The sequence below is a fragment of the Bombina bombina genome, chromosome 3 (genome assembly GCF_027579735.1).
Source record: "Bombina bombina isolate aBomBom1 chromosome 3, aBomBom1.pri, whole genome shotgun sequence".
NCBI lineage: Eukaryota > Metazoa > Chordata > Amphibia > Anura > Bombinatoridae > Bombina > Bombina bombina.
In genome coordinates, this window is record NC_069501.1 from 1,236,380,272 (window position 1) to 1,236,452,360 (window position 72,089).

The 72,089-nt window shown below is 38.8% G+C and overlaps 1 protein-coding gene across 2 annotated transcripts; it reads left to right on the forward strand.

Annotated features, from left to right (window-relative positions):
- The first annotated feature begins 24,500 nt into the window (after window positions 1–24,500).
- MRPL48 (mitochondrial ribosomal protein L48) lies at window positions 24,501–57,732 on the forward strand. 2 transcript variants are annotated; one of them, XM_053705087.1, is made up of 8 exons: window positions 24,501–24,723; window positions 26,304–26,356; window positions 27,764–27,801; window positions 34,241–34,329; window positions 40,284–40,450; window positions 43,150–43,252; window positions 57,036–57,125; window positions 57,420–57,732. In XM_053705087.1, exons 1-8 carry the CDS (start codon window positions 24,685–24,687, stop codon window positions 57,492–57,494), a joined length of 654 nt encoding a protein of 217 aa, XP_053561062.1. In that variant the 5' UTR covers window positions 24,501–24,684; the 3' UTR covers window positions 57,495–57,732. The 2 variants fall into 2 exon arrangements, with proteins under 2 accessions (XP_053561062.1, XP_053561064.1); XM_053705089.1 differs by lacking the exon at window positions 24,501–24,723 and adding an exon at window positions 24,732–24,778.
- The last annotated feature ends 14,357 nt before the right edge of the window (window positions 57,733–72,089 follow it).

Here is a 72,089-nt window from a genome sequence, read left to right on the forward strand (position 1 = left end):
TTGAATCCAACTAGTGAGCCTTTTGTGATTGGAAGCCATATGCAGCCCAGATTGTAATGTCATCAGTGGGTGGAGCTTGGCAGACATTTCAAACTGGCCAAAAACAATATTAATTTCAAAATAAGTGTTTTACTGTTCCTGTTGCATGATATAGAAAGAGGTGCTACAGGCTATTTGCAGCTTAATCAAAGGTAAGACTTTAAAGGGATACTGAACCCAATTTTTTTCTTTCATGTTTCAGATAGAGCATGACATTTTAAGCAACTTTCTAATTTTCTACTATTATCAAATTCTCTTCCTTCTCTTGGTATCTTTATTTGAAATGCAAGAATGTAAGTTCAGATGCCGGCCCATTTTTGGTGAACAACATGGGTTGTTCTTGCTGATTGGTGGATAAATTCATCCACCAATAAAAAAGTGCTATCCAGAGTACTAAACCAAAAAAAAAAAGCTTAGATGTCTTCTTTTTCAAATAAAGATAGCAAGAGAACGAAGAAAAATTGATAATAGGAGTAAATTAGAAAGTTGCTTAAAATTGCATGCTCTAAAAAAATAGGTTCAGAGTCCCTTTAAGCAACTTTCTAATTTACTCCTATTATCAATTTTTCTTCGTTCTCTTGCTATCTTTATAGCACTTGTTTATTGGTGGATGAATTTATCCACCAATCAGCAAGAACAACCCAGGTTGTTCACCAAAAATGGGCCGGCATCTAAACTTACATTCTTGCTTTTCAAATAAAGATACCAAGAGAATAAAGAACATTTGCTAATAGGAGTAAATTAGAAAGTTGCTTAAAATTGTGTCAGAGTATATAAATATTATGATGAATATTACATATGTGTATATATATATATATATATATATATATATATATATATATATATATATATATGTATATTTTATACACTGTATATGTTAGATGAGACCTCAGGATTAATTGAACATGAGTTTGTTGAACACAGCTTCTAATACACGTCTATCAGGATTGACGATCAGTAGAGCCTTTTTGAAGCATGACCCCTGTAGTGTAAAACACACAAACATTTCTTTTCTAAAGGAAATAGCTCAGTGACCCTATTCATTTGACTATATATGCAGATTTTTATAACTTCGGAACATTTGGTGAGGTGAGAAAAGAATGTGTTCAAGGACCCCTTTGGAATTTGACACGTGTGATACAACAGTTCTATCTCACTGAATCTCTATTTGAAGAAGTACTGCAAAACCCCCTCATGGGGGAAGGTGACACAAATAAAATTAAATACATTTTGCAAGGGTAACAATGCCAGTTTTCCATGTATGTTTGGAATGATTTATGATATATATATATTATTTGGATAGCACTACTAAGATTTTCATAAATATACTGACATAATAATTGGAGGCACTTTTTCTGAGATTTATTAATATTCCATCATAATTGATATAATATATTTGTAAGTAAATAGAAATTATTATAAAAGAGAAAAAAAATAAATTCATATTTCGATATTAATATTTTAAAGATATAATTTTTTTTTTGAGAAGTTGAAATATTAATTTTCATGTTTCGAGATTGACATTAATATCTTGAAATATTATTAAAGATTAATTTTGAAAAATTAATAAAAATATTAATTTTTCATATTTCAAAATTAATCAAAAATATTAATTTTTCATATTTTCAAAGTTAATCAAAAATATTGATTTTTCATATTTCGGAATATTAATTTTTCATATTTCAAAATTAATAATATTTTTTTTTTGAAATATAAAATTTTTCTCTCTTTTTATTGGCAAAAAAATTGTATTAGCATTTTAGTTAAATAAATACTAAACCAATACAATAATGTCTGTAGCCAGAAGTGACTCATTTAATTCTATACATAGCAATGAAATTGGTCCCATAACCATACCTATTACTAAAGGTCAGGTTCTTAAGAAAGATATCTTAAGTTACCTTAAAGGGAAGTTTAATATTGCGGGTGAATTAAATGATTTTATGGATATGCTTGAAACTAGGGCTAAAAATATTACCGTTAATAATAATATGTGGAATGAAGAGAATGAATTCTTCCAGGAATTATTAATGATTAATCAATGCAAAGCTCCCATAAAGCGAGACGAACTAATACTAAAATCCTGGCCCCTTTTAATATGCATAATTGACGAAATGTCGTTTTGTGTCACAGACAAACGATTGCAAATACAGGAGCTAGAAAATAGTATTCGTTCCTCGCGCAGACGCGAAGAGGGTTTAAAAACAGCCAAAAATAAAATGGATGAATTTGCCCAAAACCTAGCCACCTTAGATAAGCACAATATGGACTTAATCGCGCAGATACAAGATTTAAATAAACAGCTTGCGCAAAGCCAGAGAGAATTAAGCGATTTAAAAAGGTCATATCGCCATAATGAAAACCCCTATATTAGCAATGAGAATAATACAGATAATGCTAACTCCTTTAGCGAACGCGTCAGGGACGAGGTACGAAAATATATAGAACAACATAGACAAATGACCCCTAACGGGTCAGAAGTAGATTTCCCAAATAGACAATCCCCTCAGGATGTAAATCCAGAGGACAGCTGTAGCGCAGCTGATGCGGGGGAGGGAAACTCTAACAGAGAATCCCAAAATAAGTCTGATAAAGTCTATGATTCCCATAAAATAATCACCTTCGTACAACGCGCAGTACCTATATTCTCCAATAAGGGAACAACATCTGTAATTGATCATTTACAGGCTTTTGAAAATGCGTTAGCTATAATGAATGTTACAAGTGAGAAATTGAAAATTGAATTTCTGCCTTGGGTATTTGACAGTAGGCATCACAAATTCTTTGTTTCACTAAAGGATATGAATATTCATTCCTGGAATGGGGTAAAACAACAATGCAGAAAAGAATTCGGGCAATATCGCACTAAAACTGCCGCGAAAATAGCGGTATATGGTTTAAAGTGTCGTGCGAATCAGAGTCCAGTCGAATTCCTTTCTGTATTGAAAAATGCGTACAGTATGGCTGAAGATAATCCCAGATTTGATGGCTCAGAATTTGTAAATTTATTTTTTGAAGCACTACCTACACCCATCAAAATTAACTTAGCTAGAGATTTTGATGAGGACTGCTCATTGGAATGGCTGATCAAAGAGAGTACAAAATTATACTCTATTCAGCAATCCAGTGAACAGGGGGTTAAAAAGGAGTCAAAACCCAAAATTGTGGCAGAAACTAGGGTATCACCTAGCCCCCTCAATTTGGAGTCTAACAAGAGGACTTATGCAGAGGTGGCCAGTCAAAACAGGCCATCTCCACAGAGGTTTAATTCTGCCCCTCCCCCTACACAGGTTGAGGTGCAGGGAGACTATAACCAAAGTGGGGGACATAATCAGGTGAATAATTACTCACAAAGAGAATACTCACCAAATAATTGGTATCCGCGCAAGGGTAGATACAATAAACGGCGAAGATATTCTCAGGGTAACCAGACACCCCAGGTATATAATGCTCCCCAAAATATTAATACTGAACAAGCTGAACCCCAGGGGCAACCACGCCAGAATAGAAATAGTGGCCCTGATTCTGAGGGAACGCAATGGTCCAGGAATCAGTACAATGGGGCACCAAGAGATAGGCCCAGGGGTAGAGGTAACTTGTACAATCAGGTAGATATGCTGTTTACCCAATTAAATCGGTTGAGCGAACAAATCGCTAATATGAGTCAAAAATCTACGGCTCAGCAACCGAACAATACTTTTTTAGGGGTACAGCCAGTGGTCAGCAGTGGACCACAGGCACAGTCATAAATACTGCAGTATCACCTGAAGGGGAGGGTAGAGATATACAAACTGTAATAATAAATATCAATGATACTAATCATGTTATCTCCCCACAGACCGGAAACGGACGATTTGGCCGTGATGACAAGCAACCTCATCCGGGAAAAGTTAACAAATCTCTTCCCTTGCAGCTCTCTCCTAACCTTATCTCCACAGATGCAGTACAAAAGAATCCAACCAACCCTGTCATAGAGGAAACAGGTAGGTATGAAGGTTCCTCTGCATCGAATGACACAGCGAATTCAGGTAAAACGTGGCGAAGCCCACAGATGTACAAGAATGCAAATTTTATGTGTGAAATGATAGAAACTGCAGGAAGATATTATGTACTAGTTGAGCTGCAAGATTCAGTCTCCAACCCTATCAGGGGATTAATTGACACTGGGTCACAGGCAACTATCTTATCCCACAGGTACTACACACAGCTAAATGAGCTAACACCCCACAAACCTAAAATAAAAGAATTTGACGGTTCTCTAATAGGTGTTGGGGGTGACTCCCTAAAAGTCTACGGTACTGCCTGGTTAAAATTTAAATTGGGGAACAGGGTCATAAGACACCCTGTCATTATAGTGGATCTGCCAACTGATCGTTTAATTATTGGTAGTGATCTCCTGAAACGATTAAGCACCATAATTGATTGCATAAATAATGTAATTTGGTCGCAAGTTAAACGGCCTATCAATTATAAAAAATCTGGTACATCTCGCGCCCGACATAGCTGTCACGTGGTGGAAGAGAAACCAGATGCTGTGGAGATTCATTTCAGGAATAACCCTATACCTGAAATCACTATTCTACAAATAGATGATCAGACTCCTTTTAGTGGCTCTGATGGTAATACTTTTGAAATTTCGCCTGGAAAGATAGCGAATATTTCCCTAGATGGCGATGTATTAACCATATCACTCCACAAGGGGGATCATAAAATCCCTAAGGGGGGAGGCCACGCTCAATACCTCACAGGGATTGAGAGAGTTAAAGAGGATCTATTTATCCCTATACAAGTGCATGACCTTGGTAAAACAAAGTATGCTAAAATAAACTTAAAACAGGAAGCTAGCTATATAAGCGAAGGTTTATTAACGCAAATAGCTGAACCTAAAGTGATTAAATATCTTTCTCCCCAAGACCACAGTGTCAACGGCCTGGATGACAGGTCTGAAAGCTATAACATCACAGCTAAGTGCTTATTATCTATCTCTATCGGTAATAAGTCAGTGAAGCACCTGTTTTTAGTTTTAAATACTCCCCATAATCAAATATACATTGGCAATGATATCTTACATAGATATGCCATACAAATAGATCTGATTAATTCTTGCCTCTGGAGCAGGTTAAAGGGGGACCCTGAAGTATTTCAGGATGAAAATGCAGCCCTGAAATCAAACCAGCAATTGCCATATGCTGTGAATATGCAGGTATCTAGCGATGTTATAATTCCTGCTGGGGCTGATAAATTTCTTTTACCCTTACAGGTAAAGAGAGGTCAGAAATTAAAAACTTCTGAAACACTGATTTGCCTCTCCCATAGAATACAAAATCTGGGTGTCACAGTAACCTACACTCCTATGGTGAATATTGGAACTGTTCCAATAAATATTATTGTGCATAACATGACCCCACAGGATATAACATTATCCAAGGGAACTACCATAGGATATGCACTGGAATCAAGTTATTACACTTTTGGATTCCAGAATAATGTAATTGGGCTAATACCTGAAGGATACCTAACTGAAGAACAATTAATAGAACAATCCTTTGCATCTATGCCAGAGGGTCTATTTAATATTCAGTCTATTTATCCCTTCAGCTCAGAGGAAGGCATCTGTAAAATTGAAGAAGCCTCTCTAGTGTTTGATCAGCCAATCAAACAGCAAGATTACCCCAATACCCAGAGTCATGGGAGCAATGTAAACTATAATCAAGGGGATCTCACCTCTAGATTGGAAGAAGCCTATGAAATAGGACAGCCTGAAATCTTTCCAGGATTTCAGCAAATAGTCAAAGAGCAAATATCCTTAGCTAATGGCTGTTCCAGCGATGATGAACGCCAACAGCTGCGAGAACTCCTAATGGAATACAAGGATATTTTCGCTAAGGATTCTTATGACTGTGGTACTACAGACTTGCACATTGCAAGAATACAAACAGATCCTAATGCGCCACCTGTATTTGTCAAACAATACAGACTTCCCTTAGCCTCATATGATTCTCTTGCAGAGATCATAAGGAATTTGGAAGAAAGAGGTATTATCAGACAGGTGCACAGCTCTTATAATAATCCTATTCTAGGTGTCCTTAAGCCCAATGGACAATGGCGTTTGTGTGCTGACTTAAGACAGCTAAACAAACGAGTATACATGTCTGGCTGGCCTATACCATACATTGACCAGTGCCTAGCACAAATGCAGGGATCCAAAATATTCACTGCCATTGATTGTGCACAGGGATATTGGACCATAAAGGTACATGAAGAGGACCAATATAAGCTAGCATTCTCCTTCCAAAAGGTTCAGTATGCATTCCAGAGACTTCCATTTGGATACATAAATTCTGGACATGAATTTGCTGTATTCATGCATAAGGCTATGCCTGACGCACTGGAAAGGGGGACCTTATCTTATGTTGATGATGTTTTAATCAAAAGCACAGACTTTGAAAAACACATCGCAGAGCTTAAACACGTCCTCAGCCAACTTAAAAGGGCAGGTGTCAAATTATCCCTGCAAAAAGCCCAATGGTGCCGCACTCGTGTAAACTTCTTGGGACATGAGGTTACCTCTGAAGGATTAAATCCCCAGAAGAAAAAGGTGGAAGCTATAGTGAATTCTAAAAACCCAACTAACTTAAAGGAATTGAGATCATTCCTGGGTATGACGAATTATTCTCGCAAATTCATTGATAATTATGCGGAATTAGCTAAACCACTACTACTTCTTCTAAAGAAGGATGTGAAATGGCACTGGAGTGAGTCTCAAGAGACAGCCATCAGAGAGCTGAAGAGAAAACTCACTCAAGCACCTTGCTTAGCGTACCCTGAAGGTGGTAAACCTTTCTACTTAGAAACAGGGTACACAGATGTAAGCATGAGTGCTGTGTTATACCAAAAGCATGATAATTTGAACAAAGCCATTGCTTATGCGAGCAAAAATCTATCCCCAGTAGAAATAAAGTTTAACGATTGCGAAAAAGCCCTCTTATCTACTGTATGGGCTCTACAAAATTTCCGCAGCTATATACAGGGCGAGAAAATTATTGTAGAAACGGCCCACCAGCCTTTGCTATATTTGCAAAGTGAGAGAATAAGAGATGGGAATTTGTCTAATAGCCGCATAACAGCGTGGACTCTTTCCTTGCAAGGCTGGCCATTAGAAATTCGCTACAAGCAGAATAAAAAGAATCCAGTCGCACAAGGACTTGCTGAGCTCCACGACTGTACTGATAGAGATCCTGGGGAAGAATTATCAGAAGATGATTTTCTGGAGGAACAATTGCTTTCCCCATATAAAATGTACAATGAGGACCATTGTCAAACATTACCTTGGATATATGTTGATGGTTGTTCTTACCATGCCACTATTGATAATGAGCGCAGATTAGTCGCTGGCATTGGTATAACTGGGGCAAATGGATTCTCAAATATATCTGTAGGTTTCAACATTGGACCAAGATCCAGTCAAGTTGCAGAACTAACTGCTGTTTTCAAAACCATTGAAATGGCTATTGAACATGGTATTCATGAATTTGTGATCATAACTGACTCAAATTATGTGCGTGACAGTTTTGTTGAATACCTGCCAACTTGGAAAAGAAATGGCATGCAGAAAAGCAATAACAAACCAGTCAAGCATGGCAAATTGTTCTGCGAGATTGATAATCTGGTAGTATCCAATGATTTAACCATACACTGGAAAAAGACCAAGGGTCATTCCAGAGTTTTAGGTCCTGATAAGGAAGGCAATGACCTTGCGGATTCATTAGCCAAACAAGGAGCCATAACTGGAGAACTCCTTAATATTGACCACTTAATGGGTGCAATTCAGGTAGAAGCCATTACCAGAAACCAGGCAAAACAACAGAGTGAGCCTAACTTGGTACAATGGAGTCAGGATTCTCCTAGTGAGGACCTGATCACTAGTCAAAAAGAAGACCCCATTGTAGGCATCTTCTATAAACACATAGAAGATCCTGAAAGCAACCCCATCTCAAAAGATGATTGTATTGGCAAAGAAGATCTGAGAATCTTAATAAAATCTAAATCACAATTCAAATTACAGGATGGTTTGTTAATTAGAACCTCCAAAACTGGCATCCAGCAGTGGGTAGTACCCACCAAGTTCCGAGGTCTAATGCTTCAACATGCCCATGATGCTCCCACATCTGGTCATCGCGGTGCCAAACTCACGTATGAAATATTGCGTGATTATGCTTTTTGGCCACACATGTTGAAAGATGTTCAAACCTACTGTCAAGGGTGTTTAATCTGCCCACAGTTCCAACCCACTGCACCAACGCATAGAACGCCATTGCAAAAAAGGGGGATGGTAATGCCATGGTCAGATATACAAATTGATTTTATTGGTCCGGTAACAAGGTCATCAAGAGGTAACAAATACATGTTAACCGTGACATGCCTGTTCACTAAATGGGTAGAGTGCATTAGTGCACCTAACAATAGTGCGGAAACATGTGCAGCATTGCTCATCAACCATGTATTTTCCAGATTTGGTCTGCCCCAAAGAATCGAGTCAGATCGGGGGACCCACTTCACTAGCGAAGTGATGACAAAAATGTGGAAAATACTAGGGGTTAAAAGAAAGCTCCATATTGCTTATAGAGCTGCCTCAAGTGGTGGTGTAGAGCGTTACAACCAGTCCATTGTTAAAATCCTCAAAATGTTTGTGAGTGAAACAGGTAAAGACTGGGATGTAAAACTACCTCTTGTCTTAATGGCATTAAGAGCAACTCCAAGTAGTGCTACCAAGATGTCACCTTTTGAACTGATGACTGGTAGAAGAATGGTTCTACCTCAGCATCTGCTATACCGTACATCAGACCAAAACTTGATAAACGCTGCTAATACACATCAATATGTGGAGAACTTAAGAAAACATCTGCAATATGCCTTTGCATTTGCTCAAAGGAATTTAGAAAGAGCCGCAACTGCCACTAAAACCTATTATGATCTCAAAACATCCAAAAAGGAATATGAAATAAATGATAAAGTTTATCTTTATAACTTTGGAAGAGATCAGGTTAGGGAGAAGAAATTTCTTCCCTCATGGAAAGGTCCTTTTGTCATTACTGACAAAATATCTCCAGTGGCCTATAAAATACGGATCCCCAAAAATGAAGGTTTCATAGATAAATGGGTACATATCAATCAATTGCGGGCATGTCATCCCAGATCCCAACTACAAGTCATAGAGGGAGAATGAAGTGTCATATCCCCAAATGCACTAAAGACATACTGTAATTTAAAGATGCCTAACTGATAAACATGAAAGCTCAAAATAACAAACTTTCTTCATAAGAGACTGTCTATGAGGTATACGGTTGATCCTCATCAAATACCACTGACTTTAAGCCAATTCAAATACATGTGTCCTACATCTATTTGAAGTTGGAAGGGGGATTTATGTCAGAGTATATAAATATTATGATGAATATTACATATGTTTATATATATATATATATATATATATATATATATATATATATATATATATATATATATATGTATATTTTATACACTGTATATGTTAGATGAGACCTCAGGATTAATTGAACATGAGTTTGTTGAACACAGCTTCTAATACACGTCTATCAGGATTGACGATCAGTAGAGCCTTTTTGAAGCATGACCCCTGTAGTGTAAAACACACAAACATTTCTTTTCTAAAGGAAATAGCTCAGTGACCCTATTCATTTGACTATATATGCAGATTTTTATAACTTCGGAACATTTGGTGAGGTGAGAAAAGAATGTGTTCAAGGACCCCTTTGGAATTTGACACGTGTGATACAACAGTTCTATCTCACTGAATCTCTATTTGAAGAAGTACTGCAAAACCCCCTCATGGGGGAAGGTGACACAAATAAAATTAAATACATTTTGCAAGGGTAACAATGCCAGTTTTCCATGTATGTTTGGAATGATTCATGATATATATATATTATTTGGATAGCACTACTAAGATTTTCATAAATATACTGACAATTGCATGCTCTATCTGAATCACGAAATAAAAAATTTGGGTTCAGTGTCTCTTTAATTCCTGCTTGATGGTGTCACGGACCACCAACATCTTCTTGCGGACCTCCAGTGGTTCACGGACCACCGGTTGACGACCGCTGATCTAAAACAGCTTAGCACAGGGGTGTGAAATGGCTCAGCATTAAAGGGGTTGAGATTTTCCAATGTATTTACATGATCAAATTTACTTTATTCTCTTGATATCCTTTGATAAAAAAGCATACCTGTGTAAGCTTAGGAGCAGCAATGCAGTAGTATGAGCTAGCTGGTAATTGGTGGCTTTATACATACCTTTTGTCATTGGTTGACCAGATGTGTTCAGCTAGTTCCCAGCAGTGCACTGGCATCTCTGGAGCTGACTAGTTATGGCCTAGTTTCCATTACTGTTGTAAACTGTGTAAACAGGTGGTAACATAAGACATCTCCATAGACTTTAATGAAGATACTTGTTACCGCCCAGGTACACAGTTTACAACAGTAAAGGAAACTAGGGCTATGTGTTTAAAATTAGGTTAGAAAAACAAATTTAGGCAATGAGGAAGGGGACACAAGAGAAAATGATTGTAAATATCTATAGATTGGACTGGGTTACTCCAGGTTAACCTCAACCATGTTAAACACACTCTCACAAGAAGTAAAGATAGTTACAGGTTGTTAGCTGGATACGGAGCTAGGGCTTTAACAGATTCCAAATGAAATTCACCATATAATGTTCAATTATGAGCAGTAAAATAAAAGCAATGCTTGCAGCTCTGAGTGTGACATTATGTGTTCAAGCCCTTTGTAGAGTTGGAGCCTCAATAGTGTTCAAATGACACACTAATAAATTAGACCATTTTGCACTACAGATTAGCAGATCTAATGATATGGTTATTGAGTTTCTGGTTACAAAATATTGAGAAATTCCTTCTTGACAAGAATTTAGCATTAGGTTTTGTTAATAGGCAGCTGTCTTTTTCCAAGAGAGGCACCTTGCTGGCTGGTCACACGTCCAAACTTTTTTACAGTCTTCAATGGTCCCTTATTTATCTGTTCTGAGAACATTTTTCTCCCTTATTTTTTACATGTAAAATTTTCATTTGAATAATGTAATATTATATTCCTATTTAGTTAATAATTTTAATGTATCGGACAGTTTAAAGTGCCATAATAGTCCAAAAATGACCTGCTCTAATTCGTTAAAGCAAGTTTAAGACTACTGACTCTAAATGACAGTGAGCCAGAATATAGCACACGCAAAAACCTATTCCCCCACAGAAGTCAAAGGCACAAAAAAAGTAGTAAAAAAATCTAACCTACAATCTCATATTCTCAAGTGCGCTAACCAGACATGAAAATATGAATATTTCACATTCCATTGTTCTTCACATAGAAAAATATGTTCTATTTATTCATAAATACATATTCTACATATATCTGATAATATATTGGTAGAATATATATATATATATATACACACACACACACACATATATATATATATATATATATTATATATATATATACACACATATGATTATTTAGACATGTGTATGTATCTCTATGCTAAAGCCCTTTGTCTGCCTTTTTTTCCGAACACCTGAGACCTCATATCTTTGATCCCTTATAACTTTTTTGTGCAATATTTATTTTGATTAATTTTTATTAGATGGTGTTATTATGAGTGTAATTGTACTTTGTGACGTTTTTTTTAATGTATTTTGTGACACTTTTTTGTTTTGCTAAACAGTTGACCAGAGCTCAGAGGTCTCGCTAACCCGACGCACGTTAACTTCAATTGCGCAAAAGCAATCGCCCTTACTTTCAACTTGGAATAAGAGCTAAAAACCAGACGCACGCGATAAACCCCTTTTTGCTTACGCGTAACTGTTAGCATTCCACTCTTAACCTACGTTGCTGCTCCAGAGTAAAAACCACTGATAATCCAATCAGCAGTGCTAGTAGCACATCTAAGTCATGTGACTAACAATGTTGATTCGATCAGTAGCATGTTCTGCTCGGAAACCAACTTTTTAAAATCCCTTTGAGGGGGTTAAACACAAAGTAGTGTAGGGTCAATAGTATTAAAATTACAGGAGCATGTAATTATTTGATTATTATGGCACATTGCTGTCTTCCACTTTAAATGAGAAACAAAGTACACAGATTTGCAGAAAGTTGTTGAATGAAGATGAAGAATTTTGTTGCACCAAACTGTATCAAATGGTAAAATAACGTTTATTTTCAATAACTACTGTATAATCTCTTGATTTCCTACATGAAATATGTTGATTCCCTAGTCTCCCTTATTTTCTTAAAAACAAGTTGGCAACCCTACAGAACATCTGTAAAATAACCTCACATTGTGTTGTCAGCATACTTCATCAGCCAGTACACCCAACCACAAACTGTACACTTTAAGGGAGGGCACTTATGAAAAATACATATGTCAGGGGCTGTTTTAAGAAATGTTTGATATAATGAAATGTTCCATTATAAAAACCCTGACAGGCGTATTTTTCATGTGTTCTCCTTATATGGCAACATTTAGCGTAGGGTGACCAGACGTCCCCGATTTTAGTGGACAGTCCCCAGATTGAGGAGACTGTCTCCGGAAAAATGATGTCCCCGGAAATGTCCCCGGCTCCTGTTGTACTGCAGCCAAGCGCCGGGAGGAAGTGATCATCCTGATAACGTCACTTTGTCCCAGCGTATGGCAGGCAGCGTGCAGGTCAGAAGGGAAGAGCTTGTGTATGTGTGTATATGTATGCTTGTGTGTATATGTGTGTATATGTATGCGTGTGTGTATATGTATGTGTGTATATGTATATGTATGCTTGTGTGTATATGTATATGTGTGTATATTAATGCATGTGTGTATATGTATGTGTGTATGTAGGCTTTTGTGTGTATATGTATGCTTGTGTATGTATGTATGATTGTGTGTATGTGTGTATATGTATGCTTGTGTGTGTGTGTATGTGCATGTGTGTATATGTATGCTTGTTTGTGTGTGTATGTGCATGTGTGTATATGTATGCTTGTTTGTGTGTGTATGTGAATGTGTGTATATGTATGCTTGTGTGTGTATGTGCATGTGTGTATATGTATGCTTGTTTGTGTGTGTGTATATGTATGCTTGTGTGTGTATGTGCATGTGTGTATATATATGCTTGTTTGTGTGTGTGTGTGTGTGTGTGTGTGTGTGTGTATGTGCATGTGTGTATATGTATGCTTGTTTGTGTGTGTGTATGTGCATGTGTGTATATGTATGCTTGTATGTGCATGTGTGTGTGTATGTGCATGTGTGTATATGTATGCTTGTTTGTGTGTGTGTATATGTATGCTTGTGTGTGTATGTGCATGTGTGTATGCTTGTTTGTGTGTGTATGTGTATGCTTGTATGTGCATATATGTATGCTTGTTTGTGTGTGTATATGTATGCTTGTTTGTGTGTGTATGTGCATGTGTGTATATGTATGCTTGTTTGTGTGTGTATGTGCATGTGCGTATATGTATGCTTGTTTGTGTGTGTGTGTGTGTGTGTGTGTATATGTATGCTTGTTTGTGTGTGTATATGTATGCTTGTTTGTGTGTGTATGTGCATGTGTGTATATGTATGCTTGTGTGTGTATATGTATGCTTGTGTGTGTGTGTGTATATGTATGCTTGTTTGTGTGTGTTTGTATGTGCATGTGTGTATATGTATGCTTGTTTGTGTGTGTATGTGCATGTGTGTATATGTATGCTTGTTTGTGTGTGTATGTGCATGTGTGTATATGTATGCTTGTTTGTGTGTATATGTATGCTTGTTTGTTTGTGTGTGTGTGTATGTGCATGTGTGTATATGTATGCTTGTTTGTGTGTGTGTGTATGTGCATGTGTGTATATGTATGCTTGTGTGTGTGTGTGTGTGTGTGTATGTGCATGTGTGTATATGTATGCTTGTTTGTGTGTGTATGTGCATGTGTGTATATGTATGCTTGTTTGTGTGTGTGTGTATGTGCATGTGTGTATATGTATGCTTGTTTGTGTGTGTGTGTATGTGCATGTGTGTATATGTATGCTTGTTTGTTTGTGTGTGTGTGTATGTGCATGTGTGTATATGTATGCTTGTTTGTGTGTGTGTGTATGTGCATGTGTGTATATGTATGCTTGTTTGTGTGTGTGTGTGTGTGTGTGTGTATGTGCATGTGTGTATATGTATGCTTGTTTGTGTGTGTATGTGCATGTGTGTATGTATGCTTGTTTGTGTGTGTGTGTATGTGCATGTGTGTATATGTATGCTTGTTTGTGTGTGTATGTGCATGTGTGTATATGTATGCTTGTTTGTGTGTGTATGTGCATGTGTGTATATGTATGCTTGTTTGTGTGTGTATGTGCATGTGTGTATATGTATATTTGTTTGTGTATATATGTATGCTTGTGTGTGTGTGTGTATGTGCATGTGTGTATATGTATGCAGCATGCTTGTTTGTGTGTGTGAGAAAAAATGTGAGAAATGACATATAAACCCATACCAAATACACTGCATATATAATTTAAGGAAAATATAATAAAATAGTTTTTTACCATTTGAAAATTAAAAAAAATTGTACCCGGATTTCATTTTAAAAATCTGGTCACCTTACCTTATTGTGCACACATAACTGTGTGCCTATTGGTGCCAGCAGCAGTCTGCCATCCAAGGTCACTAGTTTTTACAAAAAATATGAAAACTCTTTATATTTTAATGTAAAATGTATTTTACTTTGCAACACTTTATAATAAATATGAAAACTCTATATTTTAATGTAAAATGTATTTTACTTTGCAACACTTTACAGTACGTTTTAAATACATAATCCCTGAATTATAATAAACGTTGTAATCAAGGGAATATAAATGCGGATAGGTTATATTAATTGGAATTTACAATGTACAAATTTTAGTAAACTACATGCCACATCCAACATGGCGGCCAAGGCACGATGACACTGACATTACCGATACACCCTATCAACTCCTTGATGGGCGTGTACTATGACGACGTCACAAAAATGTTCTATAATACGATTGGCTGAGACGTACTGAGCAATCTGCCTATTAAAATTCAGGAAAAACGAGGGCGTGTCATTCTTCTTGTGTTAGGTTGACTCAAGCGGCGCAGACGCCACGTTACTCGCTATGACTTCCGGTTTATGTCATTGGAGATCTTTGCTCCCTGATGTGCCATCATCAGCAGTAGGCGGGTGCAAAGATCACATGACATGTCCCTGTGATACAATGTACTTCTGTGATTTATAAATTGCCAGCAAACAATGCCAATTGCTACACTTTGTAAATGCCACCTGTCTGTTGCTTATGGGTTAGTGACATTGGTACTGAGTGTAAATAACACACTATACACTGTAATTAGTCTTAGGCAATACTGTAAATAAGGTGTATGTGTAAGTTCATGTTGCCAAGTCATTAATAAGTGCCAAGTAATAAAGCGTGTGGTTCCTTAGTATCATGTGTGTGTTTGTAATACTCTTGCATTATTTGGAGAGGAAAAAATAAAAACTTCACTAGTCTTTTTACATGTACACATACACACATTTATTTATTTTTTATGAAATGCATTTTTAATACCTCATACCCAGACTTTAATCTGGGTGTTTTCTGATTACTGAAGGGTAGGGTTGGCACTTTTGTCTGGAAAAAAACATACTTGCCAAGTATAAAGACATCAATTTGCATAAATCAAGAACTAAAGCTGTTAGGACTGATTTTAACCCTTTCTAGTCTGGGCTAAAGTGCCTACATCGGAACAACTGTTCCGATGTAGACAAATTGAAACCACGCGATCGTGCACACGATCGCAAGATTTCAATTATTGGATCGCGTCTGGGGGGGCGTCCCTACAACCCTAGGAACGCCCCCAAGACCGCGATCAAGTCCTGACAGCACAGAAGGCTTCAGGACAGCCGTTAGCTATGATGTTCTATTCCGTCATAATGGCTTTAAAGCCCAGTCTAATTATGACGGAATAGAACGGCATAACGGCTTTAAAAGGTTAAATGCTCATTTGTTTATAGTTGGATTACAGTCTACTTAGAAGCAGTTTGACCATGATAGCATCTTTATTTCTATACAGGGCCGAACTGGGAATAAAAAGCAGCCCTGGAAAAATATAAAGACCAGCCCTATTTTCTGTTGAGTCGGTAGAATGCACATTCCCCATTTTTCTCAAAGGGGATTACTGGGACACTCCTTCCCCAATATTTTTTTCAGAATTAAATTATATTACTTTGTATTAAATAAAAATGTCAGATCCAGCCCCAGCTTCTGCAGCCCACCGGGAAATCTCCTGGTATCCTGGTAGGCTAATCCAGCCCTGTTTCTATATTTAATCTTTATTTACTTTGACCTGAACCTTAAAAATACTGACCATGTCGGTAAAATACTGTCTACAAACGGCAGCACCATAAAGCAGGTAAAAAGAGGTTTATTGCATCACACCTGGGTCAAACAGTGGACTTGGTTTGATAAGGGTATAACAGCACCCTTATGTTGGCGTGCACCTGACAGTAGTGTTGTGCTATTGGAGTGGTAAAATACTGTCTGGGTGTAACTAGGGTTGCCACCTCGGCCATGTTTTCCTGAACACTTATAAGTTACACATGCTGCAGGGTGTGCAGGGAGGAACATGAATAGTGCTGTCCAGGTTCACAATTTTTGTGCTGTCCAGCAGCATAATGCATGTTTCCCTCTGACCACCCTGTAGCATGTGTAATTTATAAGTGTCCAGGAAAACATGGCTGAGGTGGCAACGCTAGGTGTAACCCTAGTGAGGGGTCTAGTTGATCCTAGTGCAGGGTTTGGGTGGTCTATATGGAAGGGGGGATATAGGCAGAGCCCTGCTCACTATTGTCAGTGTTTGGTCATAGCAGAGCAGGTGTGATTGGTTCCTAGGTTCATTTTTTTTTTAAATAAAAACTGGTACCTTAGTGGGGTGGGAACTACAGGAAACAAAGCAGGATACTTTCCTTCCAGATATAGTGATGAATTGGGAGAGAGAATTGGTAAATCGATGAAAGCGGATAAGTGGGGGTAATAATTGTCTACTAAAACTTTATCAATATCTTCACACATCTTGGAACAATAATAGTCAAAAAAATGTCATGCTCTCATTCATTTACCAGCGGAGCACTGCAGGTCCGGAGCCGAAACTGCTGCTGATTGGATCACTGGCAATTTCTGCATGGGACCCCCAGTGCACTGTGGGTCCTGAGAGGTATTTCATTTGTATGTCTAAGCCTTTTGCAGGGGTTAAACACACAGTAGTGTAGAGTTGATAGTCGCATAAACAAATTAGAGCATGTCATTTTTCAACTATAATGGCCCTTTAATACAGATACTCGTCGACTTACGACCTATGCGACTTACGGCCATCCGTACTTACGACTATCGGTCGCACTGAAGAGGCGATACGTGCGCAAAGGCGGTACCGGTCACAAAGGCGGTACTTACGACCATCGGTCGCAAAGGCGGTACTTACGTCCATCGGTCGCGCTGAGGGTGATGCTTATTTGCGTATGTGCGTAAAGGGGCAAGGAAGTGCTTGTGTGCGCAAAGGCGGTACTTACGTCCATCGGTCGCACTGAGGGTGATGCTTATTTGCGTATGTGCGTAAAGGGGCAAGGCAGTGCTTGTGTGCGCAAAGGCGGTACTTACGACCATCGGTCGCAAAGGCGGTACTTACGACCATCAGCAAGACTGCTTGTGTGCGCAAAGGCGGTGCTTGTGTGTGATGAGAAGTGACTGTAAGCAGCAGCCTTTGTATGGGTCTGACCATGTCGCAGTCCAAAAGGCCGGTACCGTGTAGTGGCAAAGAGGCTACAAAGAAGAGGAAAGCTCTTGATTTGGAGTTAAAAATGAAAGTAATAAAGCAGTATGATGAAGGTAAAAAAGTGAATGCGATTGCCCGTGATATGAAACTGTCGCATTCCACAGTTTCCACAATCATTAAGGACAAGGAACGCATACGTGAAGCTGTAAAAGGTTCCGCACCAATGAAATCAACAATAATAACAAAACAACGTCAAGGGCCCATTCATGAAATGGAGAAATTATTAATGTTGTGGATAGAAGATCAAATACAAAAACGTACACCCATAAGCCTTCTAACAATTCAGATGAAGGCTAAAAGTTTGTTTGAGACTTTAAAGGAGAAAGCTGGTGAGGATTACAAAGAGAATTTCCAGGCAAGCACTGGATGGTTTAAACGTTTTAGAAGAAGATTCAGTCTGCATAATGTGCGGGTTTCAGGAGAAGCAGCAAGTGCAGATTCAGAAGCCGCTGCAAAGTTCATTGACACTTTGGATGAATTAATCCAAGAGGGAGGGTATTTACCTGAACAAATATTCAACGTTGATGAAACGGGTCTGTTCTGGAAACGGATGCCTGAGCGCACATACATTCACCAAGAATCAAAAACCATGCCAGGATTTAAAGCATTCAAAGATCGTGTAAGCTTGTTACTTGGAGGAAACGTTGTTGGTTTTAAGCTTAAGCCATTTCTTATCTATCGCTCAGAAAACCCACGTGCATTTAAAAACATTAATAAGCACACGCTGCCTGTGTATTACCGGTCAAATGCTAAATCGTGGATGACTCAGGCATTGTTCACAGACTGGTTTGTTAACTGTTTCATTCCCCAAGTTCGTGAATATTGCTTAGGGAAAGTAATCCCGTTCAAAATTTTAATGATTTTAGACAACGCACCTGGACATCCACCACACCTGGGTGACCTTAATCCTGATGTAAAAGTGGTTTATATGCCACCTAACACAACACCACTCATTCAACCTATGGACCAAGGGGCAATTGCCACGTTTAAAGCATACTACCTCAGATCTACATTCGCCCAAGCCATAGCTGCTACAGATGCTGATGATGACATAACATTGCGTGATTTTTGGAAAAGTTATAACATTCTTCAGTGCATAAAAAATATTGCAGCAGCGTGGGAGGATGTAACAGAAAAGTGCATGAATGGAATTTGGAAGAAGTGCCTAAAACGATATGTGACCAGATTTGAGAGATTTGAAACAGAGGAAGAGCTTGATGAAATTCGAGAAAACATTGTAAGACTTGCAAACAATCTTGAATTGGAATGTGAAGTGGAAGATGTAGAAGAGCTGTTAGATTATGAGTCAAAAGAACTTTCAAATGAAGATCTAATAGAACTGGAAGCAGAGAGAGTTGCAGAGGAAAATAGGAGAGAGGAAGAAGACAAAGAAGAAGAGCCAGAGAAGAAATTCACTGCAAAGGGGTTGGCTGAAGGCTTTACATTGCTAAATAAAGCTGTCTCCTTTTTTGAAAACATGGACCAGAATGTTGAAAGATTTAACAAGGTTGACCGTCAAATTCAGGAAGCTGTGCGTGGCTATCGTGAAATCTATGAGGAGAAAAAGAAACAAACGCGTCAAACAAAGCTCAGCATGTTTTTTGAAAAGAACACTGCATCTGAAACCCCGCCAGCCTCAACTCACCAAGATGATAATACTGTAACTCTGATGACATAACTGTAAAAGTACAGTAAAAGAAAAATTTAAGTTCAGTTACTTTTCTAAAAAATTTAAAGTAAAATAAGTGTTAAAGTTCCTGCAAACTACTGTACAGGTACAGTAAATGTTAAAATGTTATGTTAAATGTTAAAATGTTATGTTATTATTTGCATAGTACTACAGGTAGAGTACAAAAAAAAATGTTATTTTATTACAGTACAGTATAGGTACAGTACTGTACAGTAATAGTATTTGCACAGTAAATATTATGTTATTATTTGCACAGTACAGGTACAGTACAGTAAAGGTTATTTTATTATTCATACTGTGATGATACTGTATTAGTAAAGGAATTTAATTTAAAACAACTCTGGTGTTATTGTTATTATTAATCATGAAATGTCAGCCCAACACATCACACAATAGACCATATTATTTACATGCCATCTGTATTTTGTCCGACTTACGTCCAAATCGTCTTACGACCGGAAGGTCAGAACGTAACGCGGTCGTAAGTCGACGAGTATCTGTACCATAATTAATCTACACTGGTATCTTGCTCCCAAAAGATTAAAGAGCACCATCATCCGATCTGTGGGCACATGGCTATATGCTGCACATCTGGTGGTCATGCCCTATCCTAACATCTTTTTGGGGCATAGCTGAACACGTTGCTAAACAATTGCTGGGACTTGCATTTACATTAGACCCAATAATAGCAATTTTACAAAATTTGTATGAAACTGATGGTTAAATGTGTTCAGCTTTATGCAGAGAAATATACTCCCCATTTTCCAGCAGATTTGTTTTTATCTGGAAGAGACGCTGCCATTTATGCCAGAGATCATCACTAATGGGGGATATCTGTTTAGAGGTCTGGATTGTGAAATACATATGTAATTGCTTGGTAACTGTTCAGATGTGGAGGCATAGTGCCCCCAACCTGCCCCTTTACCCTATCACACAGTAATTGGGAGAGACAAGAGACATCATTTCATAACCAATTATATTTAAAAGGACATGGAACCTTTAGATCTATTATCAAATTTGCTTTGCTCTTTTGTTCTTCTTTGTTGAAGAGATATCTAGATAGGTAGAGTGCAAATGGCTGGAACACTACATGACAGGAGATAGCGCTACCATCTAGTGCTCTTGCTACTGTATAACATTGTTGCAAAACTGCTGCCTTATAGTACTGCAGACACGTGCACACTCCTGAGCTTGCCTTCCTGCTTTTTAACAAAGATAGCAAGAAAACAAAGAACATTTGACAATAGAAGTAAATGGTAAAGTTGCTTAAAATTGTAACTGAATCATGACCATTTCATTTCCGTAGAGGGATTTCTGCCCATTGCTTCTCAGTCTTTTAGGGCTCTGCATCAGTATTACAGAGTGAAAGACACATGAATGTTTCTCAGTTCTTGTGTTTTTTTTTGTTCTTTAGTCTTTTTATTTTTTCTTAACTAAAACATGCTGAGTCCTACATCTAGATCAGCAGTGGGTTGGTGTTCTTAAAGTAAATGTAAATTTTGATGATAAAGTGCCTGGGTTTTAAAAATTAAATTAAAAACAGGGGCACTTTAATTAATCAAAATTTACATTTCACTTGTTGTGAAAATACTTTCCTTTTAATCTTGACAGCCGCTGCATCGCTTCCGTCGCCCATCGCAAAGCCTCTTCCTGGGTCTAAAAAGAGGAATCCGGTTTCCTCCAATCACGGCGTTGAATCAGACACTGGATTCCCCGGGGGGGAAAGCCGTGATTGGAGGATGACCGATCCGTCATTTCTGACGTAGGAAGAGGCTTGTGACGACCGGGGGAAGATGGAGCGGCAGTCAAGATTAAAAAGATAAGTATTTTCACAACACGAGTGAAATGTAAATGTTGATGAATTAAAGTGCCCCTGTTTTTAATCAAATTTTTGAAAACCGGGCACTTTATCATCAAAATTTACATTCATGGTAGGTTCTATAGATTCTATAGGGGTGACATGGTTTGGGTAACCTTTGGCTCTTGTACTTTTGAGTGGTTATGGTCCATTAGACAAAAAATAAATAAATTATACTTTCATTTTTTTTTTATAATTTAACTCTTAAAACTGTGATGTTTAAATTCCCCAGGGAGGCTGGGGTGCAGTTCATGGAATATAGAACACTGACAATCCTGCATGCTGCACAGTGAAGAGTTAATATGTGTAGCAGCTCATCTATATGTCTATAATTGACCACAGTAAAAAGGCAATAAAAACAATATTCAAAAGGGTTTTCAACAGCTGTATCTGAGCAATAAATGACAAAGCATATCTTTCCTAACAATTTTAATTTTTAAATACTTTAAGAAGAATTTATTTTGTATGCAAATATTTTGCAACACAGTGAATACTTTCTGATACATAAACACAATGACCTTAATGTCCCTTTAAGGACTTTGAAAAATCACAAGATTATGGTGAAATCCCATGAGAACACAGCTAAGTGTGACCTCAGGACTGATGATGCTGTTTGACTGTTGTTTTATTTTCAACATGCAGATGACAATAAAAAGAATAGCCGAATGGTAACTACTCACATAGCAGTTACTTTGGTGAGTTGATGTTAGATTTAAATACAGAAAAAAACACACATTTATATTATAAAACATTTTTATTTCTCGCAGTTGCATTAATGATAAATAAGAATTTATGTTTAGCATGTCCCTTTAAAGGACCATCATAGTGATAAAATTACACGCTCTAATGTTGCAACACAAAGGGGTCGATCACAAGCCAAAAAAAAAATCTAATAATTATCAACAGAAAAACACCATTAACCCTTTGATGACAGGGTCAATTTGTCTAAATTGGAACAACAATCTGATGTAGACCAATTGAAAGCCTGCGATCCTGCACACGAGCGCAATATTTCAATGAGGGGATCGGGTCAGGGGGCGTCCCTATGATGCTAGGCACACCCTCCAGACCGCGATCCCATCCTGGAAGCGCCATTGGCACTAAAACAGCACTAAAGCCTGGACCGATGAGGACGGAATAGAACATCGTAATGGCCTTGGGTTAACATCTATGGAGATTTTTGTAGCTAAAAATTTGATATGTTTTTCAAAGAATTGTAATCCATCCCTATGTGTTTAACCCTTTCATGGCGGTTCTTATTTGTCTACATTGGAACAAAGTTCTGATGTAAACAAATAAGTAAAAATTAAAGTCACAAGATCGTTCATGGATCGCGTGATTTCAATGATGGGATCGTGTTGGGGGAGAGCCTATGCTGCAAGGCACCCCCTCCAGCCCATGATCCCATTCAGGAAGCGCCTTTGGCTTCAGTACAGCCAAACAGCAAGGACGTTCCATGCCGTCCTAACGTCGCTAAAGCCAAGCGCAGTTAGGACGGCATGGAACGTCCTAATGACGGGAAAGGGTTAACCCCTGCATAGTTAAAATACTGCTTGGGAGATGCAGAGCACACACAAGTCACAAGTTCTAGTCTGTCATGAAACTGAATGTGAATAAGGTTTAAGCCTCTAAAGCTTGATATTTTGGTTGTGACCCTTATTTATATTTGTTAACAAACAAAAACAATAATTGCAAAAAATGTAATTCCCCATAAAATATTTAATTATGCATATTTTTTTTAAAAATTGCAATGCACATAACTGTTTTTCCTATATGCAGATGCTGCACAGTGATTAGTTAATATGTGCAAAAGCCAATTTATATCTGTGCCTAATTGGCCACAGCAGTGGAAACAGGGTAAACAAAAATTCAAGAGGCGTTTTCAAGGTGTGTGTCCTGGATATGCAAAACAATGCATTTTTAGGTTTTTAAAACATTTATGCTGTTTTGCAATGTAGTTAATAATTTATGATGCATAAAAAAACTTTAATGCCCTTTCAATTCTACAGTATTCTCACTCATACATTCAAATGTTAGAAATTCTGAACTTATAGCTTCCCACCTCACCAATTCCTAATACAGAAATTTTAATTTCTCCATGGATAAAAATCAGTATGAAAAGAAAAAAGATTTTAAGTAATAAATTATTATTTTTATTTGATAGCACTGACAATTCTATATATATTCTGGATGTTTGAAATCTGCAGAACCAGCAGCCACATAAGAGCAAAAGGAGATACTTTTCTATGATTGTGAGTCATCTTTCCCCCTTGATTAGTCTGTTAGAAGATTTGCACTTGTACAACCTTCCTGTACAAATATTGTGCAGATATTTCTGTACAGCTACACTTTGGCTGCCATTTTGGCAACCCTACCACCATATTTGTAAAGGCAAATCCATACACTTTTCTTACACTTCTGTGTGCCTTATTTTGCAAGGGTGGCACACAGGGAGGCCCATTGATATATTAGTACTAATCATGGCAGGGCCAGATGGACATTCTACAGGTGCAGGCCCAATCTTGATTAAAATCTCTGAAGTTACACCCCTGCTTATACAGTGCTCACAACTTGAACTATCTCATAGTTTGCAGGGTGATCTTGGTTTAGGATGTATTTGCCTCTGTCCCTCCCACCACTCTCCTTTATCTATAAATGTCCTATAGACTTGTGAAACCGGGGACTACAGCCATATCTCTACCATCAGTAGTCTAGGAAAAATTAAAGATGTGTAGTTACACAGGTATTTTGTGGGTGGATCGATGACAAGCAGGGGCGGTGTAACCAGGACAATCCGACATCTATAAGCAAAATAAAGCCGAGGGCGGGACAGGGAAAGAAATATGTTGCTCATTATGTCCATCACCTACAGTCATTACACATTCTAACACTTCCCATGACTCCAGTCCCAACCCTCAATATATGTGTCACTCAGACTTCACCATTTGATACTATCTTGAAAAATATTGGTTGGTATGCAGCAATAAATGAGAAAACAACAGCAAAATGGACATATGGTTTATTTTTATTTTCATATTCAGTCAGTAATCTCAGCACCATGCTAGGATACCTGTGTGGTTTTATTTGCATGTAGTCTTAATAAACCGCCTTATACCCCAAGAATGTGCTGTGTGCCGCACTGCAGGCGGAACGCTTCTTCCTTCTGTAGTGGTGTGGGGGACGGAATTAGTTGTTGGACACATGGTCCGTTTATCTCCGTGTCCCCCATTCGGCGAGAAGGTGAGTGTGGAAGAACAAGGTGGTAGTAATGTAACGGGTGATAAGGGTCCACAAAGTGAGTTAGTGGGGTGATACGTATTGGGTTGAACTAGATCATAACGGATGAATATGAGAGCGTGACACGTATGGGAGGTATAGACTGACAATATAAGAACTGCAGGATGTGCACTAAGGCAGGGGGTTATCATGAGGAATCACAAGGTATATGACACTAGGCTAAATAGTCTGAAAAGTATAGTCACGATCAGCTGGATGAAAAATGATCCAAATTATTCAGTCTCTCCAGACTCCTAATAATTTGTTATTAATAAGATCCATTCCCTAAACCCTACAAGCATCATCATTCATCAGTTAATATGATCTATAGAATAGCGTAAGGATTGGTGAGACTGGAGTGCCTGCTAGTAAATCTACACCAAAGAGACTGAGAGAGAGGCTGTGTAACTGTATGAAATACTTTAGTAGAAGTGAGTGAATTGGGTTAAAAAATTACCAAACACTGCTGGTGCAAAAAAAAAAAGATTTATGTAATAGTTTTCTGTTCCTTGTTAATTTGTGCTGTTGGTTGCTCCCTGTGTGCCTTATTATTTTAAACGTAGTTTCTCATCTTAATTATGCTAGACATAGCTGTTGTTCATGCCCTGTGAATGCCTATTTTACGTTGCAGTGTCCTTATTGTAAAATAGAACACAAATACACTAAAGACTGTAAACACAAGCTTATAAGTGGAACACTAGAATAAAATTATATCAGAAGGGATACACCTATGTACTGAGTTAACATATATCTTCACATTTGCAACGTATTTAAATATATATGCAATATACTTTCATTATTTTTGTCCCCTTTTCCTGTAATTCCATTCTGAAATTGTTAGCTTTTTTTTGTTCCTGTTAGAAATGGAAGTGAAGAACACTATTATATTCCATGCAGCCATTGCCTGCACACTCTAGTGACCTATTTAAAACTGTCCCTAATTAGCCACAGCAGAGAAGGTAACCTAAGTTACAAGATGGCAGAGTCCATTGCTTTATAGACACTAAAAGTTTACACTTATGTCAATATTTAAACCAGTGGTCGACAAATCTGTTCAGAATTTAGGAGCCAGTAAGAATATTTCGGAGCCAAACAATGTTTTAGGAGCCAGTGTTATTTGTATATAGATATAGGGAGAATCACCCAAAAAGTTAGGGTTAAAATTCTAGGAGCCATTGGCTCCCTGGGTTTGTCGAGCTCTGATTTAATCTTTTCTTTGAATGCATCATTCTATCTAGCATTTATTTAGTTTTTAATGTCCATTAATAGAGATTAAATCTAAAATTAAGCAAGACTTTATTTTTTGACAATCTGTTTACCAAAATAAATTGATTTATAAGAAATCACTTTTTTGTTTTTCTAATAGCTTTGAGGTTTGTTCATGTATTTAAATTTGCTTTATTTTTTTATTTCTCTTTGTGACATAAGTAAGAGTGCTATTGTAAAGTTATTACAGGAACATCAGAAGATAATAATTGACTTGTTTAGGAGAATATTTGGTTTTAGTTTTGTTTGTTTCCTTATCTTTGTATGTTTGTATTTAGATGCTGTCATTTCGGAATGAGCTTCTTCTCAAACAGGCTGCTGCCCTCTGCAGGTAATCAACATAATGCCGTTTGTGGTTGAGGTTTACTAGCACTCTACTGGTGATGGCTCTAGAGCAGAACATTAGGCAGTTTACAAAAATTAGACCACAAAATAAAACAAATATTTACTGACACTGCTTAAGGATATTTTTTATGTTCTAGATATTTTTAGTTGAGGAAACAAGTGCAAGAAAAACTATGTTGCTGTTTGCAGGAGCAATGTGAACACATATATTTTTAATATTGTGTAAGGTGAAATTGTTGATTGTAAAGGAAATCTGTTATTGGCTAATATGTTTTAATAATTGTGTGTTTCTGTCGGCACGTTACTCATTTTAATTACTTTGCTTGAACATTCCGCTAAAGCTGCCATAACAAGCAAGATTTTATAAGCCTGTGTCCCTTCTGTATGTTAATGATTATAGTTGCACTCCAAATTACTAGCGGCCATGTCATCAAGACTTTAAAAAGAAAAGGTTAGTGGTGTAGACATTTTACATGAAATTCAGGAAGAGGCCAAAATATTGATAAGCAAATCATATTAAATAACTAGAGATTAAATATTATACAGATCTTTTGAGAATAAATCAACCTTAGGAATCAGAAGAAAATTTAGAAGCTGGGATTTAGAGAAATAAGGTATAACCATGTAAAGACAGACTGGGGAAATAAACCAACTTGAGAGATAAAGCTGGACAAGTGAAGGCAAAATATGATTTTGAAAGAAGCAGGATGAAGGATTATTTAAAGTGATATTCTGGTCAAAATTGAAATGCACATAGATAAATTACATCTACCGATATTTAAACGTATATTGGCAAAAATGCCTCTAGTAAAACTTACTAATCTTTTAGTGTTGCAGTTTTTCTCTGCACATGCATGTGAAGCATTCCTAGATATTCTCAGTGCACAAGCAGTTTAAATACTCCAGCTGCTCAAGCTAGTGGGGCTTGTATCATATCAGCAATGATGCAAATGAGCCATTACCAGATTATACAAAGCACCTTAGATTTTCTGAACAAGTGCTGTATTTAAAATGGTGGTTCACAGAGCATACTTAAATATTTTTGAAAACGCTTTTACTAGAAGCATATTTGCTAAGACATGTATATTGCAAAAATGCTAGAGTTCAAAACAGAAGTGCACACATATATTACAGTTTGTCTGGAATGTCTCTTTAAATCATTGTTTGAGTCTTAATACAACCTCAGGATAATAAAAATTACTGTGAATTTCTAAAACGTGCACTGTAACGGCAACATTTATTATCCTTGAGAAACATAGTGGAAACTTGTAGCAAACGTAATTCCATAGGTATTTACCCTATAAGATGAGTATGATAACATGAAATAAAATAATAGATCTTGTTTGTACACGTTTATTTTGTATTCTTTTTATCAATGTTTCTTTCTTTTTAGGTTAATAGGGCAAAGACCAACTCCCCACAGTAATTCTGGTAAGTTTCGGGAATCTTTGGGTTTTTCAGGAGACCATCTTAGGAAAAGTGACATTGTAGTGCTCAGACTGGTTAGAGCATGTCACTTTTGCATTACTCTCTGTGGGAATGGTATGTATTGAATCCCTGGAAAGGGGTTAAACACATGGACAAAGTTCCTTTGCTGAAATTAAACAAAAAGACTTCCATAGTGAATAGTAAAAAAAAAAAAAAAATGACATGCTTTAACAGATTTTGTAATTTTTGCACTATAATATTTATTTGACAAACAGATGAGTGAAAATACCTCAGCATTGACTTTTTACTAGTTCTTTTTAAAAGGACTAGTAGTCATGTGCATTTATTAGTTTCACAAACATATGCCGAATATTGCTGCGGGCAGCAGCATTCAGCTATTTTATATGCCGTATTCATTTGTCTGAAAGTGCAAAACTAAGATCTGGATTTACACAAATCTTTGTGTGTTGCACCAAATAAATCTGGTGCCGAAAACGGCTGAATGCTGAAAAGAGAACAAAGAAAATTTGATAATAGGAGTAAATTAGAAAGTTGCTTAAAATCACATGCTCTGTCTGAATCATGAAATAAATATTTTGGGTTTTTGTATCCCTTTAAGTATGTGTAAATGTTTTTTGTCTTTGTGTAGAACTAATGTTTCACTGTGATAACCACATGCACAATAAATAAATAAAGGGCATGCTTTTGTGTTAATTGGCTAAAAAAAAAGCTAGATGTGTGACCATTAGTGCATTAGACAGTGGAGTTAATGTCCCCTTTGTTAAAGATGTCTTGATGTTTGAAGGTCATATGAGCTTATGTGTTGAGAGACTTTGCTGAGCTGAATTAGTGGATGGTCTCATTGAAGGCAGAGCAGAGGCATTTTTGTAACTCCTGAAGGACTTTGTATACTTAGAAAAGCATATGCTCTGTAGAGGAAGTTTTCACTGGCAGACAAGTATAGTATAGACAAGTCACATGAAACCCTAGTTTTAACGGTTAAAGCAGCAGACAGCACCGTTTGCCCTCTAGAGACCCAGGACACATTTGGGTATGGTACCCCAGTTTGTCAGTTCTGGATATTGAGATATTAAAACTTTTCTGTATTTACATATTTCTGTTTGGGCCTGAATGAGGTCATTGTTGTTGAGGTACAGAGATCATTAAAGAAACAGTAAAGTCAAAATTAAACTTTCATACTTCAGATAGAATATGCAGTTTTAAGCAACTTTCCAATCTTACTTCTATCTAATTTGCTTCATTCTCTTGGTATCTTTTGTTGAAAAGCATACATAGGTAGGCTCAGGAGCAGCATACACTACTGGGAGCCTGAGATCAAACTGCTGATTGGCGACTGCACATATATAAATCTTTTCATTGGCCCACCTGATGTGTTCAGCTAGCTCCCTCCCAGAAGTGCATTGTTTCTCCTTCAACAAAGGATACCAAGAAAATGAAGCAAATTTGATAATAGAAGTACATTGGAAAGTTCTTTAAAATTCTATTCTGTATCTGAATCGTGAACTAAAAATACGAAAACAAAAATACGGGGTTTCATGTTCCTTTAAACAATTCCTGTTTGGGTGTTCTACAGACTGATGTCAGGATATTGCTGAATATATATATATATATATATATATATATATATATATATATATATATATTCTCCTAATAGTATTTAAGAGCGGAACAGACATACAACTGTTCACCGCTGAGCATATTCCACGTGTATTGACTACGAAACAGTCTTGACAAAGGTCCCTGTGAGGACCGAAACGTTGATTGATCCTTGTTGATAATAAACAATATTTTTATTAGTATTTCAAGTCCTGTGAGTGCCTCTTCATCCTTTGAAGTTTCTACCTATCTACCATAGATAGCACCCAGGCAATTGACCAGTACAGTGAATGGTTGGAACCCAGAACTATATATATAATATACTATACAGTTCTCTCTATCAAATATCCTGAAGTGGGTAACACAAACCCCCCCCCCCCCTCACCCCTTCTTGTTGTCAGAGACAAGACCTCCTGCTGTTCAATATCCAAGACTTCTAAAAAGCAGAATGTAATGCATTTGCTCCCAAAAGCAAACATTTATCTCAAATTGTAAGAGATTATGTCACTTCAAAGAAACTTTTTGATCACTGCCTGAATAGTTGGTAATTAAATTAGCTGATCATGGAATCTCCTGTAGTCAGGTAGCCCAAGAGTCTGAACCAAGGAACAGACTTACAGGAAAGGTAACCACTTTGCATGTAAGAGTTAATTACCACATGCTGAGTTCAAATATACAAAATCCAGAAGATGCGTCTCTATTGAATATGGCAAAGAAAGTCTTTCTTTTAAATTTTGTGTAAGCTGAAAGCATATAAGATTGGAACTTTAAAACGTAAATATATGTATCTATAGTTTTCAAAAATGGAATATGTACCTCAGACTGTATGAATATTATATATGAGTCTAAGAGATACATCACATGTTACATACTGTGTTGGATATGAAGTGAAATGAATATGTATCTGTATTGAATTTAACATGTTTGACTGTATTTCAAAATAAACAGCATTTACTTTATTTTAGAATCTGATCCCAATGAGGTTTGGAAATTGATACATATTTAATAAGTTGTCCTAATATAATCATATATATGAGTCCATATTTTTAAACATTATTAAGATATGTGAAATAAATATATAGTCGTATATTTAAAATGTTTTAACATTTTCTTTATTTCAGACATCTGATAAATGCCTATGTAATTTGTGCTGTGAATTTTATCATATTTTTATACACTCTGCATTGGAGATGTACTAGATATGGAATTATATGATTCTATCAAAATCAAATAATAGTATAACTAATTATCAACTGATATACAAATAAAGTCAAATATACATATATCTATATTATTCTACCCCTTATCTTCTAATAGAACTATATATCTTTTTAAATAACATTTTTTAAAGATATTATAAGTAGAATTGTATGGAAGCATACATCAGGTAGGTATATTCATTATTACGTGTAATATATATATATATATATATATATATATATATATATATATATATATATATATATATATATATATATATATATATATATATATATATATATAATTAAGGCTCCAACAGCACTGAAAAGCGTCAGACGCCCCCCCCCCCCCGGCTTTCCTACTGGCCTCATTTCATAGCCATATCTGTTTGCCTTTGCTGTGTGTTTTATTTACTGACCTGTTTTAACATGGTTAAATAAATGGTCCTATTTTGCTTTGAGCTCTTCTCTCCGGACCTCCTTTCTTCCTTATTTATATATACACAAAACACGGAAGGGGACTGCACTCCTAGACCGGACTGGGTACACATCCTATGACCCTACAACATGCTCGGCCCTGGGTGCCACTGGCACTCACAAGAAGCTGTGCTGTCACCAGAGTCACAGGCAGTTAACCCCAGACAGGTCTGGGTGCAAGAACCATAGGGGAAATTACAAAACAAATTAATACAACACGCAGAGAAAACCCTGCACTCACTAGCAAGCTCACAGTTAAGAATTAAAAGCAAACATGGAAAGGTTAGTTACCGCATCTGGCCAAATGGGACAAGCCCAGGTACCACATCAAGGTCCTTTCCAATACCTGGGACCCTAAAACAACCACACAATGCAAGCTCTCAAATCCAAAACAAACTGGGAACAAGGGAAGGGATCCCAGGTATTCCCTTTCTTTTGTAAGGGAGGAGTATCCATCCTTCCTTATTAATCTCTCTTTGAATGTAATTTGATATTTATTTTAAAAGGGTCTGCACCATTAACTTTGACTAAGTAGTTGACTACTAAACAAAATCTGATTAAAAGTATCTAACTCTCTCTACCTACTATTTAGAATATGTATGTATGCAAAAGTTTAGGCACTCCTGACAATTTCTATGATTTTCATTTATAAATAATTGGGTGTTTGGATCAGCAATTTCATTTTGATCTATCAAATAACTAAAGGACACAGTAATATTTCATTAAGAAAATGAGGTTTATTGGATTAACAGAAAATGTGCAATATGCATCAAAACGAAATTAGACAGGTGCATAAATTTGGGCACCCCAACAGAAATATTGCATCAATATTTAGTAGAGCCTCCTTTAGCAGAAATAACAGCCTCTAGACACTTCCTATAGCCTGTAATGAGTGTGTAGATTCTGGATGAAGGTATTTTGGATCATTCCTCCTTGCAAAACATCTCTAGTTCAGTTAGGTTTGATGGTTGCCGAGCATGGACAGCCCGCGTCAAATCACCCCACAGATTTTTAATGATATTCAGGTCTGGGGACTGGGATGGCTATTCCAGAACATTGTACTTGTTCCTCTGCATAAATGTCAGAGTAGATTTTGAGCATTGTTTTTTGTGTCGTTGTCTTGTTGAAATATCCAGCTCTGGCGTAACTTCAACTTTGTGACTGATTCCTCAACATTATTCTCAAGTATCTGCTGATATTGAGTGGAATCCATGCGACCCTCAACTTTAACAAGGTTCCCAGAACTGGCCACACAGCCCCATAGCATGATGGAACATCCACCAAATTTTACTGTGGCTAGCAAGTGTTTGTCTTGAAATGCTGTGTTCTTTTGCCGCCATGCATAACGCTCCTTGTTATGACAAAATAACTCTATCTTTGTTTCATCAGTCCACAGCACCTTCTTCCAAAATGAAGCCGGCTTGTCCAAATTTGCATTTGCATAACTCAAGCGACTCTGTGTTTGGCGTGTGTGCAGAAAAGGCTTCTTCCGCATCACTCTCCCATACGCTGAATTGTTGAACGATGCACAGTGACACCATCTGCAGCAAGATGATGTTGTAGGTCTTTGGAGGTGGTCTGTGGGCTGTTTTTGACCGTTCTCACCATCCTTTACCTTTGCCTTGCCGATATTTTATTTCTGGCCTTAAAAAGAACTGTGTCTGTGGTCTTTCATTTCCTCACTATGTTCCTCACAGTGGACACTGACAGCTTAAATCTCTGCAATAGCTTTCTGTAGCCTTCCCCTGGCCTAAACCATAATGTTGAACAATCTTTGTTTTCAGGTCATTTGAGAGTTGTTTTGAGGCCCCGATGTTGCCAGTCTTCAATTGGCCATCTTAAATACCTTTTCTCATGATTGGATGCACCTGCCTATGAAGTTCAAGGCTTAATGGGCTCACCAAACCAATTGTGTGTTCCAATTAATCAGTGCTAGGTAGTTACGGGTATTCAAATCAACAAAATGACAAGGGTGCCCAAATTTATGCACCTGTCTAATTTTGTTTTGATGCATATTGCACATTTTCCGTTAATCCATTATATATGTGTGTGTGTGTGTGTGTGTGTGTGTGTGTGTATATGTATGTGTATATATATATATATATATATATATATATATATATATATATATATATATAATGTGTGCGTGTGCAGTGAGACACTGCAGAAAATTTTTCACAAAAAAAAAATCTCATTGCAGAAAATAAGAAAAAGTTCTAATATTTCTAGTTGTTTTTTTTTCTGTTCCTATAGAGTTTTGTCCATTTTGTATCTAGGTAAAAAGAAGAGCGATATAATATCAGTGAGAACAAGACAGGTCATTGCTCTTTGCAATCAGAAAGATGTTCAGGAAAATATTAACCCTTTTAGTGCTAACGACGGCTCTGAGCCGGCGCAGAGTTTCCCACTCAGGTGCTACTGACGGCTCAGAGCCATCACTAGCACTCTCCCACCTTGAAGGAGATCTGGGGGCTCCCACCCGCTCCTACCCTGGCGATCAGGCCTGTATAGTGACAGGCATCGCCAGAACTTCACGTTATGCGCAGTGGCGTCACGTGCAATGACGTGATGACGTCGCCACGCAACTTTATTTAAAAATGACAATGTTTAGTATAGGAAAGGAGGGGGCATGCTGCTTAGAAGCCTATATCTCGGGCATCTAAGCAGCTACAGACCCACCATTGGAAAGGTAATCGCCTAACCTTTCCAACAGTGTAAGTCTTGGGGATCTGGGGGGAAAAAAAGTAAAAAAATAAAAAAAACATTAAAACAGCTCAGCACCCAGGTGTGAAAGTGCTTAGCACTCAAAGGGTTAAAAGTCAAACTAAAATGTTAAAAGCTGTTTTATCCAATAAAGGGATCCCTGTTTGAATTTCAAATAAGTAGTAAAAAAAAAAGTTACAACCATCAGCCAATCACAAAATGCGTATATGTGATAGCCTGTGAATTGAATCTTGCACATGCTCAGCTGGTGTCTCAGAAAGTGTGCATATAAAAAAGATTGTGCACATTTAGATAATGGAAGTAAATTGGAAAGTTGTTTAAAACGGTGTGATCTATCTTAATCATGAACGTGTAATTTTTATTTGACTGTCCTTTTAACCACCTGTAATTCCATCAATGTTTGGCTTTGTGTGCTCTCTTCTTAGGGTTCTTAGTGCAGAGCAGCACCAGGAACTACCGCTCACAACCCACACATGGCATTGGAAGGTTCAAGCACCTGTTACCGCCTGAGACAGTAAGACATCTGTAATAAGCTTTTTCTAAGTCCTGCCTGCTTAAAGCGATGGTAAAGTCTAACACACTCAATTTATCAAAACAATAGGCAGTTATTTAATTAAAGTGAATGTAAATTTTGATGCTAACATGCACGTTTGTTTTAAAATTAGATTAAAAACAGGGGCACTTTCCTCTTACTCTGCTCGCTACCCAAAACAAATAGCGTGGTTCATGGAGATACTCCTGATAATGTTATCAGCTGCTAAAAAGCTCATTGCAAAACACTGGAAGACACAAGTCATTCACTCCTACTCAAGACTGGAAAACGCAAGTAGCAAAAAATATCACTACTTTAAAACACACAACTTGGCAACTCGCGAGATGATATTGTCTCTCTGGAGCAGAACTATTTGAGTCCTACCTGAACCCCTTGTTCTTGAATTAGACCTTATACATAAAGCCCTTTTATGTCACCCTATACCCTTGAAAACAACTCCCCCCCCCCCTTTTTTTTTTCTTTCTCCGCATTCTTCTCCTTCCTAACTATTTCCTCCCTCACTTCAATTGTCTTTATTTTATCCATTTCTTTTCCTTCTTTCTTATCAACGCCAGTATTGACTAAAGGTATATTCTTTACACAATTTTCTTTTCTTTGCATGTAATCTGCACTAATAATAATATATAATAAATGAACAATTCATGCACCTTGTGATAGGCATTTAAATGATATGTGTATTATTGTTCAACAAATGATATTGTCATTATCTGTTATTTTGTCATTGTTATCTTTACAAACTTTAATAAAGCTTCTTTGAAAAATAAAAAAATACAGGGGCACTTTAAGTCATCAAAATTTACATTTCACTCGTGTTGTGAAAAAAACCTTACCTTTTTAAATCCTCTTCCTGGGTCTAAAATGAGGAATCCGGCTTCCTCCAATCACGACATTGAATCAGACACTGATTCCCCCGGGGGGAGGCCGTGATTGAAGGATGACCCATCCATCATTTCTAACATCAGAAATGGCTTGCGACGACCGGAGGAAGCTGGAGCAGCTGTCAAGTTTAAAAGGTAAGTTTTTTTTTTTTTGTTTTTTTTTTTTTTTGTTTTTGTTGTTTTTTTTTTTCACAACAGGAGTGAAATGTAAATTTTGATGAATTAAAGTGCCCCTGTTTTTAATAAAACTTTTAAAAACCGGGCACTTTAGCATCAAAATTTACATTCACTTTAATAAGGAAATCTTAGATCTGTTTATTTTTTTTTTTTTTTATTTTTTTTTTTTTTTTTTTTTTTTTTTTTTTTTTCCTTCACATAAGCTATATAAAGTATCTCTATAAACTTACATATTATTTTTCCCTGTCAGCCCCCTTAGTGAGGTGGTTGTTTTTTTTTTTTTTTTTTTTTTTTTTTTCTTCATATGACCCACTCATCCAATCGCCTTCTTAGCTACACGGCTTGCTGAAAGTAATCTATTCTTGCTTTTCAGTACAAGAAGCCACTAAACACATGCGCTCTGATACTGGAAAGGAACTGACACTCATATTCTGATTCAATGTTTACAGGAATTTGTGCCAGCTTGTGCATCGCAGCCAGACATTGAGCTTGGAATAACTGCTGCTAATCCCTTACATGGATTAAACACATAGTTGGGTAGGGTCGCTAGTCTTAAAATTACATGCTCTAAGGAATAAAAGCATGTCATTTTTTGACTATTATGGCCTTTCAAATTTTTTATATATGTGTAGCACATGGGTTCTAAACCTTTTATAGGGAATAGTGATCGCTAATGGTATGATCTTCAACAGACCACACTTATGCTAAAGATAACTTAAAATTAGATTATCATATTTTATGTGCGGAAATTAGTTGCATTAACTGTCTATACTAGTCAGATTTACAAAATATGGTTAAAACACACATTCTTTTTATTTTATGCACTAACATGTGCCAAAGGAAAGAAAAAGACAAAAAACCTTGGCAAGTCAGATGTGGACCATGACAATTGATTGAGGTGACTTTTGTATAGCATATTGCAGCATTTAAGCACCGCATTGCATAACATTCATAAGAAACATTAAACAAAACAATGTCCTTTTTTTAGCAATATTTGTTTTACAATCTAGGGTCACACAGCTTGAGTATTGTTTGTTCTTTATAGTGACATATTAGAGCCAACATTGCATTGATCAAGCAATGTTGCAGGGTCAGTATTCTGAATCATGCAGGAATAAAATTCAGCCTCTCTAGGGAAGTGAATAAGCTTCAATTTCTAGAGGTAATTTAGAGGAAAATGTGATTCTTTTTTTTTTCTGTGCATAAATAAATATTTTATGTGGAGTTTATATAGTTTGTTTAAAGGGACATGAAACCACATTATTTATTTTACATGATTAAGATAGAGTATACAATTTTAAATAACATTCCAATTTACTTCTATTCTCTAATTTGCTTCATTCTTCAGATATCCTTTGTTGAATAAATAGCAATGCACATGGGTGAGTCAATCAGATGGGGCATCTATGTGCAGCCACCAATCGGCAGCTACTGATCCTATTTAGATATGGTTTTCAGCAAATGATGTCAAGAGAATGAATCAAATTATATAATAGAAGTAAATTAGAAAGTTGAACAAAGAGAATGTCCCAGAGCGAGATAGTTGAAAAATAGTTGATTTTATTCCTTTAAAACAGCATGTTTTCAGCATACAGCAACATGAGGTTAGTGAGGACAAAGCATAGATGCTTTGTCCTCACTAACCTCATGTTGCTGTATGCTGAAAACATGCTGTTTTAAAGGAATAAAATCAACTATTTTTCAACTATCTCGCTCTGGGACATTCTCTTTGTTCATTATTGTTGTGGATTGTGGGGAATCCACTTTTTTTCACCCGGAACGAGCTTTCAAAGACCTATGGGATGCCTAATTCCTCCAGGATTTGTGTGCTATCTGTATGTTCCTTGGTAACGGCGGTGATAACCAAATACTCCCCATTGTTGTGTGAGTTAAACTACTTTTGAGGAACTTACTGGCGATTGGTGGCGATTGTCTTACCCAGCCTTTGGGGATTGCATTCATATTATCTACAACTTGTGGATCACTTAAGTGCGGAATTGCCCTGTCAGCTTTACCCGTTTACAGCTGTTGGTGACGTCGTCGAGGAGGAAGCCGGTCAGGTTGCAGATTGGTCCATTCCCAACACGTGGTACGCCACACACAGCTAGCACAGGAAGAAGGTAAATACCGCTTGTGCCAGAATGCTGTAATGGGAGATCGGCTGCACTTGGCTTCGTCCAACCCGGATTGCCTTGTTCATAACCACACAGTGGGTGAGTGAAAAAACCGCTAGCACCTTTGGCACTGTACATAATTGCACACATCATAGCTGCTGTTTTGTTTGTTCATTGAACTGTCCAGACACTAACGTTTGAATTGGGGACATACGTAAAGCGGATCCCCGTATCACGGAATACTTTAAGTGGGACAAGAACTCATTCAGCAGTTTATAAACGAATAAGTGTTACCTTGTTATACTCCGGTTCTGACACCATACCTCATGACTAGTTTAACTAGTCTATTTTTTTGCAAATTAGAAAGTTGTTTAAAATAAATGCTCTTTCTAAATCATGAAAGAAAAAATTTGGGTTTCATGCACCTTTTAATGCCTCTTTGAGATATTGACCTACTTTTATATACTTTTATTTAAAGACCCATCTGTTTGCATAAAACACTAATTTAAAGTGATGGTAAAAAACCTGTATGGTTAGATATCATATTTCAATTCTTCATTATTAAGTAAACCGCACAAAAAATACATTAATTTTATATTTTTATCTTAATGTATTTAGTTTATAGATCCGTTTTAGCGTCTCTTAGCTCCACCCCCTGTAACTTCAATTCTAAAAGCTATGTGACTTGTATGGAGGTCCTACCCGCTCTACACGTCAGAGCCTCTCCGCGCTGCCAATATCAGGACAGAATCGAAACGCTCATGATCAGAGGAACGTGTTAGAAGACGACCGCTATATTGCGCATGCGTATAACGTTTACGTAGAAGTAAGCCTGTCTAACGACACGCTTACTAATAGGCTGATGAAGAGAATGCCAGATTATGCGACTGGAGGGGGCTCGCATACGAATGTTTTATAAATAAACTGATTGTAAGTAATTTGTAATATACATGCTTAGGCAAAATTTGGTGTCTAATATTATTGTAACAAAACAATGATAATTACATATTTATATGTAAAATGGAGTTTACCATCACTTTAATTAACCTTAAAGGGACAGTAAACCTCAAAAATAATGTTATATAATTCTGCACATAGTGCAGAATTATATAACATTATATTAGCCTTATCTGTATAAAACGTAATATTCCTTTTTTAATTTAAAAACCCCCCGGCTTTTACAGACCCGCTCTCTGCTGAGCGGGTCTGTTTTATTCACACAGCGCATCGGGCCAGGTGTATAGTCACAGCCCGGCCCAACCGCGCCATTATACACAGTGCAGCTCGCTCCTGCTGTCAGACAGAGCAGGAGCGAGCTGCACTTTGTGTTATGGCGCGGTCGGGCCGGGCTGTGACTATACAGCTGGCCCGATGCGCTGTGTGAATAAAACAGACCCGCTCAGCAGAGAGCGGGTCTGAAAACAGCCGGGTTTTTTTAAAATTAAAAGGGTATATTACGTTTTATACAGATAAGGCTAATATAATGTTATATAATTCTGCACTATGTGCAGAATTATATAACATTATTTGTAAGGTTTACTGACACTTTTTAATCCTTATCAGAGGGATCTGATTCTGCTGTCTACCGGTAAAAAAAAATAAAACAAGAGTAGGTTTAGCATCTGTTAGTTCTGTTATATTAAAGGGACATAGTAAAATTGTCTCCTCTTTTAATAATATGTTCCCAATGATCTTTTAAATGAGTGTATTAAATTGATTACAGATAACTCCCTTACATTTATTTTCTCATTTGAAATAGCTGTCTTTGCTGAACTGAAAATATAAATACTGCTGTATTCTCTATAGAAAAGCTATGCAAACCTGAGACAACAGCAGCAATCATCCACCCTAGTAAGGGAGGTGAGGGAGAGAGGTACTAAAGTGTTTATTTTCAATTGCTATCTCTAAATATTAACATTTTGTGTATAGAGAAAGATATGAAAGTCTGCAATTCCTAAAAATTCAACCATTTGAATGGGTTATGCATTCAGTTAGTAAAAACAGCAATTTTCATATTAAAGGGACAGTCAACACCAGAATTTTTGTTTTTTAAAAAGATAGATCATCCCTTTATTACCCATTCCCTAGTTTTGCATAACCAACACGGTTATAATAATACACGTTTTACCTCTGTAATTACCTTGTATCTAAGCCTCTGCAGACTTCCTCCTTATTTCAGTTCATTTTACAGACTTGCATTTCAGTGCTCACTCCTCGGTAAATTCACGTGCATGAGCTCAATGTTATCTATGTGAAACACATGAACTAATGCCCTCTAGTGGTGAAAAACTGTCAAAATGCTTTCAAATTAGAGGTTGCCTTCAAGGTCTAAGAAATTAGAAATTAGCATATAAACCTCCTAGGTATAGCTTTCAACTAAGAATACCAAGAGAACAAGGCAAAATTGGTGATAAAAGTAAATTGGAAAGTTGTTTAAAATTACATGCCCTATTTGAATCATGAAAGGTGGGTTTTGTTTTTGTTTTTTTTGGATTTGACTGTCCCTTTCAAAAATAAACCAAAAGGATCAATTTCCCATACATTGTATATTCTGAAGCTGGTATAGCAAGTCTTTGGGAACTTATTAAGGGGGAAACGAGTTTTAAAGTACAATGTCCCTTTTTAATACTGTGTGTTTCAGCACAGCAATGTAAGGAATAGTTTATTTAGCAACGTTCCAAGACTCAGAAATTGTGCTAGAGTTTTTGCAAAAGCTTTAAAGACTGTTCATTGTTCTTGCTACCAGCCAAAGAAAAAAGACAAGCAAATTGCAAAGGAGATCAAGGCTGGCTCAGATTCTGAATATGGGGTGCTGAACGTGCAGGTGACTGGTTACAGCATGATACAAGTTGAACATTACACCCAGTATGTCCACAACCTGTGCACCCGGCTCTCCGTCAAAGTAGATGAGTGGTACGTAACCTAATTTATCTACACGTGCGCAGGAGAGGTCTATATTTAACTCTTCACAGACACGTACATCAGTATTTTATCTTGACATGCAGGAGAGGTTTACACTATTAGATTAAAATGTGGTCTAGATGTGTGCATGTGACAAGCTTGTGCAATATGATCTATATAGACATTTCTGTTTGTAATGTGTAACTTTGGTTTATTTTAATATTTTCAAAATAACTGCAAACCTCATTAGGGAGATCTGTCATTAGAGTCCCTTAGATGCATAATATGATCTATTTAGATGTGTGCAGGAGAGGCATGTTATGTGATAAGTGTAGTCAGAGCAGTGGTGTGTAATATGATATATGTAGAGGTGTGCCGGAAAGGCATGTTATGTGATAAGTGTAGTTGGAGCAGGGGTGTGTAATATGATATGTATGTAGATGTGTGCAGGTGAGGCATGTTATGTTAATAGTAGTCGGATCAGTATTGTGTAATATGAAATGTAGATGTGTGCAGGGGAGGCATGTTATGTTGTTAGTAGTCAGATCAGTATTGTGTAATATGATATGTAGATGTGTGCAGGAGAGGCATGTTATGTGATAAGTGTTGTTTGAGCAGGGGTGTGTAATATGATATGTATGTAGATGTGTGCAGGTGAGGCATGTTATGTTGTTAGTAGTCAGATCAGTATTGTGTAATATGATATGTAGATGTGTGCAGGAGAGGCATGTTATGTGATAAGTGTAGTTGGAGCAGGGGTGTGTAATATGATATGTATGTAGATGTGTGCAGGTGAGGCATGTTATGTTAATAGTAGTCGGATCAGTATTGTGTAATATGAAATGTAGATGTGTGCAGGGGAGGCATGTTATGTTGTTAGTAGTCAGATCAGTATTGTGTAATATGATATGTAGATGTGTGCAGGAGAGGCATGTTATGTGATAAGTGTTGTTTGAGCAGGGGTGTGTAATATGATATGTATGTAGATGTGTGCAGGTGAGGCATGTTATGTTGTTAGTAGTCAGATCAGTATTGTGTAATATGATATGTAGATGTGTGCAGGAGAGGCATGTTATGTGATAAGTGTAGTTGGAGCAGGGGTGTGTAATATGATATGTATGTAGATGTGTGCAGGTGAGGCATGTTATGTTAATAGTAGTCGGATCATTATTGTGTAATATGAAATGTAGATGTGTGCAGGGGAGGCATGTTATGTTGTTAGTAGTCAGATCAGTATTGTGTAATATGATATGTAGATGTGTGCAGGAGAGGCATGTTATGTGATAAGTGTTGTTTGAGCAGGGGTGTGTAATATGATATGTATGTAGATGTGTGCAGGGGAGGCATGTTATGTTGTTAGTAGTCAGATCAGTATTGTGTAATATGATATGTAGATGTGTGCAGGAGAGGCATGTTATGTGATAAGTGTAGTTGGAGCAGGGGTGTGTAATATGATATGTATGTAGATGTGTGCAGGGGAGGCATGTTATGTTATTAGTACTCAGATCAGTATTGTGTGCAGGAGAGGCATGTTATTAGTACTCAGATCAGTATTGTGTAATATGATATGTAGATGTGTGCAGGAGAGGCATGTTATGTGATAAGTGTAGTCAGCACAGTGGTATGTAATATGATATATAAGTAGCTATTTGCAGGAGAGACACATTATGTGATAAATGTAGTCGGGGCAGTAGTATGTAAATACAATATTTAAGTATATGTGTGCAAGAGATTTTTGTATTGTATTTTTCACTCTACAGAGCAGATAAATCCATATACATCAGGAATTATTGAGAGAGGTTTTTCATCTGACCTTTTTTAGATATGGTCAGTACAGACGCTTTGTCTAGATTCTCTAAAGCTCTCCACTCGGGTGAGATGATCTAAGAAGACTTGTCAGTACTGGGAGGTCCCTCATAGAATTTTAGAAAGGCTAATTGTAGCCTGAGAGCTGTTTATCTCGCTGTTTATGGTTCTGTATGTAAAGGAGAGACGCATACAACATAATTTACAATATAATGCTTTCTCTCCGTGCTGGAAGCTTTTGATCATTGGGCCCTTAGAGGGGAGTACGACATGCCCTGTCTATGCTATGTATACAATGTCTCTTTCTAGGTACCTGTGGAGGTTTGTAAACTGGTTTATTTAGATCTTGTACTTTCATTCTTCAGTTTCTCATTTTCACTCTAGTTTAAAAAAAAACACAGTAAAACTCTGCAATTACAAGATTTTGTCTCACAATAAATTAACACACTATATGAGTGTGAAAAATAAAAGAATACATCAACACCTTGTTTGATGCAATTATTTTTCTATTGCCAAACTCCACTTACCTTGTTTGGAAGAACCAATAAGGACTTGTTGCTGGAATAGACACTAGGCCTGTGCATTCAGATAATTCTTTATGATCCGAATGCGGAAGAAGGCGGCCGCTCACGCCATATTCTTGTGAAACACACTAATCTGTGCAAATCCAGGTCTTAATATGGTTCACTCACTTTTACAAAAATAAATGCAGCTCCGAAAAGAACCGAATGCTTTTGAGCGGCCGCCTTGTACATTTTTATTTTTTAAATCACTAAAATAATATGCTATAATATCGGTTACATTTGGTACGGTTTGTCCAGTCTCGCTGTGTACAAGATGTCACAGAAGTTTAGGCTGTACGTTTTCTTATGGCATCAGTTAATATATATACCCTTCATTTTCAGTTATGCTAAACCCACAAGAACTAAAGAAGTGATGCTCCTACAGGAACACGGGAACAAGATGTATCAGGATGCCATGTTGACAACCCATGAGAGAGTTGTGCAGGTGATGGGTGTATGATTTTTTTAGGAAAATATTTTAGAGAGAGCTGCAGGTGTACTCTAGATTGAGTAGAAACCATACTATGGGCAAAATTAATCAAAGTCAGAATAAGAAAATTCTCTTGTTTTTCGTCGACAAAAAAGCTCACCATATTTATGAGAGGTATGCTCTAAAAAAGTCGCAACTTTTCATATGTGCGAACAAATTGACTCATGATCATGTGTAATTCTTGTATTCATTTCAATTGGCATTTTAAAATGCCCATATATATTTGCAGTTCTCATATATTTATGAAAAGTGGCGCATGTAAGGTTAATTTTTTTTTATCTCGCCAATTTGTAGGTTGGGAGGTAGTGAAAGAGAGAGAACGATATTGTTTGTCTGGAGGGAAAATGGAAAAATGTGGGGTTTTTTTGTTTGTTTTTTTGCCGTAATGGCTGTATTTAGCGTTATAAATAGCCCCCAACAAGACAGAACCTGATGAAGAATAATAAAAAAAATAAAATAAAAAAAAAAGGATATATACAGATTTTATAAAAAGTTAAATAAATACAAGTTCAATTGAAATAAGTGTACTCAAAAGAACAAAGATATGCTCCAATACACGAGAAACCTTCCTCGATGAAAGAATGCCAAAGAAGGGGCAAAATTAAAACTAACTTTAATAATATATAAGAAATAACATTCTTACAATCACGTGATTAACCCTTTGATGACTGGGTTAATTTGTCTACATTGGAACAACGTTCCGTTGTAAACAAATTGAAATCCTGCGATCGTGCATGCGATCGCGAGAGTTCAATGATGGGATCGGGTCAGGGGGCGTCCCTGTGACGCTAAGGCACGCCCTCCAGACCGTGATCACATCATGGAAGCGCCGTTGGCTTTAGGACAGCAAACGGTTATAACGTTCTATTTCGTCAGAACGGCACTAAAGCCGAGTGTAATTATGACGGAATATAACGGCGTTAAAAGGATAATTTATTCTGTTTATAATGGGATAAAAACAATAAAACTATTTACCGGTGGCTAAAGTTAAAGGGGTAGTTTAGTCAAAATTAAACTTTCATGCAATTTTATGCAACTTTCTAATTTACTCCTATTATCAATTTTTCTTCATTCTCTTGGTATCTTTATTTGAATGTAAACTTAGAAGCTGGCCCATTTTTGGTTCAGCACCTGGGTAGTGCTTGCTGAATGGTGGCTACATTTAGACACCAATCAGAAAGTGTTACCCAGGTGCTGAACCAAAAATGAGCTGGCTCCTATGCTTACATTTTTTGCCTTTTCAAATAAAGATATCAAGAGAATTAAGAAAATTTGATGGAAGTAAATTAGAAAGTAACTTAAAATTGCTGCTCTATCTGTATCATGAAAGTTTATTTTTGACTAGACTATCCCTTTAAGATTGATAAAGTGAAAATATTATTTTCACAAGAAAACCTAGATAAGCCATTCGCTTGACATCGGAAAAAACTTTTGCTACATAAATGTTTCTACAATTTTGATAAATTAATGGCGAGATTTTTTTACTTCACACATTGCAAACTAGAAAGTAGAATAATCGCTTGGAACCTGCAGAGCACTGCCACTGATCCATTTAGTAGTGTAACTAGTGCTGGTGATTGGATCAGCAGTGCTTGGCGGGTCCCGAACAGTGCTGCTACTGTGTGGTTAAACACACAGTAGTACAGAGTGGATAGTCTTAAAATGACATGCTCTAATGCAGGGTTCTTCAAACTACTGGTTGGGACCCATTACTGGGTTACAAAACCATGTTTACTAGGTCGCAATGTGTGTGTGTGTTTTATAAGTATGTGTTGTATGAGAGCACGGGGGGTGTATTATATGAGGGTGTGTATGTGTTGTATGAGAGCATGGGGGGTGTATTATATGAGGGTGTGTATGTGTTGTATGATAGCATGGGGGGTATATTATATGAGGGTGTGTATGTGTTGTATGAGAGCATGGGGGGTGTATTATGAGGGTGTGTATGTGTTGTATGATAGCATGGGGGGTATATTATATGAGGGTGTGTATGTGTTGTATGAGAGCATGGAGGTATATTATATGAGGGTGTGTATGTGTTGTATGAGAGCACGAGGGGGGGGTATTATATGAGGGTGTGTATGTGTTGTATGAGAGCACGGGGGGGGGTATTATATGAGGGTGTGTATGTGTTGTATGAGAGCACGGGGGGGGTATTATATGAGGGTGTGTATGTGTTGTATGAGAGCATGGGGGGTGTATTATATGAGGGTGTGTATGTGTTGTATGATAGCATGGGGGGTATATTATATGAGGGTGTGTATGTGTTGTATGAGAGCATGGGGGGTGTATTATGAGGGTGTGTATGTGTTGTATGATAGCATGGGGGGTATATTATATGAGGGTGTGTATGTGTTGTATGAGAGCACGAGGGGGGGGTATTATATGAGGGTGTGTATGTGTTGTATGAGAGCACGGGGGGGGGTATTATATGAGGGTGTGTATGTGTTGTATGAGAGCACGGGGGGGTGTATTATATGAGGGTGTGTATGTGTTGTATGAGAGCACGGGGGGGGTGTATTATATGAGGGTGTGTATGTGTTGTATGAGAGCGGGGGGGGTGTATTATATGAGGGTGTGTATGTGTTGTATGAGAGCACGGGGGGGTGTATTATATGAGGGTGCGTATGTGTTGTATGAGAGCACGGGGGGGGTATATTATATGAGGGTGTGTATGTGTTGTATGAGAGCACGGGGGGGTGTATTATATGAGGGTGTGTATGTGTTGTATGAGAGCACGGGGGGGTGTATTATATGAGGGTGCGTATGTGTTGTATGAGAGCACGGGGGGTGTATTATATGAGGGTGCGTATGTGTTGTATGAGAGCACGGGGGGGGTGTATTATATGAGGGTGTGTATGTGTTGTATGAGAGCACGGGGGGTGTATTATATGAGGGTGTGTATGTGTTGTATGAGAGCACGGGGGGGTGTATTATATGAGGGTGTGTATGTGTTGTATGAGAGCACGGGGGGTGTATTATATGAGGGTGTGTATGTGTTATATGAGAGCACGGGGGGGGGTGTATTATATGAGGGTGTGTATGTGTTGTATGAGAGCACGGGGGGGTGTATTATATGAGGGTGTGTATGTGTTGTATGAGAGCACGGGGGGTGTATTATATGAGGGTGTGTATGTGTTGTATGAGAGCACGGGGGTGTATTATATGAGGGTGTGTATGTGTTGTATGAGAGCACGGGGGGTGTATTATATGAGGGTGTGTATGTGTTGTATGAGAGCACGGGGGGGTGTATTATATGAGGGTGCGTATGTGTTGTATGAGAGCACGGGGGGGGTATATTATATGAGGGTGCGTATGTGTTGTATGAGAGCACGGGGGGGTATATTATATGAGGGTGCGTATGTGTTGTATGAGAGCACGGGGGGGTATATTATATGAGGGTGCGTATGTGTTGTATGAGAGCACGGGGGGGTGTATTATATGAGGGTGCGTATGTGTTGTATGAGAGCACGGGGGGTGTATTATATGAGGGTGTGTATGTGTTATATGAGAGCACGGGGGGGGTGTATTATATGAGGGTGAGTATGTGTTGTATGAGAGCATGGGGGGTATTATATGAGGGTTAGTATGTGTTGTATGAGAGCACGGGGGGGTGTATTATATGAGGGTGTGTATGTGTTGTATGAGAGCACGGGGGGTGTATTATATGAGGGTGTGTATGTGTTGTATGAGAGCACGGGGGGGGGTGTATTATATGAGGGTGAGTATGTGTTGTATGAGAGCACGGGGGGGGTATTGTATGAGGGGGTGTATTATGAGGGTGTGTATGTGTTGTATGAGAGCATGGGGGGGGGTGTATTATATGAGGGTGTGTATGTGTTGTATGAGAGCAACTATCGACTCTGTTTTAAGCCCCAGAAAGTAGAATAATCGCTTGGAACCTGCAGAGCACTGCCACTGATCCATTTAGTAGTGTAACTAGTGCTGGTGATTGGATCAGCAGTGCTTGGCGGGTCCCGAACAGTGCTGCTACTGTGTGGTTAAACACACAGTAGTACAGAGTGGATAGTCTTAAAATGACATGCTCTAATGCAGGGTTCTTCAAACTACTCGTTGGGACCCATTACTGGGTTACAAAACCATGTTTACTGGGTCGCAATGTGTGTGTGTGTTTTATAAGTATGTGTTGTATGAGAGCACGGGGGGTGTATTATATGAGGGTGTGTATGTGTTGTATGAGAGCACGGGGGGTGTATTATATGAGGGTGTGTATGTGTTGTATGAGAGCATGGGGGGTTTATTATATGAGGATGTGTATGTGTTGTATGAGAGCATGGGGGGTATATTATATGAGGGTGTGTATGTGTTGTATGAGAGCATGGAGGGGGCATTTATATGAGGGTGTGTATGTGTTGTATGAGAGCATGGGGGTATTTTATATAAGGGTGTGTATGTGTTGTATGAGAGCACGGGGGTGTATTATATGAGGGTGTGTATGTGTTGTATGAGAGCACGGGGTGGTATATTATATGGGGGTGTGTATGTGTTGTATGAGAGCATGGGGATATATTATATGAGGGTGTGTATGTGTTGTATGAGAGCATGGAGGGGGGTATATTATATGAGGGTGTGTATGTGTTGTATGAGAGCATGGAGGGGGGTATATTATATGAGGGTGTGTATGTGTTGTATGAGAGCATGAGGGGGGGTATTATATGAGAGTGAGTATGTTGTATGAGAGCACGAGGGGGGGTATTATATGAGGGTTAGTATGTGTTGTATGAGAGCACGGTGGGTGTATTATTATGAGGGTGTGTATGTGTTGTATGAGAGAACGGTGGGTGTATTATATGAGGGTGGTATGTGTTGTATGAGAGCACAGGGGGTATATTATATGAGGGTGTGTATGTGTTGTATGAGAGCACAGGGGGGGGGTGTATGATATGAGGGTGTGTATGTGTTGTATGAGAGCACGGGGGGGGTGTATGATATGAGGGTGTGTATGTGTTGTATGAGAGCACGGGGGTGTATTATATGAGGGTTTGTATGTGTTGTATGAGAGCACGAGGGGGGGTATTATATGAGAGTGAGTATGTGTTTGTATGAGAGCACGGGGTGGTATTATATGAGGGTGTGTATGTGTTGTATGAGAGCACGAGGGTGTGTATGTGTAGTATGAGAGCACGGGGGGTGTATTATATGAGGGTGTGTATGTGTTGTATGAGAGCACGGGGGGTGTATTATATGAGGGTGTGTATGTGTTGTATGAGAGCACGGGGGGTGTATTATATGAGGGTGTGTATGTTTTGTATGAGAGCACGGGGGGTGTATTATATGAGGGTGTGTATGTGTTGTATGAGAGCACGGGGGGTGTATTATATGAGGGTGTGTATGTGTTGTATGAGAGCACGGGGGGTGTATTATATGAGGGTGTGTATGTGTTGTATGAGAGCACGGGGGGTGTATTATATGAGGGTGTGTATGTGTTGTATGAGAGCACGGGGGGGGGGGTGTATTATACAGGGAGTGCAGAATTATTAGGCAAGTTGTATTTTTGAGGATTAATTTTATTATTGAACAACCATGTTCTCAATGAACCCAAAAAACTCAATATCAAAGCTGAATATTTTTGGAAGTAGTTTTTAGTTTGTTTTTAGTTTTAGCTATTTTAGGGGGATATCTGTGTGTGCAGGTGACTATTACTGTGCATAATTATTAGGCAACTTAACAAAAAACAAATATATACCCATTTCAATTATTTATTTTTACCAGTGAAACCAATATAACATCTCTACATTCACAAATATACATTTCTGACATTCAAAAACAAATCAGTGACCAATATAGCCACCTTTCTTTGCAAGGACACTCAAAAGCCTGCCATCCATGGATTCTGTCAGTGTTTTGATCTGTTCACCATCAACATTGCGTGCAGCAGCAACCACGGCCTCCCAGACACTGTTCAGAGAGGTGTACTGTTTTCCCTCCTTGTAAATCTCACATTTGATGATGGACCACAGGTTCTCAATGGGGTTCAGATCAGGTGAACAAGGAGGCCATGTCATTAGATTTTCTTCTTTTATACCCTTTCTTGCCAGCCACGCTGTGGAGTACTTGGACGCGTGTGATGGAGCATTGTCCTGCATGAAAATCATGTTTTTCTTGAAGGATGCAGACTTCTTCCTGTACCACTGCTTGAAGAAGGTGTCTTCCAGAAACTGGCAGTAGGACTGGGAGTTGAGCTTGACTCCATCCTCAACCCGAAAAGGCCCCACAAGCTCATCTTTGATGATACCAGCCCAAACCAGTACTCCACCTCCACCTTGCTGGCGTCTGAGTCGGACTGGAGCTCTCTGCCCTTTACCAATCCAGCCACGGGCCCATCCATCTGGCCCATCAAGACTCACTCTCATTTCATCAGTCCATAAAACCTTAGAAAAATCAGTCTTGAGATATTTCTTGGCCCAGTCTTGACGTTTCAGCTTGTGTGTCTTGTTCAGTGGTGGTCGTCTTTCAGCCTTTCTTACCTTGGCCATGTCTCTGAGTATTGCACACCTTGTGCTTTTGGGCACTCCAGTGATGTTGCAGCTCTGAAATATGGCCAAACTGGTGGCAAGTGGCATCTTGGCAGCTGCACGCTTGACTTTTCTCAGTTCATGGGCAGTTATTTTGCGCTTGGTTTTTCCACACGCTTCTTGCGACCCTGTTGACTATTTTGAATGAAACGCTTGATTGTTCGATGATCACGCTTCAGAAGCTTTGCAATTTTAAGAGTGCTGCATCCCTCTGCAAGATATCTCACTATTTTTGACTTTTCTGAGCCTGTCAAGTCCTTCTTTTGACCCATTTTGCCAAAGGAAAGGAAGTTGCCTAATAATTATGCACACCTGATATAGGGTGTTGACGTCATTAGACCACACCCCTTCTCATTACAGAGATGCACATCACCTAATATGCTTAATTGGTAGTAGGCTTTCGAGCCTATACAGCTTGGAGTAAGACAACATGCATAAAGAGGATGATGTGGTCAAAATACTCATTTGCCTAATAATTCTGCACTCCCTGTATGAGGGTGTGTGTGTGTTGTATGAGAGCACGGGGGGGGTGTATTATATGAGGGTGTGTATGTGTTGTATGAGAGCACGGGGGGGTGTATTATATGAGGGTGCGTATGTGTTGTGTGAGCACGGGGGGGTGTATTATATGAGGGTGTGTATGTGTTGTATGAGAGCACGGGGGGTGTATGATATGAGGGTGTGTATGTGTTGTATGTGAGCACGGGGGGTGTATTATATGAGGGTGTGTATGTGTTGTATGAGAGCACGGGGGGGTGTATTATATGAGGGTGTGTATGTGTTGTATGAGAGCATGGGGGGTATTATATGAGGGTGAGTATGTGTTGTATGAGAGCATGGGGGGTATTATATGAGGGTTAGTATGTGTTGTATGAGAGCACGAGGGGGGTATTATATGAGGGGGTGTATGTGTTGTATGAGTGCACGGGGGTGTATTGTATGAGGGGGTGTATTATGAGGGGGTGTATGTGTTGTATGAGAGCACGGGGGGGTGTATTATATGAGGGTGTGTATGTGTTGCATGAGAGCACGGGGGTGTATTATATGAGGGTGTGTATGTGTTGTATGAGAGCAACTATCGACTCTGTTTTAAGCCCCAGAAAGTAGAATAATCGCTTGGAACCTGCAGAGCACTGCCACTGATCCATTAAGTAGTGTAACTAGTGCTGGTGATTGGATCAGCAGTGCTTGGCGGGTCCCGAACAGTGCTGCTACTGTGTGGTTAAACACACAGTAGTACAGAGTGGATAGTCTTAAAATGACATGCTCTAATGCAGGGTTCTTCAAACTACTGGTTGGGACCCATTACTGGGTTACAAAACCATGTTTACTGGTTCGCAATGTGTGTGTGTGTTTTATAAGTATGTGTTGTATGAGAGCACGGGGGGTGTATTATATGAGGGTGTGTATGTGTTGTATGAGAGCACGGGGGGTGTATTATATGAGGGTGCGTATGTGTTGTATGAGAGCACGGGGGGTGTATTATATGAGGGTGTGTATGTGTTGTATGAGAGCACGGGAGGTGTATTATATGAGGGTGTGTATGTATTGTATGTGAGCACGGGGGGTATTATATGAGGGTGTGTATGTGTTATATGAGAGCAGGGGGGGGTGTATTATATGAGGGTGAGTATGTGTTGTATGACAGCATGGGGGGGTATTATATGAGGGTTAGTATGTGTTGTATGAGAGCATGGGGGTATTATGAGGGGGTGTATGTGTTGTGTGAGAGCACGGGGGTGTATTGTATGAGGGTGTGTATTATGAGGGTGTGTATGTGTTGCATGAGAGCACGGGGGGTGTATTATATGAGGGTGTGTATGTGTTGTATGAGAGCACAGGGGGTATTATACAACACATACACACCCTCATATGAGTGCACGGGGGGTATTATATGAGGGTGTGTATGTGTTGTATGAGAGCACGGGGGGTATTATATGAGGGTGAGTATGTGTTGTATGAGAGCATGTGGGGTATTATATGAGGGTGAGTATGTGTTGTATGAGAGCACAGGGGGTGTATTATATGAGGGTGTGTATGTGTTGTATGAGAGCACGGGGGGTGTATTATATGAGGGTGTGTATGTATTGTATGAGAGCACGGGAGGTGTATTATATGAGGGTGTGTATGTGTTGTATGAGAGCACGGGGGGTGTATTATATGAGGGTGCGTATGTGTTGTATGAGAGCACGGGGGGTGTATTATATGAGGGTGCGTATGTGTTGTATGAGAGCACGGGGGGGTATTATATGAGGGTGTGTATGTGTTTTATGAGAGCACGGGGGGTGTATTATATGAGGGTGTGTATGTGTTGTATGAGAGCACGGGGGGTGTATTATATGAGTGTGTGTATGTGTTGTATGAGAGCACGGGAGGTGTATTATATGAGGGTGTGTATGTGTTGTATGAGAGCACGGGGGGTATTATATGAGGGTGTGTATGTGTTGTATGACAGCATGGGGGGGTATTATATGAGGGTTAGTATGTGTTGTATGAGAGCATGGGGGGTATTATGAGGGGGTGTATGTGTTGTGTGAGAGCACGGGGATGTATTGTATGAGGGGGTGTATTATGAGGGTGTGTATGTGTTGCATGAGAGCACGGGGGGGTGTATTATATGAGGGTGTGTATGTGTTGCATGAGAGCACAGGGGGTGTATTATATGAGGGTGTGTATGTGTTGTATGAGAGCACAGGGGGTATTATACAACACATACACACCCTCATATGAGTGCACGGGGGGTATTATATGAGGGTGTGTATGTGTTGTATGAGAGCACTGGGGGTATTATATGAGGGTGTGTATGTGTTTTATGAGAGTACGGGGGTGTATTATATGAGGGTGTGTATGTGTTGTATGAGAGTACGGGGGGGTATTATATGAGGGTGTGTATGTGTTGTATGAGTGCACGGGGGGTATTATATGAGGGTGTGTATGTGTTGTATGAGAGCACGGGGGGTGTATTATATGAGGGTGTGTATGTATTGTATGAGAGCACGGGAGGTGTATTATATGAGGGTGTGTATGTGTTGTATGAGAGCACGGGGGGTGTATTATATGAGGGTGCGTATGTGTTGTATGAGAGCACGGGGGGGTATTATATGAGGGTGTGTATGTGTTTTATGAGAGCACGGGGGGTGTATTATATGAGGGTGTGTATGTGTTGTATGAGAGCACGGGGGGTGTATTATATGAGTGTGTGTATGTGTTGTATGAGAGCACGGGAGGTGTATTATATGAGGGTGTGTATGTGTTGTATGAGAGCACGGGGGGTATTATATGAGGGTGTGTATGTGTTATATGAGAGCAGGGGGGGTGTATTATATGAGGGTGAGTATGTGTTGTATGACAGCATGGGGGGGTATTATATGAGGGTTAGTATGTGTTGTATGAGAGCATGGGGGGTATTATGAGGGGGTGTATGTGTTGTGTGAGAGCACGGGGATGTATTGTATGAGGGGGTGTATTATGAGGGTGTGTATGTGTTGCATGAGAGCACGGGGGGGGGTGTATTATATGAGGGTGTGTATGTGTTGCAAGAGAGCACGGGGGGTGTATTATATGAGGGTGTGTATGTGTTATATGAGAGCACTGGGGGTATTATATGAGGGTGTGTATGTGTTTTATGAGAGTACGGGGGTGTATTATATGAGGGTGTGTATGTGTTGTATGAGAGCACGGGGGTGTATTATATGAGGGTGTGTATGTGTTGTATGAGAGCACGGGAGGTGTATTATATGAGAGTGTGTATGTGTTGTATGTGAGCACGGGGGGTATTATATGAGGGGGAGTATGTGTTGTATGACAGCATGGGGGGGTATTATATGAGGGTTAGTATGTGTTGTATGAGAGTATGAGGGGGTGTATGTGTTGTGTGAGAGCACGGGGGTGTATTGTATGAGGGGGTGTATTATGAGGGTGTGTATTATATGAGGGTGTGTATGTGTTGTATGTGAGCACAGGGGGGTGTATGATATGAGGGTGTGTATGTGTTGTATGAGAGCACGGGGGGTGTATTATATGAGGGTGTGTATGTGTTGTACGAGAGCACGGGGGGTGTATTATGAGGGTGTGTATGTGTTGTGTGAGTGCACGGGGGGTGTATTATATGAGTGTGTGTATGTGTTGTGTGAGTGCACGGGGGGTGTATTATATGAGTGTGTGTATGTGTTGTGTGAGTGCACGGGGGGTGTATTATATGAGGGTGTGTATGTGTTGTATGAGAGTACGGGGGGGGTATTATATGAGGGTTAGTATGTGTTGTATGAGAGCACGGGGGTGTATTATATGAGGGTTAGTATGTGTTGTATGAGAGCACGGGGGGTATTATATGAGGGTGTGTATGTGTTTTATGAGAGCAGGGGGGGTGTATTATATGAGGGTGTGTATGTGTTGTATGAGAGCACTGGGGGTATTATATGAGGGTGTGTATGTGTTTTATGAGAGTACGGGGGTGTATTATATGAGGGTGTGTATGTGTTGCAAGAGAGCACGGGGGGTGTATTATATGAGGGTGTGTATGTGTTGTATGAGAGCACTGGGGGTATTATATGAGGGTGTGTATGTGTTGTATGAGAGTACGGGGGGGTATTATATGAGGGTGTGTATGTGTTGTATGAGTGCACGGGGGGTATTATATGAGGGTGTGTATGTGTTTTATGAGAGCACGGGGGGTGTATTATATGAGGGTGTGTATGTGTTGTATGAGAGCACGGGGGTGTATTATATGAGGGTGTGTATGTGTTGTATGAGAGCACGGGAGGTGTATTATATGAGAGTGTGTATGTGTTGTATGTGAGCACGGGGGGTATTATATGAGGGGGAGTATGTGTTGTATGACAGCATGGGGGGGTATTATATGAGGGTTAGTATGTGTTGTATGAGAGTATGAGGGGGTGTATGTGTTGTGTGAGAGCACGGGGGTGTATTGTATGAGGGGGTGTATTATGAGGGTGTGTATGTGTTGTATGAGAGCACGGGGGTGTATTATATGAGGGTGTGTATGTGTTGTATGAGAGCACAGGGGGGTGTATGATATGAGGGTGTGTATGTGTTGTATGAGAGCACGGGGGGTGTATTATATGAGGGTGTGTATGTGTTGTACGAGAGCACGGGGGGTGTATTATGAGGGTGTGTATGTGTTGTGTGAGTGCACGGGGGGTGTATTATATGAGTGTGTATGTGTTGTGTGAGTGCACGGGAGGTGTATTATATGAGGGTGTGTATGTGTTGTATGAGAGTACGGGGGGGTATTATATGAGGGTGTGTATGTGTTGTATGAGAGTACGGGGGGGTATTATATGAGGGTGTGTATGTGTTGTATGAGAGCACGGGGGTGTATTATATGAGGGTTAGTATGTGTTGTATGAGAGCACGGGGGGTATTATATGAGGGTGTGTATGTGTTTTATGAGAGCAGGGGGGGTGTATTATATGAGGGTGAGTATGTGTTGTATGAGAGCATGGGGGGGTATTATATGAGGGTTAGTATGTGTTGTATGAGAGCATGGGGATTATTATGAGGGGGTGTATGTGTTGTGTGAGAGCACGGGGGTGTATTGTATGAGGGGGTGTATTATGAGGGTGTGTATGTGTTGCATGAGAGCACGGGGGGGGGTGTATTATATGAGGGTGTGTATGTTTTGCATGAGAGCACAGGGGGTGTATTATATGAGGGTGTGTATGTGTTGTATGAGAGCACAGGGGGTATTATACAACACATACACACCCTCATATGAGTGCACGGGGGGTATTATATGAGGGTGTGTATGTGTTGTATGAGAGTACGGGGGTGTATTATATGAGGGTGTGTATGTGTTGTATGAGTGCACGGGGGTGTATTATATGAGGGTGTGTATGTGTTGTATGAGAGCACGGGGGTATTATTTGAGGGTGTGTATGTGTTGTATGAGAGCACGGGGGGTATTATATGTGGGTGTATATGTGTTGTATGAGAGCACGGGGGGTATTATATGAGGGTGTGTATGTGTTGTATGAGAGCACGGGGGTATTATATGAGGGTGTGTATGTGTTGTATGAGAGCACTGGGGGTGTATTATATGAGGGTGTGTATGTGTTGTGTGAGTGCACGGGGGGTGTATGTGTTGTAAGAGAGTGTGTGTGTTATATGAGTATGTGTTGTATGAGAGCACAGGGGGGTGTATGATATGAGGGTGTGTATGTGTTGTATGAGAGCACGGGGGGTGTATTATATGAGGGTGTGTATGTGTTGTATGAGAGCACGGGGGGGTGTATTATATGAGGGTGTGTATGTGTTGTGTGAGTGCACGGGGGGTGTATTATATGAGGGTGTGTATGTGTTGTGTGAGTGCACGGGGGGTGTATTATATGAGGGTGTGTATGTGTTGTATGAGAGCACGGGGTGTATTATATGAGGGTGTGTATGTGTTGTATGAGAGCACGGGAGGTGTATTATTATGATGGTGTGTATGTGTTGTATGAGAGCACGGGGTGTGTATGTGTTGTATGAGGGTGTGTATGTGTTGTATGCGAGTACAGGGGGGTGTATTATTATGAGGGTGTGTATGTGTTGTATGAGAGCATGGGGGGTGTATTATATGAGGGTGAGTATGTGTTGTATGAGAGCACGGGGGGTGTATTATTATGAGGGTGGGGGGTGTATTATTATGAGGGTGTGTATGTGTTGTATGAGAGCACGGGGGGGTTGTTATATGAGGGTGTGTATGTGTTGTATGAGAGCACGGGGTGTATTGTATGGGTGTTGTTTTTGAGTGTGTTATATCAGTATGTGTTGTATGAGAGCACGGGGGGGTATTGTATGAGAGTGTGGTTACCTTTTTGTATGAGATATGTGTTGTATGAGAGTGTGTGATTACCTTTTACAACACTTTCAAGTTTGCAGCTATCTTGTATAATTCTTCAAAAAAAATTCATACCAAGCATAAAAATAGGGTAGTAAAGGTATGTGTTATCATTGCACTGGGTCTTGGGGAAAAAAGTTTAATACATTACAGCAGGGTTCTATAGAGTATATAATTCTTAGACTATTATGGCCCTTTAAGACTGGTTAGATTCACTATGGATGTTTAGTTTCTATGTATAAAGAGTAGTATTGTGTTATGCATGTTTATTATAGGGCACCAGAGTCCCTTATATGCTATTCTTGGGGTATTAAATAAAATAAAGTGTTAATGTATAGAAATGTTTTATTTTGTCTTCTAGGTGAGTGGTTTAAGTGCTACATTGGCTCCTATTCTCATGGAAGTTCTTATTATGAATCAACCAGAAGGAGTCCAGTTGCTGGTTAAAGAGGTAAGTTTGCACTTTGTACAGAACCCCCTGTGTGTTACTAGCTTCTGGGCAGCTATACCCAGTGGGTGGGGGCTTCAGGTGTGAGTGAGTGGTACAAAAACTAGGGGGTTGCCACCACCTCTGTGTGTAGCTTGTTAACAGGTAGTATAAATACATAGATAGTGGACTTGTTCATCTGCTACAGCTCATTATTTTCTCTAGAGCCTTATTACAGTTCTCTCTCTCATAGTGTTGTTGTGTTGTGTGTGTGCACGTGATGTATATAATATTCCCTTTATTTTATCCTCTCTACAGCACACTGAGGCTGATTACCAGGTCCGGTTTAAAGCTCGTCCAGAACTTGAAAATTTGGTGGCATCAATGAGCTGAAACACTTCTGCTTCTTTTATACATAAAGATCTGCTCTAGTGACCTGTGTGTGAGGAGAACGTGTTGCAGAACGCACCCTTGTTTTATGAATAAGCCTGCGCTGCACACAAGTTGTGTAATATTGCAGAATCTGAGGTCTAATCAGACAACGCCCTGTTATACACAGAGTTCTTTTTCTCTCTCTTGAGGGGGAAGAATCATATAAAATATACTTTATTTAATAAAAACATTTTTTTCAGTTTGTTTTTTCTTTCTTTTTTTCTTGACAGCTTCAGACGGTTTAATTACAGAAACAAGCGAGCAACTAGGTCCATTATTAAAGGGACACTTAAGTCAAAATTAAGCTTTCATGATTCAGATAGAGCATCAATTTTAGTTGAAATTATTTTTATTAGAATATTCCAGTAAGTCAAATAACAGCATACAGTTAACCAGTATGAATTAAATAACAAGTTGTTAGAGTTGAGTACATAGAGTATCACAAGTCATAGCATTCAATTAGGCTAGAAGTATCTCCCCTCCTAGCAGGATTTTTAAAGTATCATCAGTAAATCTTCTTACTTTAGATTTCTGTTGTAATCTGAATCATTTCAAGATGTGTTATTTTCAGAACAAAAACATATATTGCATATAACATAGCTTACAATCAATCCAGTTCAAACTTCTCCGTAAGTCCCCTTGGTCTCGACCATAGAGCAGCAATTTTAATCAAATTTCCAATTTACTTCCATTAAAAAAATGTGCACAGTCTTTTATATTTACACTTATTGATTCACCAGCTCTTACTGAGCATGTGCAATAATTTTCAGAATATTCGTATATGCATTTGTGGCAGTCACATGATACAGTAGGAGTGTAAATAGACATAACTTTGAAATTTGTCGGAAAAAAAAAAATCTATTTTGAAATTCAGACTAAGTGCTATTGTATTGTCTTTTTATCATGCATTTGTTCATTATGCAAATCTACTGTATTTACTGGTCCTTTAAAATGTTACAGAGCAAAAATAAAAAGTGGAAGGGCTGGGGGGCAGAGCCTACACTCAAAGCGGCAAGAAACGTCTTGGTGAAACTCCGGAAGTTTGAACAGATATTTACATGTCACTAGCAGCAAACTAATAATAATTTGAACATCTAAGCAGGTTTACATCCCTGAGATTCAACAGACTCTAAGAGCGGATGATTCGACTATGTTCTGCCTATGTTTTTTTGAGTCCGCTACACTGCAGACCTGATCACAGGCCTAGAAGCCATCTTGCAACCACACGGTGATGACCAAAAGAAGCGAATCCTGTGCGGGTTATGAAGTGCAGGTCTGGGGCTGCTGCAAAATACCCCCCCTGTATACTGGGGTTACGATATCCTGTAATAGGATAACAATTTTCACTTTTGCGAACAGCTTATTATTCAGTACAGCACAAACTGAACGACACTAGGAAAGGACTGTGGGGAAATACATCAATAGGGGAGAGTGTCCTTATACTAAGATGGCAAACGCCATTCGACTCCTCCTAAGCAAAATAGAAGACATACTGAACGACCACTTTTACCGGCTATGTACGCTCATTGAAACAGAATGGGGGAGCCTGAAAAATATAATAAACCCATCGTTGGCTACTAAAAACCTACAATCCAATCTGCAGGAAGCGGCTTCTGACACGCCACGAGTTGTAGATGAGTCTATAGTTGTCTCTGGGTGGTCCTCCAGATGAGAGCAAACGACTGAGCAGAGAGCTAGTTGGGGGATGCATGTGAGAGCCGAGGCACTCCGTACCAATCAACATGGCATCTGAGTTGCAGACACCACTCACAACTTACTTGATGAGCCAGATTGTGGAGACCCATGGTGACTACACTGCAGAGTCTACCCAGTCTGGGGATACAGACTGCACAACGGAGCAGACAAAAGTTATTATTCCCCCAAGGTATGGTGGCCAGTTACTGGGCTCCTAACCCATATCGATCAAGGGTCTAATCAGCAATGGACACAGGATGCTGCGCAGAGTGACACATCATCTAAGAACGATCATGCAAAATACGGCCTGCTGCCTGGGCCTCTGAGATTACGCTCCTCTGTTGGTCGGGGACTTTGCATCTACCAACCTTCCTACGGTATACTCTCAAGTGAGGCACACTTCTCACTCCTGTTCAGGAATAGATCACAGCTTATAACGAGAGAGACAGGACTGGAGTGGGTTACATTTTTCTCATACAGAGGTAGGTGGTTGCTTTGAGACTTAGATACTGTCACCATAACGCAGTCTCTGAAACGGACAGCTCGACCTCCTGCTTGATGGTGTTCCCTACAAGGTTTTCTATTGGGACTTTACACATATACCCCAGAGTGAACTGGACTTTGTGCTTTAAGGGCATCCCTATGCTGGTCAGTAAGTCCTTATCACCTATCTGTTCTCCCAGTGACTTTAGATATGAAGACAATGTCTGAAATTATATAGTCACCCCCTATTTACTCAATATCTTTCATTTTGAAATTGTTGTCTGTTGATAGTTTGCCAAGCTGGCCATAATTTTGTTAATCCAATAATTTAATTTTGTTCAAAACACATAATAGAGTCTAAGAATTGAGAAGAGATTGATGGCAGGAACATTGCGTTTAGAGAGGCTGCTGCTCATCACCCACTAGCTACACTCTTACCTTATATATAATGGGGCACATTCATGTCAGTGTAGTTATTTTCATGGGTTTCAACATCTCCAATACTGACAAATTCTTTGCTAACACTCTGCTAGCTCACTTAGGCTCGACATGTTTATAGCAGTAGTTCATTTTCACAAATCTGGTCTGCAGCGATCATACCTCCTAGTTGTAGAATGAAAGCAAGCAGATTATTATACTCGTGCCATAATAATAATATTGAGAATTCACATAGGATATATAACAAATACACTAGCCACTATTCTCTTGTTAATTTATATTGATATGTTTTATGCTTATGTTTGCCTGTATTGATAGTCCATGATCATTTAATTGAGGTTCCCAGTTTATATCTATCGTCGTATAAATACTCCAGTAGTAGGTTTTCATGGAACAATATTTTTCTATCAGCCTATTAATGTACAAATGCTAAGATCCTCAATTGTATCACTACTAAAATGGCAGTTTATTTTATGTGGTGTATATTCCTACTCCCATAACACTCTTCTTAAAACCGGCTAATCCAGGTCTAGTGTTAAGCCTTGTTGTCTACGGCCGAGGCAACATGGAAGTAGTTTATATATAATATGCCAAAACAAAGATGACCTGATAGTATTATTTATTTATTTTTTAATATTTTTTTATTAAGATTCACCAAGCAGTACAGAAAATAAAGAACATCTGTCAATGTGCATAACTTCAAACAACAACAGTAATCACATTGAGTAGTAATCTCATCATACAGTACAACATAACACGCCTTCTGGCTGAGAATGAGGGCCACTTTTGGACCCTTCACATTCTTACAACTTATGGAAGGCCAATGATAGATAGGGGGCCACTTTCGAGTCCCATCTAAAAGGTAGAACCTAGTTTTATTTTTAATATAAGAGGATGGCCTAATAGGCCACTCATAGGTCATATACTTAACACAATATTAACAACTGTAACTAGTAAGCCGACTTATGGGTTATCACTGAATATAAACTTGTACTGTAAAAATACAAAGGATTCTGGGCAGTGGTTTTACTTAGAGAAAGACTTACAATCTATAGTTGGCATGTACAATACTTTTATAAGAAAGTGCAGCTGTTATCTGTGAATATGCTAAGAACACCTGCCTTAAATTTACAAAGAGAAAAATGTGGTGAATGTCAGGGTCTATTAACTACAAGGTGAAGAATATTTAGAGCTTAGGATAGGGCAGAGACCACTTAACTCTGCTTAGAATTGCGGAGGATTTTAGTTACCCTAACCGCCATATTTCTAAATATGGGGGGGAGAGTCCCTAGCAGGGAACTGACTCCTTACTTCACCAAATGCCATGCTCACTAAAAATACTTTCTACCTAGAACAACTAGATAACCATATAAATCTCTGTATTGCCACCAATTAATGTGTATGGATTCATGTTACCAATAGGGTTGTACAATAAAAAATCGTATGTCCTGCTACAAGTCCCCTACACAACTAGGCACTTTCATCTTATTTCACTGCTTTCCTCAGCATATATATGTGGTGCAGCAGGTCACTATCACTACACAATAATAAGCGAACCTAGCATCTGTCTAATACTATGCTTACAAATCTTACTACCTAGGCCCAGGCCTACCCGATCCAACCTGGCCCGGATAAGGACTGATCTCCAGAGTATTAACTATAATAAGCCCATTAAACCATATAAAGTGGGTCATAACTTGAAAAAACGCAACATGTATATGAGCAATTACTGCTTTTGATATATAGGTATCCCTAAAAACACACTGATGAACCATATATATGGGTAGCACATAGAAAAAATAAAAAAATACTAATAAAAAAAAATCTTCAACATCAGAAGCATATCATACAACCCCCTAAAGTATAAAAGCATAAAGGAGGCATGCCCCAACTGTAAATTAGTTTCTACTCTTCTTCCTGGGCCCCCGATGGGGAGTACAGCTATAGGATAAATGTTGGGGCATGTCAGCAGAGCCCCACAGGAACCCCATGTATTGGCACAGTTCTATATAAACATAATATGCTACCAACCATTATATATACAGCTAAAGGAAACAACACTCATAAATATAAAACTGATATAAATCTCTGAGTCATATGGCCTAAGCTGGTAGATACTGCAATTGTGACAGTGTAAAGACTATTCTGAAAACTGTGAATTATCTAGACGAGACATCACTTAAGAGCATATGTACATAGTAATGTCTAAGGGTAGGGATCAACCTATAAAATAAAGTGTTCTAAAGTAGAAAGTCAACTAAAAAACCAAACCAGGGTTCTCCAAAAAAGTGGCAGCAAAGAATATATATTTAATAAGGTAGACATCATAGTGTATGGAAGGCTGATCTTAGAGAATATACCTGCCCAAGACTAACCTGAATACTGCAAAACAATTGGTCAGATATATGGCAGGTGTCTAGGAAACTGATATGGATATATACAATGCATCTCTAAGGGAATATATAATGTATTATGACAAGTTCAAGAACATATTGCAAATCTATATTTTAGGGCCATCATAGTTAACCGCAATGATCTGAACAAAAGGTAATGCTGCAATTCTAACATGCACGACTGCCTATATATATATAGATATATATATATAGATAAAGAAAAAAAATTTCAATAATTTTGGAATGCAGTTCAATGATACAGGCACAGTCTTAACCGATTCCCTGTTTATTTTTTTTCAGGTGTTAAGGGTCGTTGTCCCCAGTTATGCAATACAAAGTCAGTGAAGGTATATATATTTGCTTGCAAGTCCTATGTGTCGAATTTGACCCTGAGGGGGTAGCCAGTCTTCAAACAGCAGATCCCACGGAACAGTTTGGTCCCTGTGAGGCAAATAGTAAGGGGGCTCTTCTTTGGCGCTTCCGATGTAGAGCTATAGGGCTCCAGCTATTCCCAGGAAGGGCCCATCTGTCACGACTAGGCAGGACTGTTGAAGAAGGGCTGCCAGATGGCAAATCTTAGACACGGGGGCCTCCTCAGGTCGACCACCCCACTCTGTACCCGTCTGGACTTCGGGGCTCTCCTGCCAGTCACAAAGATTATCACCGACTCCCTGTGGAGTGCCGGCCGCATCCCTCCGAACAGGGGCTGAGGTGTGTTGTATGTGTCTCTCATGGACCCCCAGTAGCAGACAGCCATGTTTCTCCTCCCCAGGGGACTCAATCACATGTACCTGCATGGTTCCTTTCTGAGTGGTGAGCTCTGCAGTCATCACTGCTCCAGGGCTGTCTCCCGGGAACACGTGCTCTCTATGCGGAACAGGAGACGGTCAATTCTGCTACACATCCGTAGTTCCAAATCAAGCATTAAGGCTTGTATAGTTATATAGGCTCCCTCCATCTTTTATATATGCCACATCCGTTAAGGTACACCCTTCCCTCAGCTTTCAGCTCCCATACACTGTTATTTCTGAAAGATCTTTAGGCCGTTGGCATTAATACAACCACTCCCTAAGTTGCAGCCACATGGTCTCACCGTTCTCATCTCCAGTAATTAGCCGCTGTCTGGAGTAGCAGTGGAGGTGACTTTTATATTATTCAGCTCTGCTCTGCGTCACTGCTTAATTGTACCCATTTTTGTGGGTCATCAGGCTCAAATTGAGGAGATAATCTGTTCAATAGCTTCCCCTGTACACAGCTCTAAGCCAGCACGTCCATCTTGGAGTGCTGCTAGGCTCCGCCCCGATAGTATTTTAATGAGTATTCATTCCCCTATCCCAATAAGCTACCCTAAGAGTCATAAGATATACAATACCCTTTATGTTGATCTAACTATGCCCAATCTGCTGCTAATATCAGTGAAAGTGCATGAGCTATTTTTAAAATAAGATAACTGACTCTTAGCCTGCCAATGGTACTGATTTTCAGCTCCCCTTTTTTGCCATTAAAGGGACAGTCAAGTAAAAAAACTTTCATGATTTAAAAAGGGCATGAAATTTTAAACAACTTTTCAATTTACTTTTATTACCAATTTTGCTTTGTTCTATTGGTATTCCTTGTTAAAAACTAAATCTAGGAGGTATATATGCTAATTTCTAAGACTATGAAGGCCACCTCTAATCTGAATGCAGTTTGGCAGTTTTTCACTACTAGAGGGCGTTAGTTTGTGCGTTTCATATAGATAACATTGTGCTCAGGCACGTGAAGCTCCTAAGAGCAAGCACTGATTGGCTAAAACTGCAAGTCTGTCAAAAGAACTGAAATAAGGGGGCAGTTTGCAGAGCCATAGATACAAGGTAATCACAGAGGTAAAAAGTGTATTAATATAACTGTGTTGATTATGCAAAATTGGGTAATGGGTAATAAAGGGATTGTCTACCTTTTTTAAACAACAAACATTCTGGTGTTTACTGTCCCTTTTAAATAATGGTAATTATAGACTAATTTGCTTATAAATATGTGTTCAACCACAGCCTTAGCTCCATCAAATGTTTTAGACTGAGTTAACAGATATGACATTTCCCAAAGGGTTTTATGCGTGTACTCAAAGAACAATGGGAGGCATCTAACCCTGTTTTAAACCCCCCATTGGTCAAGTTTAACCTGTGTATATAGGTTCAGAAGTGACTGATATAGCCCTTCAGCGGTCCTAATCTCCTAGCACCCTTATTAAAGTGAAGGTCAATTTTTCTTATTCACAAGACTTAATGTATAAACTAATGTTAAAATTATTGCAGTCGCTTATTTTATATGTTTAAAAAAATAATCCTTTACATATAAATAGTATTTATAATCTACCGCCGTTTGCGCTCTACGCTCCGCCCCATCAACACTTCCTTGTTCTTATCGGATGAAGTAGCATTGTCTGTTAGCAGCGGACTACGCTCGTGCACCCGTTATAGATTTGAACTGCGCATGCGTATCCGCAGCTCAATGGCGCATGCGTTCAAGTAAGTGCCGTGACTTAGTATCCAAACTCTATTAGTATGTGAGATGCGCTATCAAAATTACCTGTTAGTATTTTTGGAAGCGGTTTCGCAATAATCCAAGTGAGAGCGATGCTGTCAATTCAATGTTACAATGGACTGGGAGAACTGACAACGCATGCGCGTTACATGAACGAGCATGCCGATGATGATGCGCTGTTTGCATAAACGCATGCGCATAAGATGGCGATGACGAAATAGAAAAGGGGCTGGACGCCATGGGGGTAAAATAACGATAGGAGAGAAAATATGTCAATCACTGAAGGCACTCTGGCGGGCGGTTTGTACAGAATAAACGGAGCGGGTCAAACAAGTAAAAAATAAAACTTATTATTGTGTTTTCATATATTTTGATGAATGAACATCATAATGATTTTTGCTGATAGATTGAAATTTGATATCCAGAACGCAAGACTTGACCTTCACTTTAAACAAAGACAGTATTAGGAAATATACGCTGTCTATAACAATGTGCTGTCAGAATTGTAGCTTTAGCTTTACCAAGTTTTTACATTTTCTCATTTCAAAGGTTGAAAAGTGACCGCTTGTATCACTATCTTTACTCCCGTTTCATTCATACTTCATAGAGCCCATGAGCGGCTCTATGTAGATATGGAGAAAGTTACAGTTGATATAAAATGACGTTTCATCAACATGCTTACTAAAGTTAATTATTTTTGAGTACTTTGCCTATTTTCTGACATATCTGAAGAACAATGAGAATGATCTTTGTGTATTTTGTCACCATAATGTAATAATTCCGGTTGGGCCTTTACCTGATTTTGATTTCTGTTTATTTTTCATTTATTGTATTCGCTAAAAACCTCAACAAAAAACTTTAAAAAAAGGTGGAAGGGCTAAAATGTACTATTACTAAAGGATTTCATGTTTTAACTGAGGGCACCCAGCCATTGTTTGTTAAACAGAAGAACAGTCTAACCGTGCTTTCATATAGTATGTGTAGACCTGGCTCTCACAGCTAGAGGCTCCTAGAAATAGGGCAGCAGTATCGGGAGGTTTTAAAGGGACAGTTATGTCAAAAATAAACTTTCGTGGGACACTGTACTGTAAACATTTTCCCCTTAATACGTTTTCAATGAAGCGTTATGTAGGTTCTTTTTTGTATTTGAAATAGCTGTTTTTTTTTTTGTCCATTGGCACCACAACCTATTGTTTGCAAGAACATGTCCTTTCAAGGGGGCTGAGCCTGTGAGGGTTGCAGGCTGCCTTGTCATATCTATAGATACACAAAACCCTCCTTATCTTGTTTCTCTTACACAACAGCCTATACTTTACTAACATTTTAATTTCCAATTGCTAGAATAAACCTAAAGGTGCAATTACATTTAATGTTATGCCGCTAATATAACATATCACTGGGAAAACATTAAAGGGGCATGAAACCCCAATTTTTTTCTTTCACCTTTCAGATAGAGCATGTGATTATAAACAACTTTCTAATTTACTTCTATCATTTGTATTCATTCTCTTGGTACTCTGTTGAAAAGTAAGGATGTCTGCTCAGGAGCGTGCACGTGTCTGGAGCACTATATCGCAGCAGTTTTGCAAGAGCACTAGATGACAGCACTATTCCCTGCCATGTAGTGCTGCAGACATGTGCACGCTACCTATTTATGTATCTTTTCAAGAACATAGCAATTTTGATAATAGGAGTAAAATGGAAACTAAAACTAAAAAACTGTATGCTCTGTCAAACACGAATGAAACTTTTGTGTTTCGAGCATCTTTAAAAAGAGAGTGGACCCAAAAAAGTAGCTGATAAAAGTTTATCTTATTGCAAAAAGCTGCAGGAACATATGAAATGGCCTTGGCTCTTTCTATCTCTCCCACTCCCCTGTAGGAGGTTCATTTCTGCTGTTGTCTCTTCTATTGAGAATACTGTAGTATTCATATTTTCAGTATAGGTGGTAGTACTGACAGGCAACAACAATTATTTCAAATGGGAAAATAGAGGTAAAGGAGCTATTTGTATTCAATTTAAAGGGACAGTATACACCAATTGTATTTTAACTGCATGTAATAGACACTAGCATAAAGAATAATATGCACAGATACCGATATAAAACTCCAGTATAAACCGTTTAAAAACTTACTTAGAAGCTTCCAGTTCAGCTCTGTTTAAAAGGTTACTGGACCACCCACTGCAAGTGGTTCTATAGCAACAGCAAAAAAGACACCCCCCTTGCTCTCTTTACACAAACAGAAGCAAGCTGAAGTAGGTAGTTGACGGAATTCTCCTAAAACTTTGGGGCTTCGTTAGGAGTCTGAAAATCGGCACAATGTTTTTTAAAAATAAGCAAAACTACATTTAAAAAAAAAAAAGAGCCGTATACGCTATATAAATGGATCATCTACAAAACATTTATGCAAAGAAAAATCTATATGTCCTTTCTCTGATGTATTACAAGTATCCATGCCTAAGTCAGCGTTATTGATTTATTCCCTAGTTCAGGGCTCGACAAACCCAGGAGCCTGGGAGCCACTGGCTCCTAGAATTTTACCCCTGGCTCCTAACTTTTTGGGGTATTCTCCATATATCTATATACAAATCCAACTGTCTGGCTTCTAAAAATATGCCTGGCTCCTTAATATTCTTACTGGCTCCTAATTTTTGAACATATTCGTCAAGCACTGCTAGTTATTCTTTAGTTGAAATCATTTTTATTGTGGGACACACACAAAAAAAATACAAAGAGGCTTTGTACATTACATATTAATCATCACAAGGAGAACCACTTTCCCTCCCCATCCTGACAAAGGACTATTCCTCTAAATGTCCTTTATAGCTGCATTGCCATATCGTCCAGAAGGAGGACTTTTCTAACAGTATCTATATCAGTTCTTAGGGTAGTCCCGGAGAATCTGCTGTTTAGTGTGTCCAAATACCCAAACAGAGGTTTCCTGAGAGAGAGGCGAGCACAATGGCTAGAGAAAAAACTTTGAAAGAACATTTCCTTTGAGAGCCTCTCTCTCCTCATAATTCTCTTATATATCTTCTAAACCTCTCTTTTTCCTCACCTAAAAAGTAGAACATTAAACTACAAACAATTTAACACAAGAAACAACCAAAAAGAAACCAAAAAAAAAAAAAAGGGGGAATAAGAAAAAGGGATAAACTTGCCTGCTCCCTTAATCTTCTTACTGTAGATCCAGGAAAGGAGCCCCCAATCTCATTATCGAACACAAGTCTTTACATTTAGTCAGTGTCTCATGTCCTCGTGTCCTCTTTTTGTGACTGTCTACATTATGTAGTATCTAACGGCTAGATTTAGAGTTTTGTCGGTAACGACCCGAAAAGCTAACGCCGGCTTTTTTCTGGCCGCACCATAAAAATAACTCTGGTATTGAGAGTCCACATAAAGGCTGCGTTAGGCTCCAAAAAAGGAGCGTAGAGCATATTTAACGCAGCTTCAACTCTCGATACCAGAGTTGCTTACGCAAGCGGCCAGCCTCAAAAATGTGCTCGTGCATGATTCCCCCATAGAAAACAATGGGGCTGTTTGAGCTGAAAAAAAACCTAACACCTGCAAAAAAGCTGCGTTCAGCTCCTAACGCAGCCCCATTGTTTGCTATGGGGAAACACTTCCTACGTCTGCACCTAACACTCTAACATGTACCCCGAGTCTAAACACCCCTAGCCTTACACTTATTAACCCCTAATCTGCCGCCCCCGCTATTGCTGACCCCTGCATATTATTATTAACCCCTAATCTGTCGCTTCGTAAACCGCCGCTACTTACATTATCCCTATGTACCCCTAATCTGCTGCCCTAACATCGCCGACCCCTATATTATATTTATTAACCCCTAATCTGCCCCCCACAACGTCGCCTCCACCTGCCTACACTTATTAACCCCTAATCTGCCGAGCGGACTGCACCGCTATTATTATAAAGTTATTAACCCCTAATCCGCCTCACTAACCCTATAATAAATAGTATTAACCCCTAATCTGCCCTCCCTAACATCGCCGACACCTAACTTCAATTATTAACCCCTAATCTGCCGACTTGAGCTCACCGCTATTCTAATAAATGTATTAACCCCTAAAGCTAAGTCTAACACTAACACCCCCCTAAGTTAAATATAATTTTTATCTAACGAAATTAATTAACGCTTATTAAATAAATTATTCCTATTTAAAGCTAAATACTTACCTGTAAAATAAATCCTAATATAGCTACAATATAAATTATAATTATATTATAGCTATTTTAGGATTAATATTTATTTTACAGGTAACTTTGTATTTATTTTAACCAGGTACAATAGCTATTAAATAGTTAAGAACTATTTAATAGCTAAAATAGTTAAAATAATTACAAATTTACCTGTAAAATAAATCCTAACCTAAGTTACAACTAAACCTAACACTACACTATCAATACATTAATTAAATACAATACCTACAAATAACTACAATGAAATAAACTAACTAAAGTACAAAAAATAAAAAAGAACTAAGTTACAAAAAATAATAAAATATTTACAAACATAAGAAAAATATTACAACAATTTTAAACTAATTACACCTACTCTAAGCCCCCTAATAAAATAACAAACCCCCCCAAAATAAAAAAAAGGCCCTACCCTATTCTAGATGACTAAAGTTCAAAGCTCTTTTACCTTACCAGCCCTGAACAGGGCCGTTTGCGGGGCATGCCCCAAGAAGTTCAGCTCTTTTGCCTGTAAAAACATTACAACCCACCACCCACATACCCCTAATCTAACCCAAACCCCCCTTAAATAAACCTAACACTAAGCCCCTGAAGATCTCCCTACCTTGTCTTCACCTCACCGGGTTCAGCGATCGGTCCAGAAGAGGGTCCAAAGTCTTGATCCAAGCGGAGCAAGAAGAGGTCCTCCATCCGGTTGAAGTCTTCATCCAAGCAGGGCAGAAGAGGTCTTCCATCCGATTGAAGTCTTCATCCAAGCGGGATCTTCTATAGTCATCCATCCGGAGCGGAGCGGCAGCATCCTGAAGACCTCCGACGCGGAACATCCATCCTGGCCGACGACTGAACGACGAATGACGGTTCCTTTAAATGACGTCATCCAAGATGGCGTCTCTCGAATTCCGATACTATCAGCCAATCGGAATTAAGGTAGGAATATTCTGATTGGCTGATGGAATCAGCCAATCAGAATCAAGTTCAATCCGATTGGCTGATCCGATCAGCCAATCAGATTGAGCTCGCATTCTATTGGCTGTTCCGATCAGCCAATAGACTGCGAGCTCAATCTGATTGGCTGATCGGATCGGCCAATCGGATTGAACTTGATTCTGATTGGCTGATTCCATCAGCCAATCATGGAATCAGCCAATCAGAATCAAGTTCAATCCGATTGGCTGATCCGATCAGCCAATCAGATTGAGCTTGCATTCTATTGGCTGTTCCGATCAGCCAATAGACTGCGAGCTCAATCTGATTGGCTGATCGGATCGGCCAATCGGATTGAACTTGATTCTGATTGGCTGATTCCATCAGCCAATCAGAATATTCCTACCTTAATTCCGATTGGCTGATAGAATCCTATCAGCCAATCGGAATTCGAGGGACGCCATCTTGGATGACATCATTTAAAGGAACCATCATTCGTCATTCAGTCGTCGGCCAGGATGGATATTCCGCGTCGGAGGTCTTCAGGATGCTGCCGCTCCGCTCCGGATGGATGACTATAGAAGATCCCGCTTGGATGAAGACTTCAATCGGATGGAAGACCTCTTCTGCCCCGCTTGGATGAAGACTTCTACCGGATGGAGGACCTCTTCTTGCTCCGCTTGGATCAAGACTTCGGACCCTCTTCTGGACCGATCGCTGAACCCGGTGAGGTGAAGACAAGGTAGGGAGATCTTCAGGGGCTTAGTGTTAGGTTTATTTAAGGGGGGTTTGGGTTAGATTAGGGGTATGTGGGTGGTGGGTTGTAATGTTGGGGGGGGGGTATTGTATGTTTTTTTTTACAGGCAAAAGAGCTGAATTCTTTGGGGCATGCCCTGCAAAGGGCCCTGTTCAGGGCTGGTAAGGTAAAAGAGCTTTGAACTTTATTAATTTAGAATAGGGTAGGGCATTTTTTATTTTGGGGGGCTTTGTTATTTTATTAGGGGGCTTAGAGTAGGTGTAATTAGTTTAAAATTGTTGTAATATTTTTCTTATGTTTGTAAATATTTTATTATTTTTTGTAACTTAGTTCTTTTTTATTTTTTGTACTTTAGTTAGTTTATTTCATTGTAGTTATTTTTAGGTATTGTATTTAATTAATGTATTGATAGTGTAGTGTTAGGTTTAATTGTAGGTAATTGTAGGTATTTTATTTAATTTAATTAATTTAATGATAGTATAGTGTTAGGTTTAATTGTAACTTAGGTTAGGATTTATTTTACAGGTAATTTTGTAATTAATTTAACTATTTTAGCTATTAAATAGTTCTTAACTATTTAATAACTATTATACCTGGTTAAAATAAATACAAAGTTACCTGTAAAATAAATATTAATCCTAAAATAGCTATAATATAATTATAATTTATATTGTAGCTATATTAGGATTTATTTTACAGGTAAGCATTTAGCTTTAAATAGGAATAATTTATTTAATAAGAGTTAATTTATTTCGTTAGATTTAAATTATATTTAACTTAGGGGGGTGTTAGTGTTAGGGTTAGACTTAGCTTTAGGGGTTAATACATTTATTAGAATAGCGGTGAGCTCAAGTCGGCAGATTAGGGGTTAATGTTTGAAGTTAGGTGTCGGCGATGTTAGGGAGGGCAGATTAGGGTTAATACTATTTATTATAGGGTTAGTGAGGCGGATTAGGGGTTAATAACTTTATTATGATAGCGGTGCGGTCCGCTCGGCAGATTAGGGGTTAATAAGTGTAGGCAGGTGGAGGCGACGTTGTGGGGGGCAGATTAGGGGTTAATAAATATAATATAGGGGTCGGCGGTGTTAGGGGCAGCAGATTAGGGGTACATAGCTATAATGT

Excerpts from the sequence above, each read along its gene's own strand:
- MRPL48 (XM_053705087.1), top strand. The coding sequence starts at position 24,685 with ATGGTCCGTTTATCTCCGTGTCCCCCATTCGGCGAGAAG. Across the intron at positions 27,802-34,240 it reads AACTCCCCACAGTAATTCTG|GGTTCTTAGTGCAGAGCAGC; the intron begins GTAAGTTTCGGG and ends CTCTCTTCTTAG. Across the intron at positions 43,253-57,035 it reads CCCATGAGAGAGTTGTGCAG|GTGAGTGGTTTAAGTGCTAC; the intron begins GTGATGGGTGTA and ends TTTGTCTTCTAG.